Here is a 60,948-nt window from a genome sequence, read left to right as displayed (position 1 = left end):
ATGGCTTTTGTTTTCTTGTAAACTGCTTTAGACAAGGCTTTAAAAAGAAAACTGTAAACACGAAACCATTCAACAGAGAGCGGAAGAGGGGTGAGCTGGGAGGTGACAAATCATGGCTTTTCTAGAAAGTGAAAAAGAGAGCTTGACGCTTCAGGTGCTGGCTCACTTCACCATCACACTCAGCCCCAAGTTTTTTCTTTGTTCCATCCTGTTTACCTCCTCTTCCCCCTTGTCTTCAGCTTCTGGGGCTGCCCATTCCTGGTGAAACACAGCATCTCAAAGGCAATGCCTGGCTCTGGAAGGTGGTGTGCTCTGATGGAAAACCAAAGTTTTCTTGGACCATCTAGAGAGAAATCAAAAGCAGAACTCCAAAGCAAGAGAGAAACCCACCTCAGTAGTAATTCTCAGTTCTGTGGCAGAAGGAAAGCAGAGCTGTTATTAGGATTTGAACAGTGAGCACCCGTGCTCTGTGGTGCTTTTGTGTTAAGTATTACTGTCCAGTGCACTTTCTTTTTAGTTGCCAGTTGGCTTGGTTGTTTTCCAAGGCAGCCATCAGTTTAGCTGCTGCTACATTGCAGTCGTTGAGTTGGGATGGGAGACAATGGTACAGTAGGCACCCGCTGGGTCTGGCTAGAGTTTGCTCATCTTCTGAGGTCCAAGCCCTTCTGTTTACACAGGGAGATACACAGGAGGCCCAGGTTTGCAGAAATGACACATTGAAACTACCAGTAGATGCAAGAGGTTCATTCGCCAAATGAGCAGCCTCACTGGGACTTGCTTCGAGGTAGAGCTTTACTTACTCATGACAAGGGAAGCAGGCTCAGCTTCCCTGAAAAGCACTCTGCTGGGGGCTTTTGTAGCTCCTGTTAGGGGAGGGTCTGGTATGTGGAAAAGGGGGAGCCAGAGCTGTTCCTGTTGCAGTGTGCACATCCGCATGTTGCAACTTTTCTTGTCTGCGGTGGTTCCCACACACACACACACACACACCCGCCCATGGTGTGGCAAGAGAAGATTTCCTGGAATATCCTCCAAAGATCAAGCTCAAGAGCAGCAACTGTTTCTGTCCCTGTTCCCGCCCCACCCCCCGGCCTAAAGCTCACCCTCTTGTTTACAAACTTTGATGATGGGGTGGCCGACTGTGCGGAACACTAACCACAGCAGCCCCCGAAACCTTACTCTTCTGGCTGGAGCCACACACACTCTTGCACCTCACAGAGCTCCTCAGGACCCCGCACACCTGGGCATGGACTGCGGCACTGGTTTCAGCTACAAAACAGGAAAACCTTACATAGAAAAAACTCAGTTAACAGGAAGCCGAGGCATCCAGACCCCTCATTAGCCAGTGGGGCTCTTGTAACCAGCTGAGCCCACGTCTCAAGTCCTCCTTCATGTGCGCCCACTTTCAGCAATTGCAAGAGATCTTTTGATTGACATTTCTGCATAGGACATCTCTCTCAAGTGTTAGTTGATCATTTATATTATATATACTGTTAGTAATATCCCTTTGACATGGTGTAACTAGATGAAGTTTAGGTGAGCTGAGGTTCTTTTTTTTTTTAATATTTATTTATTTACTTGAAAGGCAGTTAAAGTGAGAGAGCAGAAGAGATGGAAGAGAGAGATGTTCCATTCACTGATTCACTCCCCAAATGACCACAACGCCTGGGGCTGGGCCAGGCTGAAGCCAGGAGCCAAGAGCTCCATCTGATTCTCCACATGGGTGCAGGGGCGCAAGCACTTGGGTCATCTTCCGTTGCTTTTCCAGGTGCGTTAGCAGGGAGCTAGCTCGGAAGTGGAGCAGAGGGATTCACGTGGGATGTGGGTGACAGGCGGCGGCTTAATCCCCTGCACCACAGTGTTGGCGGGAAACGCTTGTATCCTTGTAAACTAATGCTATCTCTTTAAGTGCCGATGGATACCTCCAGGTTCCCAGGATGCCCCTGTTGCAGCCAGGACCCGGCGGAGGCTCAGACCCCTTCCGGGTGGACTGTCCGGCAGGGGCACCGCCCACTTCCATAGAAAAAGAGGTGAAAGCCGGAAGGCCCTGTCTTCCTACCTGGGATGCGCTGGCTTCTGGCTCTGCTCTCCGCCACTGACTGTGTGGACGGGCTTCTCCAACTCAGAGGTAGCTTTTTGGATTTTTTTTATTTTTTATTTTTTTGGACAGGCAGAGTGGACAGTGAGAGAGAGAGACAGAGAGAAAGGTCTTCCTTTGCCGTTGGTTCACCCTCCAATGGCTGCTGCAGCCAATGCACCGCGCTGATCCGAAGCCAGGAGCCAGGTACTTCTCCTGGTCTCCCATGGGGTGCAGGGCCCAAGCACCTGGGCCATCCTCCACTGCACTCCCGGGCCACAGCAGAGAGCTGGCCTGGAAGAGGGGCAACCGGGACAGAATCCGGCGCCCTGACCGGGACTAGAACCCGGTGTGCTGGCGCCGCAAGGCGGAGGATTAGCCTAGTGAGCCGCCGCGCCGGCCTTTTTTGGATTTTTTTAATCTCTTGTTTATGGGTAACTCTCTCACGTTGGGTATTTCTCGGTGTGAATGTGCGTTTATTTCCTCACTGCTAAGTAATTTCTGTCTCTTGGTGCACGCCATCAGCCTCCTCTTAGTGCCTCTGCGGGAGACAGGAACCTGGACTGAAAGTTCATGCATTTGCTGCCCACATTAGCTCTGACTTGCTTGCAGGCTCTATTTTTATATTACTGCTTTTGTAGAGTATGTGCATTTGCATACATAGCTTCAAGTTGCTTCTGAAACGAAATGAAAAGAAGGTAATAATTAAAAGTACACGTTACTCAGAAACCTCAAGTCCATGGCCGCCAGCCCCTGGCAGCCACAGATCTACCATGGTGTAAGTGCAGTGGCCTTTTGTGACAGCTGCTTTCCCATAGCATGCTGTTAAGGCTCATCTGTGTGTCAGATTGCGTCAAGCCCTCATTTCTTTTAATGTTGGAATAATATTGCATTGTGCAGATAGGACAACAGTTGGAATAGTCTCCTTACTGATAAATTCCTCTGCCTTATTTTTCAACCCCAGTGCATAATATGCACTAAGGAAAAAAAATTATTTGAAAGGCCTCGGGGCGGGGGGTGGGGGGAATCTCTTCATTCGTTCGGCAAAGACCTGCAGCAGTCAGGCCTGGTTCAGGCTGAAGCAGGAGCCCAGAACACAGTCTGGGCCTCCCATGTGGGGGTCAGGGATACAGGTACCTGAGCTGTCACCTGCTGCCTCCCAGAGTGAGCATTAGCAAGAGGCTAGCATGGGAGCAGAGCGGGGACTCACACACAGGTGCTCCAGTATGGCGTGTGGGCCTCCAAAGCCCACCCCACAGTTACCTTCTTGAACGGTTCTGGTTACAGAATCCTGGCTCGAAAACCCGATTCCCAGTGACTCACCCGCAGAGCGAGGTTTTCTCCTTATCTGTGCATTGTCGTCTGCCTGTCTTTGCACAGACGCCCTGTGAGTACCGATTCCTACACCAGCCGCCTGCCTGCCTGGGTCTCTGCTCTAGCTCAGTGCCCTCCCCCTCCCCAAGTGGTGAACCCACCAGCCCTGCCTTCGGAGCCTTCGCCAAGGCCTGCAGGGGAACAGATGATGCCTCAGCACTTTCTGTATTTGCCTAATTAGAATGCTCACGACTCTGGCAATTATCTACCCTGTAAAGGAGACTCCGACTGGCTTGTGAGCCCTTCCAGGAACACGCATGTTTCTTATTTATCTTCGTTTCTGTGACTCACTCAAAGAACTTGTGCAATCAGCGATTATTTCATTAACGTGCATATCTTCACTTAACCTTTCCTTTGAAACCTTTATGGAGTAATTTAGTGTTCCTGGCACTCAGTTTTTCCACTTGGAAAATGAAGCCAGCTCCTTTGAGACTGGGGCGCACATTTCGTCCCTGGGAAAGAAAGCAGAAGTGAATTGTTTCCCGCTGGGAAGACTACCCCACCTTCCAGAAGATGCCAGGCTGTTACCCCTTGTCTTCTTTTGATCTCACATTGTCCCTGGGTCTAACAGTGGCTGTCCTCATTTGAAAACAATTTGAAATTGAGTCCCAGGTGCTGCGACCCCAGGTTCTTTGGCTTCCTTGCAAACAGCAATTGACAAGAGGCCAACGGGCAACCCAGACAAGGTTTATTGGGGGCTTATGCCTAGCGCAAGGGAGACAGCATGGCGGGAGACAGCATGGCGGGACTGGCTCCACAGTGGGGGCTGAGCAAGTACTTTTATGGCACTGAAAAGACACACAGTTTCTCCTTTGCACCCAGCACTTTGGTCTGCACCTGGCCTGTGGTGCTGGTTCACCACCTTCTACAAGGTTTGCACCAGGCTGGGTGTTCTGTGCATGCATTGTTGGATTTTCTTTGCACACAGCACACTCAGAAATGGTGGTGTTGCGCACTACCACCACCCCAGAAAGATCACAGATGGTCACATTGGGCTGTTCTGGGCACACATGCAGATTGGGGACGCCCCTACTAGGGCAGTCGGGGGACTTTTGCTGTTAGGATTCAGGGACTGCTTGCTCCTCATTGGTCTGGCGCTAGAGGTGGATGCCTGTCAGGTCAGCAGGGACTTGATGCAGTGACTCCTTCTGTCCTGTGGCACCCAGAGGCAGCCCCCATGCCTTGTCTGTGTAGGGTGAGCTGGGAGACAGGCATTTGGGGAATGAATCAGCAGATGGAAGATGTCCATCTCTCTGTATCTCTGTCAAATAAAAATCAATTAATAAAGACTTTAAAAAGAGAACGACAGACTGTACTGCTGCTCCCTTCTGTCCTAAGCCACTTTGCTAAGAAAGAAGGGACCCAGAGGAAGAGCAGAGGCTTTGCACTTGCTGATTTTACTGCTGGCGAGGAAGGGTGGTATTGAGTAAAACATGGTTTTACGTAAGTTGTATTTCCACGAAAGAGGAACTTTCTTTCCTCTTTTTTTTTTTTTTTAATTCCTTCTCTACCAGTGTGTGTGGATAGGTGCATTCTGTGGGTGAATGGCCCTGCAAGATGCCTGAGAGCGTTTTTACCTCTTTATTGTCCTTGCTGCAGGGGGAAGTGCCCCAAACCTGGAGCAGAAAGAGGGCCTCACAACCAGCATTGGGCTTCTTGGCTCCAGAACAAGACAGGGAGCATGGGGGTCACAGTCGGGATGGGCAGCATCACTGCTGGGGCCCTGGGCAAAATCAAAGCACAGAGCCTTTGTTCAAAAAGTCTGGAAAATGTTCAGGCAGTGGGTGCAGAGCAGGAAGCCACAAGGGGCCCTTCTAGGGAGGGGCAGGGGGTCTTCTCTGTGCAAACTGGCTGCCTGTGGAGCTGCCCTTGTCAGAATCAGATACACAGAAATCAACCACTAAAACCAACACATATTCCACTAAGGATTATAGGCAAGAAAAAATTCCCTTGAATGTTTTCTCTGGAAGGTAGCTTATATAATAATTGTACTTTCTTGGTGCCAGGTGTGGTTCTAAGTCTTTGCAAATACTGATGCATGTTTCTCTTCTTGAAGCTTTGGTGAACTATGTATTGTCATTTTACAGATGAGGAGGCTGAGACAGGGGAATCCAAGTACACTGTCCTACATTCTACAGGATTTTGATAGTTGACTGCATCTAACCACTGTAAATATTGCTTCTCTGAAATCAAGATCTATTTACTTTACTATGTAACTCTTCTGTCAATGCATTTTGGAGCGTGACGGCTTTGTCTTTTAATCCCAAAGAGAGAAGGTTTAATTAATTGCAAATATCTGTGAAGGACTCATCCACATTTCAGTTTCCTGCCACTGAACGTGTGTGTGCATGATGGTAGTCTAGTGGTCCCACCATTCCACTTCAGCCCACTTATTCAGTTATGACTCTTAAAAAACACATCTGAGAAACAAGCATGCAAAAATACACCCCTCAATGAGCAGCGTCACTAACTGCTACTACCCTGGCTCCTGTTCAAGTGACAGAAAAGCTGGCAAGACCTTAAACATAGATGGCAACCAGGTAGCTCCTGAGCCTCTCCCCATCCTGCTAAAAGAGAGTAGAGCCTGCCACACGGTCTAAAACGTGTTGATTGAAAGTGGTTAAAATAAACGCATTTTTGGCACATCTGTGATCATTTCAATGGAAATACCATATATTCATCCCCTCTTACTTCTCATGAGCTGTTGGATAAATGTCTTCTCGTACTTTATTGGCTTTTGCGTGTGCCTGAGCTTCCTGCATGGGAGTTAGCATTGTGGATTTTAGCCTCAGGGATAAGACAGCAAGTTTTTGTAGAATCGGCATTGCTCCAAACCAAGTGCTATAAATATATTGAAAATATTAAAAGTCTTGCTGTCTAAAGACACATTAAAATATCTTTTCTGTGTGTGGGGGGGAGAAGTAGCTACTGCAAAGCTGTTTTTTTTTTTTTTTTTTTTTTTTTTTAACACCATAAGGAAGGACAGAACTTTGAGAATTCCACACACGTCTTCCCAGTCGTAACTCTGAGCTGCTTTCTTGCATTATGTTGGGCTTGTGTGGGACAAAGCTGCTACCACAAGAGGACATTTCAAAGCTGCCAGGAGTTTCCTTGTCAGTCCATCCCCTCCGCTGCTGTGCGAGGAGCAAGCTTCCTCTTGCGCCATCTGGTTTCCCAGCAGTCACATCTCTTTGTCCTCTCTTCTCACCCTGATTCCGTCCCTCTTCTCTTGTGAGGCCGTGATCTCTACCAGAGTCTTAACAAAGTTCATGGAAAATATGTCTTAGTATCTGAAGACAGGGAAGGTCAAATGACCACTTCGAGCAATATTTCTTTGTTGATTTCTTCATTTTATGATTGGACACACTAGAAAAAAGGAAAATAATATAAGTGTTAGGAGTGACAAAGATGAACACATCAGTAAATATTGCTTTTGATACTGGTGTCCCTTTGATCCACTGGTCCTGTTTGCCTTAATTCTTCCCTGGAGGCCACAGCCGTGATGACTTGTGCATGTTATGTCAGCTCATGCGTTTACTCTTGCTATGAACATGCATTCTTTATAAATAGCTTGGGTGTGTTTACAAAAATGGTGTTTTGTCTTGCCGAAATCGGATTGTACTGTCTTGGCTTGTGGGCATTGAGAGGAAGATGGATTCCCTTAAATCATGGCCTCTGTTTGGAAACTTGTTCCCTTGAGGACAATTTAATCTCTGGAGGAATCAACGCAGCAAATCTGCAACACAGACAAGAATTCTCAAGAAGGTTCCTTTTTTCCTTAGTGATTTTATGAGATCCTGTTAGAAAATGATCCTGGTGGGGGGTTGTCATTTCCCTAAGATGGCTAAACTTGAGGAAAGTGTGATTTCAGAACATTCTAATGTTAGATTTTTCTGGCAAACTTGATTTCTTCTGCCGCCTTCAAAATCTTCAGGTGGTCAACACAATGAATAAATAAATACTTTCTATGTTTAAATCCCTAGATATGACCTGTTATTTATTCACAGTTTTACTTGTCCAAGTAAATATCTTTGTAAGTGTCATTTTACAAATTTGCAAAATTTACAAAATTACAAAAAATTGTGTATCATTTAAAGTACGGTGTTTGTAAAGACAATTTTCCACATGGGAAAAGGTAATGATTGTACATAGGAATTAATTCTCCAAAAGCATGTGCTTCAGTCTTAAAGAAGGCTCTGCTTGTACTATGACAAATAGCTGAGGTTCTGCATACATTAATTAGAATGTAGTCTCTCTCCATGAAGCAGATTTTCATGAAAGCTGGCGTGTTAATAAATATAGCAATCTAGTGCCACCTTGTGACTGGAATCCTCAACTACATGATGTTAGATTTTAGTTCAAAAAGTTAACACATCCAGTTCCCAGTATTTATGGGTAATTGGAGTGATGGTGTCCACTTGTAGAGTGACCAGCTGTCCTGGTTTTCCTGGGACAGAGGGGCCTACCAGGACAGGAGTTTTCAAACAAGGAAAGACCTGGGCAAATTGGGACCAGGTGGTCACCCTATTCACCAGAAAGAAGCACTGTGGAGATAGTGTAACCGTATGGATTTATCTTTCTTATTTTCATGTTGTAACCTCACAACTGGTCGTCATACACCTGTAACTGTGATAATACATCTTCCTTTCCCCTTTCACATTCTGATTAGTGAGAGCTAATTGTTGATCTTGTGAGTAATCAGAAGTTTTGTTTAGCTCAACAGGCAAATGATGCTTGCTTAAGAATTCCAGGGTCTGACTACAGGGAAATGACATTCTGATTAGTGAGAGCTAATTGTTGATCTTGTGAGTAATCAGAAGTTTTGTTTAGCTCAACAGGCAAATGATGCTTAAGAATTCCAGGGTCTGACTACAGGGAAATGACTGGCACTGTAAGACCTCACCAGGAGCTACAGCTGCCCATCATGAACAGTCTTGCCAAGCCTACCTCAGAAATTGGCTTGACAAATCACCTGACCCCTTAACGTCCCTAACTTCTCCCAATCCCCATTCATCCTTTAAAAATGGTCTGGATAACTAGCAAGATGGGAAAGAGCTGTCGAGTTTGACGATCTTTGCTTTCCCTCCAGCGTTCCTGGCCTCTTGACTATTTCCCTAGTCAACGCTTGTCTCTGAATTGAGTGTCCTGCAGTGAGCAGCCTGCGCCCTGTTTTTCCAGTATCCGTCGTTGGAGATAAGAGGAATAAGATGAAGTGAGCATTCTTATGGCACGTGTCACTAAGGGAGGAGACAGATGACGCATAGGCAATTAGGTGAAATATAAGGCAGTGTGGATTATGCAAAGAGGACGCTATTTTAGAGAAATGCTTGATGGTAATGAGGGAGATGCTATTTAGGCTGATGGGTGAATACCATGTAAGAGCTGGTCCTATAGGAGAATATTCTGCTCAGAGGCAAAAAGTTGGAAAGTGTGGCTAAGTCAAGAACAAGCTTGGTGTGCTTGTGGAACTCAAATTAGTCCATGCGACTTGAGTATAGAGGGCGTGTTACTCTCCTCTGCCTGCCATGACAAGCGACCACACACAGGCTGCCTTAACATAACAGACGTTTACTGTCTCACAGTTCTGAAGGTCTGAAGGCTGAAATGACGCTGTCAGCAAGGCCAGGTGACCCCCCCCCCATCCTTGGTGCTCCGCAGCTTGTAGCCCCCTCACTGTAATCTCTGTTATCCCCTGGTGTTCTCCCTGTGACTGTCTTCGCGTGGCATTTTCCCGCTGTCAGGAGCCCAGGCATTGCATTAGGGCGTGCTCTAGGGACATCATTTTAACCTGATTACATCTGCAAAGACCCTGTTTCCATACAGGTCACATTTACAGAGTTGGGGTGGGGACTCAACATATTTTATTTTGGGGCACAATTCAACGTGCTGCAGTGGATGAAGCCAGAGTGGTGCAAGAAAAGCGCAGAGAGGAGGCAGAACTCACTGAGGAATGATGGCATTTGTGGGGAGTGGAGAGGGCATAGGAGGGTGTTGGTGCCTCTTGGATCACAAGGGCAGTGACAGAGATGAAGAGAGATGGACAGAGATGGGCATGTGGTAGAGAACTGATGGCTTTTCTGAAAGACAGGATGCAAGTATGATTGAAAATAGGAAATCATGGATAAATTCTCCAGTTTTGACTTGAACAATCTGGTGGATTTTTCTATAATTTACTGAGATGAGAAAACCTGGTGGAGGAATAGGTTTAGGGAAGAAAACTGAAAGAAGGCTTAGAGAAGAGTTTGAGAATAAAGGGAGTTTCCTGAGGATACTCTCAGTACCACTGAGCACAAGGGCAGGGCTGGGAGAGTGGAGAGGAGGGGACGTTGGGTCACATTGGTGCATTTAGATTGGGTGACGATGGCTGACTTGTGGGGTGTGGGCTTCTCCGGTTCCTGCGGTGCAGTGTTTGTAAAGCCTGCAGGATTTGTATGAAAATCTCTTAGTGGAAGGTACCTGGTTTATTATAGCTCATTTGGGAGCCACCGGGAAATTGTATCTTGCAGCTTCCAGGGGTGGGCCTCTCTTTTGCTGCCCCTGTTTTCTGGGCTGATTCCAAGGCTGCATGTAAGAATGAGGATCAGTGGCCCCTTCGGGAGTGAGCAAAGATGTAGCCAGACCAAAATGTGCCTTTGCTTTCTCAGTGCATATCCACCACCCAAAGAGCATCAACAGAATGAAATGCTTGGGCCCCTGGAGTTTAGAATCCAGTGTGTGCTATGGTCTAAACAGGATGCTGTCTTTGGGTTAAATTAGCTTTGCTTTATTTTAAGCAAAATGTTTTCCCTGGCTGTTTATTTTAAAACTTACAAAGAGTGAAACTTATTTCTTGTGTCTCATGGGCTTTGACAAATGTATGGAATCATGCATCCACTGACACAACCAAGGTGCTGAACCATTGCATCATCTCCTGAAGTTCTGTCTTCTGTCTCTTTGTATATTTAATCTTATAAAGTAAGTTACACTTTTATTTATGTTTAGGCACCTGATCTCTACAAATTGGGTAGTGACAATATTCATGTCTTATAAAGAGTAACCACTCTCTATAATACCAAGATTGGAAATCCCCTTTACTTTGGGTACTCCACAACTCAGCCCAGCCCCTAGTGTGGCCAAAAAATCATGCTGTATCCAGCAGGATTCGGACTGCTCTCTGATGAGCTCCTTGTCTACCTCTCTAGGACTCTGGGTCTCTTAAATGTTTCCTGCATTTTTCTCTTAAAATGGACATTGGTTCCTTCACCATTTTTACTGTTCTTTAAATGTGCTCAAAACAACCCTTAAAATATGGTGTCCAGAATTAGATGCAGATGTGGACGCTGAACCTGGGCCTTGTGAGCAGGTCTTCTTCCTCCTATGTGCTGTCTAAAGTTGCAGTAGCCTTTTATTTTCTCATTCATATTCACTGCTTGCTGACATGAATATTCCACCCAATTAAACAAATTAAAAATATTTAACACATGACTGCTAAATCATTTAGTCTTTATTCTGTGCAGGTGGCCCTAGGATTTTTGCATCCAAATAAAGAATTTTACAGTTGCCCTTACATTGTTTTCCATGTAAAATTTTGGCCACAGTTGCAGTCTGATAAGGCGGGTGCAGCCCCTACTTCAGGGCTGCCATGCTTATGTCCTCACGTGATTCTCCGTTAAGGGTGGAAGGTGGCCCAGCATTTCTCACTGCTTTGTTAGTCTCACATATTTCTTTACCTCTGACTTTTTTTTTTGGTTCATTGTCTTACATCTCTCTTAAAATGGAAGATATCACAGCTGGAGTTGCCTGCAAATATAAAAGGAAGGAAAACACACCCAGTGGGAACAGTTGGAGCAGTGACTCCATTGATGATTTTCTACTTAGGGGGTTCTCAGGACACTGAACACTGGGTCTTCGCTGGAAAAACAAATTGAGAAGTTAGCATTGAAAAATGCCCACAACTAGGACAAGCACTGTGTTATGATGAATTAGGCAGGTTATGAAAGAGCATGGTCTAACGCAATGGATATTTAGTGAGTTACATTTAAAGAAGGAAGGAGATACTGGGTCCCACTATAAAGATTTCACATCTCTCTCTTTGAAAGTCAAAGTTATAGAAAAAATATATATATATATATATGTATATATATATCTTCCATCTGCTGGTTCACTCACCAGATGGCCACAGCGGCCAGTGCTGGACCAAGCTGAAGCCAGGAGGTTCATCAGGGTCCCACATGGGTGGCAGGGACTCAAACACTTGAGCCATTTTCTGCTGCTTTACCCAGGCCATTAGCATGGAGCTTGATCAGAAGTGGAGCAGCTGGGACACAAACCAGCGCCCATGTTGGGTGCTGGCATCACAGGCCTTACCCACTGTACCACATCTCATTTTTTTTTTTTTTTTTTGACAGGCAGAGTGGACAGTGAGAGAGAGAGACAGAGAGAAAGGTCTTCCTTTGCCGTTGGTTCACCCTCCAATGGCCGCCGCGGTGGCAGGAGCCAGAAGCCAGGTGCTTTTCCTGGTCTCCCATGGGGTGCAGGGCCCAAGCACTTGGGCCATCCTCCACTGCACTCCCGGGCCACAGCAGAGGGCTGGCCTGGAGAGGGGCAACCGGGACAGAATCCAGCGCCCCGACCGGGACTAGAACCCGGTGTGCCGGTGCCGCAAGGCGGAGGATTAGCCTAGTGAGCCGCGGCGCCGGCCTACCACATCTCATTTGTAAAAGGTGCTTCTGAGTAAGAATGTAGAGAACAATTCAGCCCCCCTCCCATTTCATTGGACTTGTTTCTAGGACATTCTGTAGTTCTGTGCCATTTGTTTGATTTTGGGTTATGAACTATTTGACTAGAACATATATACTCACACCAAAGTATTATTTGCTATGATTTTAGAACCATGCATGTCTGTTAAACACCAAAGGAGTTTTACATATTTCCTATGAAATTGTTTGACATGTGTAACACACAAAAGTAAGATATTGAGCACTCATGAATCACTATCCAGATGTTACAAATTAGTCTTGCTATATCTGTCAAGGATTTTGGAAACTCAAAACATTTCACAGGTGGAGATGATATGATGTTCTGGTTGTATTCCTTGAATTTCCTTCAGATTCATCCCCTATGCCCCCCCCCCCCCAAGTGATGACAACATGGTTTTGCCATGATGACTCCTGTAGCTCTCTTTTTTCTTGGCTACTATGTAGTATTTCATTTATGAATATCCCACAATTTATTCTTTTTTATAAAATTTTTATATAATTGATAGGTAAGAGATGAAGAGTGAAAGAGACAGAGAGTTCTCACTTGCTGTTTTACTCCCCAGATGTCCACAATGGCTGAGGCTGGGTCAGGTTGAAGCCAGGAATTGCGAGCTCAATCCAGGTCTCCCACATAGCTGGCAGGAACCCAATTACTTGAGCCATCACCTGCTGCCTCCAAGGGTGTGCATTAGCAGGAAGCTGGAGTCAGGCATCAAATCCAAGCACTTTGATAAGGGACACAGGCATTTTAATGGGTGCCTTAACCACTAGGCTAATCACTCCTACTGAATATCCCCAAATTTAGACATCTTACTGTTGGTAATCATTTAAATGACTTTGAAAATGCTTTGATAGTAATATTGCTGTGAACATTTTATACATGTCTTTTAGATCATATGTGCTCCAGTTTGTACACATGGAAGTGAACTTTTGGGTGATGGAGTATAAAGATCTTCAAGTATATTGGACACAGATCAATTTCTTTCCAAAGTAGCTGTAGCAATTATACTTGCATCATACCAGAATTGATTCCAACAATACATTCCACATCTTTCCATACTCATGGTATTGCTAGACTGAAAGTTTTGCCAATCTTACAGGCATAAAATGGTAGGTTATTCCTTTAAGTCTCTGCTTTAAAATACCAGCTTAGCTGAGATATAATCTACATATCATAAAAATCACCTTTTTAAAAGTGCATACTTAAGTGATTTTATTTTTTTCCGTTTTAAAAAGGATTTATTTTTTTATTTAGTTATTTGAAAGGTAGAGTGTCGGAGGTAGAGAGACGGAAAAAGGCAGATATTCCATCCATTGTTTCACTCCTTAAGTGGGCTGGACCAGGCCACAGTCAGGATCCCAGAATTCTACCTGGGTCTCTCTTATGGGTGGCAGTGGCACAAGAACTTGAGAGCTGTCATCCACTGCCTCCCAGGATGCATAAGCAGGAAACTGGGTCAGAAGTGGAGGAGCCAGGACTCAAACTGGCATTGGGATATGAGATGTGAACATCAGGCAGAGGCTTAGCCTGCTGCACCACAATACCTTACTCTAGTGTGTCTTTTTTTTTTTTTTTTTTTTGACAGGCAGAGTGGACAGTGAGAGAGACAGAGAGAAAGGTCTTCCTTTGCCTTTGGTTCACCCTCCAATGGCCGCTGCGGCCGGCGCACTGCGCGCTGGCACACCGTGCTGATCCGATGGCAGGAGCCAGGTGCTTCTCCTGGTCTCCCATGGGGTGCAGGGCCCAAGCACTTGGGCCATCCTCCACTGCACTCCCTGGCCACAGCAGAGAGCTGGCCTGGAAGAGGGGCAACCGGGACAGAATCCAGCGCCCCAACCAGGACTAGAACCCGGTGTGCCGGTGCCGCAAGGTGGAGGATTAGCCTAGTGAGCTGCGGCGCTGGCTCTAGTGTGTCTTTTTAAATTGAGGAGTTTCAGGGATGATGTGTTTTAATTTATTGATATTTCCTCTTTAATGACGTGTGCTTTTTCTACATTGTGTGAGATTTCCTCTTTTCATAATTCAGAGAAGTTATCCTACATTCGATTTTGAAAATTTAGACTTTAAATCCCCCTAAAGTGGATGTTGGTCTATGATAGGAAATTAAGGATTTAAATCATATTTTTCTATATGGAAACCAATGGACTCCAAGCCATTTATCAAATAGTTCATTCTTTCCCACTGATTTGTAATATTAATCAGTGACATATTGAGGCTCAATATTTGCATTTTAATATGTTTCAACTGCCTTTTTGTCTCTACCATGTCAAAATCACCATATCTTTTTTTTTCAAGGCAGAAAGAAAAGCAAGATGTATTTAAAAGCAAATATTATGTAATTCAGAGACTTTCTGGTGGAGTGGCCAGGAGGGGGGCTCCTAGAGAGGAAAAACCCCAAAATCACCATGTCTTAATCATGAAATTGTGTAGTGATATTCATTAGAGGAAGGACATGCTTTATCTTTTTCATTAAAATATTTGATTTTCTGCAAGTGAAATTTAGCACAGACTTGTCAAATTTTACACAAAGCCTTAGTTAAATCTGGAATGGAATTGTATTGAAGATATGGATCATCCTGGATAGAACTGACATCTTGTTTGTATTAGGATTCCTGAGTATGAGTGGTCTGCATCGTGTGCAGCTTCCCTACTTTTTACCCCCATTTCCCACTTAAGACCAACACAAGGAAGCAGAATGCACTCTTCCATTCAATAGGATTCCTGCTCCTAGTGTTAGTTTTGGTTCATTGAGAATAGTGAAAAGCGTTGGAAAGCCATAACCCTTAAGACAATTTTTTTTTGAGATTACTACCTTTTTCTCTCTAGAAAAAAGAGCAAATTCTTAACATTTTTGTATGGCCAACTAAGAAAAGTGCCCAATGAACATTTGTATACATGCTCCATATGTGTTGATTTAACCAGTTTGTCAAAGTTAACGATTTCTATCTACATTAAATGCATGCAAATAGAAAATATCATTGAGCCCAGACTTTGCTAATATTTTATTGTTCCTGAAGGAAAAATGGGCAAAAGGAGATAGAATTATTCCTGTTTTATATGAAATTTTAGTAAAGATGTCCTATAACTTTTAATACTTCTGAAATCACAATTCTTTCTTTCTTACTGTGACTTGTACAGGTAGTCTGAGTCTGAACAGATAAAAAAATAAAATTTAAGAGCACCATTTTTCATTTTTATCAGAGTAAATTTAACTCTCAGAACAGCTTTTTATTTTTAAAGTCAAAATATAGGCATACTTCCTTTTTAAAAAAAATTAGGGAGCACATTTACTGTTTCCTCAGGAACACCCACATGGTGTATAAAGATATTCCTATTAATGCATTTAGTGCAGTATGGAATTTTCTTCTGCAATGATTTTACTAAGGGCAAACAAGGGTCCTTCTTTTTCTGAATGTGGTCACACACACACACAGTTGGAGATGGCCTGTTTCATGAGGGGTATCTTGCATTCAGGCATAGAAAATCTACATTTTGTAAAAATTATTTTCTGGATTTGCACTCTGCTTTTATTGTGATGACTTGCTTTGGCTTCTGTGTTTGGGAGGCCATAGTGGGTCACTGAGTAAGGACGTCAAACCACGTTCCTTTTAGTATCCAGAACAGTGAGAAACCTTTTTATAGCAGATGTTCCTTTCACGTGTATATGTGCAAAAAGCCAATGGACTAATGTTTTCTTTTTTTCTCCTGGTAGTAGTTGTTCTAACCCTCAAAGCAAGAAGAAAGACTGCAATTTTCTGCGGCTGTTGGCCTTTCATTCTCCTGCTCTTTCTTTTTCTCACTGTCAACCCTTCCTTCCTCATTTGGTGAAAATTTGTAGCAGGCAGTAGAAAGATGAAACAGGCAGCTATATTTATTTAATATCATGGTTGAGAGTTGTCATGACATTATGCAAATAAGTAGGTTCTTGATCAATGGCGGACTAATATTGGCATTAAACATTTTAAAAATAAATTGTCTACTCAACTCTAGCCTTTATACATATACAGTTATTTTGCATTACTTACAGCGCTGACTTCTATTCTTGGAAGAATTTTTCCATTTACTAGGGCTGTTTGACCTGCTCAGTTTTTTTCTGTCTCAGGAAACAATTTCTAAGTAAGCAGAATTCAGAACTCCTTGAACTTAGCCAAAAGAGAGAATAAGTGAAAACAAACAAACAAAAAACCCCTAGCTAAGTGTGGAAGGGGCAGGCATTCCATGGGTGCTTAAGGCACTGCTTGGGACACTCATAGTCCACAAGAGTGCCTAGGTTCAGGTCACAGCTCTGTTCCTGATTCCATCTTCCTACTAATGTATACCCTGGGGTGCAGTGGTGATGGCTCAAGTACTCCGGTTCCTGCCATCCACTTGGGAGATTTGGATTGAGTTCTGGACTTCTTGTTTTCACCTAGCCCAGCCTGGCTGTAGTAGAGATTTGGGGGAGTAAATGATTGGATGAGAGATCTCTTGGTCTGTGTCTCTGTTTCCCTGCCTTTCAAATAGAAACAAACATGAATAACTTTTAAGAAAGAAAGAGTGGGAGAGCTGGATTCATGCAACACAACTGATAAGGAATAGTTTAAATACAGTACCATGTGCTCATCCCAGTTGTGTGCCCCAGTAATGCCACCACCAGTGAGACCCAGACAGTTCTGTGATGGTTAATACTGTCTGTCAATCTGATGTACCACAAGGTGCCCGGGTGAAGTATTTCTGAGAGTGTGTATGAGAGTGTTTCTGGATGGGATTCACATCTGAATGCCCGGGTGAACTCAGTGAAGTGAGTCACCTTCCCCAGGCGGGTGGCCTCACTCAGTGTGCTGAGGCTCTGAGTAGGACAAACGCAAAGGGAGGGGGAGTTCTCCCCTTCCTTCTTCCTTCTTGCCTGGTTGAGCGGGGATGTTGGTTTTCTGCCTCTAAACTGAAATTTCCACTGTCGGCTTCCCCAGTTGTCAGACCTTTGGACTCCGGCTTCTCTGTGGGGTCTCTAGTTTGCAGGGGCAGATTGTGACTTCTCATAACAAATCTCCACCTCCATGTCTCTCTCCTAGTAGTTCTGTTTCCTTGGAGATCTTGAACACAGTTTCTATTGCAAGAAAAAAATGCGTTTTTGCCCCATTCTGGAACCCTTCCCCCCCAGCTGTAGCCCCCGGCAACAACTGATCTGTTTTTGCTTACTGTCTTGAACACGTGGAGTATATTTAGAGTAGTTGTTACAATATCCTGTCTGCTTTTCCATCATCTCTGTCATTCTGGGTTTGTTTATGGTTCTGATTTTCTGGCCTTTTTTGTATGTCTCATAAATTTTAATTTAGGGCTGGACATTGTGTGTTTTGTTTTGTTGAGAGTTAGGTTAAACAGTGTTGAATTTCTGGCTGGTATTTAGATTACTTAAAGTGTTTTTTTTTTTTTTTTTTTTTGAGGCTTTTAAGTTATTTTATGGTATCTCTAGGGTGGTAATTATGCTGAGGCTATTTTACTCCCGCTTTTCAGTCTGGCCTTCCTGAGGTTTCTACTGAGTGCCAAAAAGAACCCCTGTACCCCCAACTCCAACTGGATGAAGTCAAATAATTCCTGATACTGTGCGCTGTGAAAATTGTTCATCTTACAGCTCCCTATGTTTTATCCCTTTGTAGTTTTGTTGTCTGACCTTGTTGGAGTTGAGCCAAGGATTAAAGTTGCTCTGTTCTGTGGTTTGAATAGCACTGAATTGGTGGGCTAGAGTTACCAATTAGTGTATATTGCTAGTGCATTAATCTATTAAGCAAAAATTTGGCCATGTGCTATGTGTGAAGTGCTAGGTTTCTTTCTTTTCAAAAAAATTCACCAAATATATCATATGTCATATACAACAACCACAGCTTTTCCTGAGGGAGGAGGTGCCCACTGATGTTCTCCAATCTGGGGCCAGACTCTTGTCATCTTTAATTACAGGAGGAGAAGTGCAGAAAGAACTGGCGGGTCATTCAAAGTATATTAAGAAGTACTTGGTTTCAGGCCGGTGCCGCGGCTTATTAGGCTAATCCTCTGCCTTGCGGTGCCGGCAGACTGGGTTCTAGTCCCGGTCGGGGTGCCGGATTCTGTCCCGGTTGCCTCTCTTCCAGGCCAGCTCTCTGCTGTGGCCAGGGAGTGCAGTGGAGGATGGCCCAAGTGCTTGGGCCCTGCACCCCATGGGAGACCAGGAGAAGCACCTGGCTCCTGCCATTGGATCAGCGCAATGCGCTGGCTGCAGTGCGCAGGCCGCAGCGGCCATTGGAGGGTGAACCAACGGCAAAGGAAGACCTTTCTCTCTGTCTCTCTCTCTCACTGCCCACTCTGCCTGTCAAAAAAAAAAGGAAGTACTTGGTTTCAGTTCTCCTATGAGGATTTCTGTGACTCTCTTCCACCCCCTTCCTTTGGATGAGATTATTCATCCTGCACAGAGCTGAAAGGAACGCAGCTGGATTATAGCACTCTCAGATCCCAGCACTGTTACAGCCCAGGAGCATAGGACAGTGACTGTTAAGGACTCTCAAGTTGTGTCACTCAAAATACAGGCTCCTCCTCCTATAAATAGATTCCAGAAATATTATCTTAAAATCATCACATTTCAGCATTTGGTTTTGGAACAAACTACATGACACTGTTTATGAGACCATAAAGTCAGTCAGTAGTTTCAGCTTTTTGTAAGTGGCAGAATTCTTGCATCGCTTGAAATGCAATCTGAGAGCCGCCTCTGCAGTCACTGCTACACCTGGTGAGGAACTGAGAAAGGCTCTCGAGTCACATTGTCAGCTCAGAATCCCCTCTCCACCACTTCCTGGCTGGGCAAGTTGTGTATATTTCTCGCCTCTGTATGCTCTTGTTTTTAAATATTTATTTACTTGAGAGGCAGAGAAACACACACACACACACACACACACACACACACACACGGCGGGGGAGGGAAAGGGAGAGGGAGAGGGATTGTTGTGAGGGCAGATGATACAACCTACATAATGCAGTTCGTGTGATTCTGGCACATGAAAGCCATCAGTGTGTGCTGTCTATTAAGATGATCTGGAAACCATCACATCTTAATTATTGTAACGTTATATGGAATCACTGTAAGTGGGTTCCTCAGGCAATTACTAGCTTTAAGTATAAATGTGATTTTAGCATCTACATGTGCTTGACTTTGTAAATTTTGAGTCCAGGCCAAGAGGGGTGTCAGGCTGAGCAAATAGGGTCCATTTGAGGCAGACTCAGTAATGCACTGCCTTTGTGGAACTCTTGGTGTTAGAACAAAATAAATCACTCAACAAGCTAATTGTGGGGAGCAACTGGGAGCAACTCGGACTAGACTAAGTTACTGGAATTAAGACTTATTCTATGCATCTGCTTTCCCACAATATGGCGCTGAGAAGGGAGAAACAGCTTCTACACAGCTGCCTCCAGTTTGACCAATAAACTGTAGGACCTGCTCCTGATTGGAGGAGAGCAGCGTACTCGCGTGTGGGTAGCAGAGTTGGGATTGGTGGAAGAGGACTATAAAGGAGGAGGGAGACGGCATGCACCAGGAACACCTGAGGGAACATCTATCTGAAGGAACACCTGAGCAGCCCCCGAGAGAGCCGGCCGGCGGTGTGCCGCTCCCCCGCGGAAGTGGGGAAAGTGGCAGGGGGAACCGCCCTTCCACGGAGGTGGAAGGGTCGGTAGCCAACCCGGGAAGAACTAGGAGCAAACCCGGGAAGGGCCGAGCAGACAAAAGAACAGCGCACTCCTGTGTCGTTCCTCCACGAAGAGGGGGAGCGACACTAATTGTTGCTGATTTCTACAGAGTCCACTTAGCTAAACTCAGGTGACCCTTCCCAGCATTCCCTCACCTGCAGAGTTCGTTGCAGTTGCATGGGCCACAGAGACATTTCTGCACAAGGCTGCAAGAGAGAAGTGGGGAGCAGTGGGTTACTTTTGCTTGCAGAAGCAGGGGGTAGGGCAGGTTTGCTGATCTGCCGGCTGCCGTGGTTGGCATAGGCAGCAGCAGGACCCACAGCTGCTCCTACGGGAGGGTGTTGTGTAGTTTGGGACAGAGACCACCCATCAGCTTCCCGGCAGCCTCCTTCTGCACTGCAGTTGGGGCGATTACTGACGTGGGTTTCAGCCTGCCCACATTTGTCTCTCTCGTCCTTACAGGTTCCACTTCTTGTTGTTCTTTTCCACTCACATCCAATAGCTTTCCCTCCTGGATGACACTCATCCCCAGCCCCACCCCCCAATAAAAAGGAAAAAACAAAAACCCTTCTGTAAACTGTTTTAGTCAACCCTACAGTTCTGATAGATCTCATGTTGTAGTAAAACACTGATGGAACACATCCCTCCCTCTGGTCTGCTCCTCTGAGTGAGCATTCACTGCCACACCACACGTGGTAGTATTCTGGCCTCCAGCCATTTCTAAGGAGTCTTGAAGAAAGTGTTGTGAGGCCTGGCGCTGTGGTAAAACTGCTGTGTGCAGTGCCGGTATCCCATATGAGTGCCGGCATCCCATGAGTGCTGGTACCCCATATGAGTGTCCGTGTCCCATATGAGTGCTGGTATCCCATATGATTGCCGGAACCCCATATGAGTGCTGGTACCCCATATGAGTGCCGGTGTCCCATATGAGTGCCGGGTTGAGCCCCATGGCTTCACTTCCAATCCAGCTCCCACTAATGCATCTGGGAAAGCAGCAGAAGGTAGTTTAAGGGGTTGGGCCCTTGAACTTATGTGGAAGACCCTGAAGAAGCTCCTGGCCTTGACCTGGCCCAGTCTTGGTCTTGACTCTTGTGACCATTTGGGGAGTAAATCTGTGGATGGAAGATTCTCTCTCTCTCTTTCTCTCCTTCCCTCTACCCCTCCCTCTTTCTTGTGAACTCATTCAAGAAAATAAATAGATCTTAAAAGAAGCACTGTGTTTTTCTATCAAATATTACTAAAAATTAAAAAATGTGTTCATAAACCAAATAAATTGTTTAGGCTCACTAAATAATACCTAGAGCAATTTTGGGTCCTTGGGTGAAGATCAATAAGCAAACCTTTTGTATTTTTCTTTGTTCTTTTTTTGTTATTATTATTTTTACTTTCTTTATTAAAAAGGTTATTTTAAAGGCTGAGGGACAGATAGACACAATACATACACACAACTACTGGCTCATTCCCCAAATGCCTGCAACACCTGGTGCTGTGATAGGTTGGAGCCAGGAACTCAGAGTTTCCCATATGGGTGGTAGGGACCCAAGTATTCGAGCCGTCACCTACTGCCTCCGGCTTGTGCATTAGCAAGAAGGTGGAACTGGGAGCAGAGCTGAGACTGAACTCAGGCACTCCAATATGGAATGTGGGTATCCCACCCAACAGCTTAACCATTGCACCAGACACGTGACCCCTCCCATTAAATTTCTACCTCCTCTACCTTTCCCCAGGTGAATATTTTAATTTGATAAGCTTTTCATTGAGTGAGAGTGTCTACTATATCAATACTGTACACATGCCAATGTACTAGGTATTGTGTTGGGAATTACATGCACAGCAGGGAACAAAAGAGAAAAGCATTTAGCCTAGTGCCTATGATGCCAGTTCGGATGCAGCAGTTACCACTGAAAATAAGATGCAACTGAGTTTGATTTCCTGCTGTGGCTCCTGACTCCAGCTTTGTGCTAATGCTGACCCTGGGAGACAGTCATAATGGCTCAAGTCATTGGGTTCTTGCCACCCATGTCGGAGACCTGGATTGAGTTCCTACCACTGGATTCAGTCTCTCCAGCCATCGTGTGCATTTGCGGAATAAGCCACTGGGTAGGAGCTCTCTCCCTTTCTCTCTCTGTTACACAGATAAATACAAAAAGATAGTCTAATGTTGGTCCTCTTGGAGACAGGCATAAAACAAACATGGGGATAGGTAATTACAACTTCCCTCAGCTAGATTACAGACAAACACAAACATATCCAAGATATGTTCTTGATACCTTATTTCCAAGGTGATAATATTAGGAGATAAGGCCTTTGGGAAGTGATTGTCATGAAGCCAGAGTCCTCAGGAATGGGATTAGTGTCCCCTTACCCCTTCCACTCTTTGGCGACATGATGAGAAGGCACTGTCTATGAACCAGCAAGACAGCCCTTGCCAGACACTGAATATAATCCTGGACTTCCCCAGCCCTTAGAGCTGTGGGAAATAAATTTCTGTTGTTTATAAGCCACCCAGTCTGTAGTGTTCTGTTACGGCTGCCTGAACAGACTAAGACGCCTGTGATCTCAGTGTGTGGGAAAGGAGCATTCATAACAATGGCTACCAGGAAAGGCATCTGCCCACCAAAACCATTCGCGGGGTGGCATCCCACAAGGCTGCAGCTTATGCAGGCAGAAAGAGCCAGGGACGCCACACTCTTCAGTTCATTTGGTCCTGGGAGCTTGTAGTCAAGGTAAATCCTAGGAAAGACACTGCTTATTTTTCTTTGATAATTCAGAGAATGTTTCCAGAGTTTCCCCTCATTACTAACCAGGAGATCATGTTTACTAATAGGTGAGCATTTGGCTATCAAATATTTCTCACAGCGCAAATTTTTTCTTAACTTTTAATGAATATAAATTTCCAAAGTACAGCTTATGGATTACAATGGCTCCCCCCCATAACTTCCCTCCCACCCGCAACCCTCCCCTTTCCCTCTCCCTCCCCCCTTCCATTCACATCAAGATTCATTTTCAATTCTCTTTATATACAGAAGATCAGTTTAGCATACATTAGGTAAAGATTTCAACAGTTTGCACCCACATAGAAACACAAAGTGAAAAATACTGTTTGAGTACTAGCTATAGCATTAAATCACAATGTACAGCACATTAAGGACAGAGATCCTACATGAGGAGTAAGTGCACAGTGACTCCTGTTGTTGACTTAACAAATTGACACTCTTGTTTATGGCATCAGTAATCACCCTAGGCTCTTGTCATGAGTTGCCAAGGCTATGGAAGCCTTTTGAGTTCACCGACTCTGATCATATTTAGAAAAGGTCGTAGTCAAAGTGGAAGTTCTCTCCTCCCTTCAGAGAAAGGTACCTCCTTCTTTGATGACCTGTTCTTTCCACTGGATCTCACTTGTGGAGATATTTCATTTAGGAATTTTTTCTTTTTTTTTCCCCAGAGTGTCTTGGCTTTATATGCCTGTAATACTCTCATGGGCTTATCAGCCAGATCCACGTGCCTTAAGGGCTGATTCTGAGGCCAGAGTCACAGCGCAAATTTATAGGTCTTGATTTCTGTCATTCTAGATAGGCAGCTTTTAAAGGATATATTGTTTTATTTTAGTTATTTATTTGAAAAGCAGAGAGACATATAGAGAGGCATACAGGGATCTCCTATCTGCTGGTTCGTTCCCTTCATTCCGGAAGCTGTGACAACAGCAGGAGCTAGGCCAGTCTGAAGCCACAGGAACCAAGAATTTAATCTGAGTCTTCCACATGGGTGGCAGGGACCCAAGTACGTGAGTCATTGTCTGTGCTTCCCAGAGTGTACATTGCAGGAAGCTGGAACTGGGAGCAGAGCTGGGACTTGAATCCAGGTGCTCTGATACGGGGTGCTCTCTATGCTAGATGCCAGCTTTAGCTTAGTGGGAGATAAAGTAGGTCTTCAGGTTCAACCTGTTAGATGCCTTTGGGCACCATCAGGGGATCCATACACAGTGCCCTGTGGTGAGTGATCATAGATTCACTTCAGTCCTGGTGCTGTTCATGTCCCTATTTTGTCCAAGTCTTGCAAGTTGTATTTCTGTGTGCTGTTAAATTTAGAAAGCAGTACATTTTCTTAAAAAATATGAGGCCTTTCAAATAGAACAAATCAGCACATTACACATACAATTATTTTTACATTTAAAAATATTTTCCAGTCATTTTTCATAAGTACATATAAGAAATACACGTTTCTAAGTAAGTACCAGGTTTGGGAAAACTGAGTAGAATCAATATATCTAAATAATAATAAAAAAGATTTCAAAACAAAAGCGAAGAACCAAATCAGCTAATTACAATGTACAATGTAGAAATTGCCAGATTATCAACATTTTCTATTTTTTTTTACATGTTTGAAAAATGTTTTGGGCTTAGTGACTATCTTTGGAAATGATGTTTTGAGCATTTAAAAAAGGTATTATTTTATTTATGAGCACACTTCTTAACTACACACAAGATATATTTACATTTTGGGAAATGTTAAAATCATCAAAATAAGAAATGTAAATGAAATTGTAATTTATATAGTAACTGAAGACCTGTAGGGACAAGTTATCGTTGCTGTTCAGTAGATGGCGCTAGGCACCATGTTATCAATCACCTGCATTTTAAAACTTTTTTAAAAAGCCTACTGAATTTGAGTAATCACTTTGTAACAATGATCAGATGTGATCTATATTATGTCATGATGTTAAAGGATCTTATTTCAACTAGATATTTTAAGCCTTCTTGGCATCCTTGACAGGCATTCAAAAAATCAAAGTTCTAAAATCTTTGGATTTTGATATTACCAGTTGCGTCCCTGGAAATATCAAAGGTTATGTCGCTTGTCTTGTAGAGACACCAACTAATAAGGCTACTTGGATTGTATTAAAGGTACTGTCAAGATGTGAAGTGGTGCTCAATTTTAAGTTATAATGTAAAATGCTACTGATACAAATGTCCAAAAGTTAAAAAGTCTAATGACCTTGTATTGTTATCACACATGATGGTTATTTCAATGAGAAAGGCCTGTAGGCCTAAAAGGTTTAAATGTTTTATAAAATCCTACAGGTGCCTTCAAAATACTTTGTGGAATAAGCAAGTGCCTTTTCTTGTTGGTTAATGAGTTTATGATTTTAAACATGGCTATATGAAGCCTTTGTCATCCATGGTTTTGTATTCTCCAAAACCTAAAAATCAGATTTACTGTTCATGAAGTTAAAATATTATTGGTTCTGTGTTTAAATGTGTCCTTTTAGGTTCCAAAGGACTTCTTCCCCTGACCTCTATTGTATCCAGTACTTTGGGATAGTTCTTTAAGCAGGTAAAGCCAATAATGCACTGTATGTTCCAACTTTGATTAATTCAAGTTACTGATAGCAGGAAGCAATTCTAATCGATTGATGGTAATAAAAAAACAGCTAAAGATTTTAAGAAATTATTACTGTAGCTGCTTTATTATTCTATCTTGTATGGTATATTACATGTGTGCACCTATTGTGTGTCTACATGGAAAAATTTATTAAGAGCTGTGTTTTAATTGTCTTACAGATAAAATATTGCTCATACATTTAAACTGCTAAGTTAATCAAATATAACTTTGGTTTGTGCGACCTAAATCTCTGTACCACATGTTTTAAATTTGTTGACATGCTTGCATTTGGGTTTGCTGGTCAAACAAATTACACTTGTATTAGATATTTAAGCAATTTTTCCAAATACATGCACTCTTGCTTTGAGATTTATAGAAGGCATTGGACCATCTGGGCCAGGCTTTAACAAGTGAACTCCTAATTTCTTCAGGTTAACATTTCAGCATGAAAAATGCTAGATTATCAACATTTCCAAGTTTTTTTTTTTTATATATTTGGAGAATGTTTTGGCTGTGCCACTATCTTTGGAAACTTACATTTTGAGCATCTTAAGAAATGTATCACTTCTTTAGAATGTGAGCTTAATTCTTAGCTCTGTATACCAAGGATATGTCTGCATTTTGGGGGAAAGGTAAAATAATCAAAATGATACATCATTTTGCCCTTAAATGCGATCATTTGACTCTTTTTTTTTTTCTTTTTTGACAGGCAGAGTGGACAGTGAGAGAGAGAGACAGAGGGAAAGGTCTTCTTTGCCGTTGGTTCACCCTCCAATGGCCGCCGCGCTGCGGCCGGCACACCGCGCTGATCCGAAGGCAGGAGCCAGGTGCTTCTCCTGGTCTCCCATGGGGTGCAGGGCCCAAGTACTTGGGCCATCCTCCACTGCACTCCCTGGCCACAGCAGAGCGCTGGCCTGGAAGAGGGGCAACCGGGACAGAATCCGGTGCCCTGACTGGGACTAGAACCTGGTGTGCTGGCGCTGCAAGGCAGAGGATTAGCCTATTGAGCCGCGGCGCCGGCCTTCATTTGACTCTTTTATATCTTGTAGAATATTTGTTTTATAAGTAGTTGTGATATTGGAAATGACCCCCTAAAATATATATGAAAATATGGCCCCTTAAAGTTCCCCAGAATTCCCATCTAGGGTACTACATATGTTACCTGAATTTGGGGTACCAGACTATATCACCATATGCTTATTAATAAATCCTCAATATTAATAAACACAAGAGGGTTCTTGCCTAATATTTAGAGAATTCTAAATACTGGCATAAATGAACGAGGCAGCATCATACATTTTAAGCTTTTATTTAGTGAGAAAGATGCATAGGAGAGTGAGGGCCTTATCTAAGAGAGAGGGGGTAAATCTGGGTTCATACTGAGTACCAGGAACCAGCCACATGGAGCCTAGAGTGGGTGGCCTGAAGGCCACACACCCTGGGGGCACAGGGCTACAGCCAGCCCCCTCCTGGCTAGAGGCCAGGGAAAAGAAGAGAGAGCGAGCCAAACACACTGTGTTCCGGGCTTTAAATCCACTCTCAAAGGGGAGTGGTCAATTAACCTGATTGGCTGGTGGGCACCCAGGTATGGCCAGGTAGGGGCATGAGGTCACACAGGGGCGTGGCGAAGGCATGGTCTTCAGCTCACAAACCTAATCGACTTTAACTTGTGTGCCTGCCTACTTCAGTTGGTCTATATATACTTAGATCATTGCACTGCTCAGAATTCTAAAAGACAGAGACAGGCAAGTCATTGTCAGCTTGTTTCTTAGTGTGTTTTCTCATTTTCATCACAGAAGTATTCACTTTGGTACAAAATGCAACTTTCCAGAAAATGGAAATCTTATTTTGGTACTGGAAAGGGGAAAAGGAAGAGGAGGAGGGGTAGAAGGGTGGGTATGATGGGAAGAATAAATATACTACTAAAGTTGTACATATATAATTTGTATTCCTAAAAATAAATTAATTAGTTAATTTTTAAAAGATAAAAATAGCCAAATAGATAAACTTCAAAAAATCAATTTCACTCAAAAATTCCTTAGGTATTTTCCTAATTTGACAGTATGCTTCACATTTAATATCTTTCTTTGATAAGATATTTTGCTTTAAAATATTACTCATCATTTTATTTTTTGCTGCTTGATTTTAAATTAAATATTCCCACAGAGAGGCTGTAATTCATGGTTGCCAGCTGTTCACTGTCTAGATAAGGATTTTTTTTTTAGCTTTTATATTATTAGCGTAGCATGGATATAGGTATCAGGGTGGATGTTAGCCTGAAACCCCTGTCTGATCATACCAGAGAGTACCTGCTGAATATCACCTTCTCATTGAACAAATGACCTTCTGATGACCAGTCTGTGCCCCAGTTAGTTTGATTGCTGAAGGATGTGCTGTGTGGTTGAGTGCAAAGGCTCTGATCACCTCTGGGATGTGTCCTCCTTGACTGTAAATGAATGAGTAGACTTCCAATCCGTGGGTAGCCTAAAGTTTAGTAGCTGACCTAGAAGGCTGAGAGTCAGGCTCAGAGCCAGTAGGTTCTTCTGGAGAACCCAATCACCCTGCCCTGTAATACTCATTCAGTATCTCTCACATCAGCACCGTCACCTGCAGCCTTCAGTGAGGCCATCTAAACATTGCAGGATGAGAAGCTCTCAACATGGGCCACAGAAAGAAGCCATAGGTTCTTGCATAGGACCCACTTCAAAATGAAGCTCATGGTTGCTAGTGTGGTTACTGATAGCTGAACTCCACAATTTAATTCCGTGAATTCACATCCTGGATTCTCCGTGGACTGGACATATGAGTCTGTTTTCTCTGGTGAAATGGAAATAATCAGCATTCCTAATAGGAGAGATCATGAAAATTCACAGATGATGTGTATTATGAAAAAAATGTATATGGTTTTTAATATTTTACTCCAAAATAAGCTTATATTTTAACTCCATTTCTCTATGGAATTTTTGAATTCCCCTTGGGCATAGGAGTTTAGGAGGAATAAAGGAGATGACTTAGCTTAGAACCTGGCGTGCTGTCATTGCTTCAGCGAAAGTTCTTACCGTAATTACTGTTTAGGGTTAATTACTTGCTTAGGGTTTTGATGCTTGTTAAGTGCTCATTATTCCTTTGGGTGGCTATTTTCTGAGAAGATTTCATACTCCCCAGTATGGAGAATTCCTCTCCTATTTCTAGTCCTAATACCACGCCTCTTTCTTCACACCTGAAATATAGATTGTTGAGTGTACTCTTCCCCAGTCTCCCATCACCTGTGGATTTATTGGCTGTGTCCCTTCATTAAAACAGTTTCTCAGAGCTGGACCCCCAGATAAGCATCCTCACTGTCCTCTGGGAACTTGTTAAAAATGCAAATTCTGGGTTCTTATTGGAGACGTGCTCATTCAGATTCTCTGGGCAGGGTCCAGTGGGTTATGCTCTAGCAGTCTCTCCCAGTGAATGCTACAGTTTGAGCATCGCTGCTCTAAAGCTTGGGGTTCTGGCATCTGAGGTTCCTTTGACCATGCATTCTCTCCACAGAGGTGGACCTGCTAGAAAAATCAAATTATTTTCCTAAGATGTGTGGTGTGAACCAAAGGGACTTAGAGGAATCAAATGCTGAATGTCTGCCTTTACTTTGTTCTTCTTTTTCATGGTAGAAACAGAATACCAGGGGAAGTAGGCTGTGCAGAAAATAGTGGAAAAATCTTTTCCTGATAAGTAAGAGGGAGTACATGTTGTCAATATTTATTTCTGTTTCTCTTCTTTTATTAAAGCTTCCATGGCTTTTAACTGATATATTCCTTCTGTACATAAATTCATTCAGGCAGATCACCCACTGAAAGAATGTGTTCTCCCCTATTGTAAATAGGGAACTGGCATTCCGTCCATCACTGGCATGAGTTTGGAACTTACATCCTTTTTGTATTGATTTTAGAGTTTAATAGCCAGAACAAAATCTTTTTCACATTTCCAAGCTCTTAATAAAAGTGTCCATGTTAACAAGAGATTAAACTCATGAAAAAAGATAGGAAAAAAAAGCAAATAAGTAATAATAGTTTACTCATCTGGGCTTCCTTAAAGTCTGATAGTTATATAATCAAATAAACTTATGCTATCAGGAATGTGAACATGCCATATTATATTCATGCTTTGAGTAATTAACCCACTTGTCATCTGTTGTCTCCAAGGAGAAAAATACTACCCCAATTTTAATATTAAGCCCCCAGGGATTAAAAGGGGAGAAATAGGAAGGAAAATGAAGAATTCTTTATGGACTGAAAAGGATGACCTTCAGAATGAATCAAAATGGGAAACAGGAATTTTGATGGGTGCCTTTTGGTATGCCAACTAACCTATGGCTAAATTGTGTGTTTTACAAATACTAATTTATTCTGAGTAGCTTGTTTCTTTTTTTAAAAAAATTTATTTGAAAGGCATTTACAGAAAGACAGAGGGAGGGAGAGAGAGGGAGAGAGAGGGAGAGAGAGAGAGCGAGAGCTTCCATCTGCTGGTTCACTCCCCACATGGCTACAGTCGCTGGATCTAGGCTGATCTGAAGCCAGGATCCAGGAGCTTTTTTTGGGTCTCCCATGTGGGTGCAGGGGTCTAAGGACTTGTGCCATTTTCTGCTGCTTTCCCAGGCGCATTAGCAGGGAGCTGGATAGGAAATGGAGCAGCTGTGACTCGAACTGGCACCCATATGAGATGCCAGCACTGCAGGTGGTGGCCTTACCTGTTATGCCACAGTGCTAGCCCATGAGTAAGCCTGTTTCTATATCTTTAATATTTTTATATTATACCTCAGTATTCTATGAAGCTCTGCAGAAAATCCCACATCTGATGGATATTGGGATTGGCTCCCTCATCTCCTTCCTTGTTTGATGTTTTAGACTTTGGAGAGCTGACATCCCATTCCAGACTCTCCTGCAACCAGAGTGACCTCATGACATGAGCTGTCTGGGCAAGGATAAGCAGGAGTCTACTGGGGACTTCCGGGAAAGGCTTTGCTTTTAGATACAGGCACATCGCTTCCTGATTTCGTTCTTTATCTCCTGCTGTTGAACTTGTCTCAATTGTAGTTGCTTCACAAGCATATGTGACCATTAGAGGCCAGATGGCCACAGAGCTTTTGGCCTAATATGTTTGAGCTGCTGGCACAGAGCCAGCAACTGCCTACCCCATGACCACAGGATTGAGAGAGAAAAAGCATTATGCATTTAAATGACTATCAGTTGATTTTTCTACTACTTGCAGCTTAATACAACCCCTAACCAAGTTACAAGAGCCAGAGTGGTGATGGCAATACACCAGATAGACAAAGAGTTGAGAAGAATGGACAAGTGAACCTTGGGTGGGAGTTAGGAAATGAGGGAACTAATTGTTGACAGATTCCTGTCTGAGATGATGCCTCACCTGCTCCTATTTTCTGATCCAGTAGACACTGTTTCTCATACAAATGTGATTTCCTACAGTGGCTCACAGAAGGCAGTCAGAAGTTTCTATTAGGATGTAGTTGGACCTCTTGTATGGTTTCACAGTGGGACTGCTCTTGGCATTTTGGACGTGACATTTCTCCATTTGGAGAAACCATCAAACACACTGTGGGATATTTATCATATCAAACCTCTGCTCATTAAATCCCCGTGGTGCCCACCTGTTATTTTGATAAACAGAAACTCACTCCTACACTGCAGATGCCCCCTGTGAGGGTGGCCATATGGCTGAACAAGCTACCTTCTTACAGTGCCTTAGACAGTGTCCTGCACATGGATGGTATTTGGTTAAATGTCTTATGTTCAGTGACATGCTGGTAAGTTAGTTGTCTGGAAAACAAAGGCCTGGTTGGTAAAGCTTTGCTAATTTCTATATTGTGAAGAAGCCAAATGTAGCAGTTTCATGGCATCTATGGTTTAATCACTAGCTTGCAAGGTTTCTAAATATTTAACAGTGGCCTCTTCAGAGGTAATAGAGCTGGCTTGTTGCATCTCCCACGTTTGAAGAAGTCCAGAGCTGGAAGGAAATTAGGGACTATGCAGTACTCCTTGTTTCACGAAAGAAGTGACACCGAAGAGTTTAGAGTCCAAAATGTGTATTTTGCTATAATACTCCAGTCTTTGACTAGACAATGCGCCTGTGCATTTTCCCTGAAGCCTTGAAGTTTTAGTGACTACAGTAATGATGAGGATGAAGAAAATGACACATGCCACAGATGATTATTTTTAAGATATTTTGTTAAAATATATTACACATACCAAGAAATGCACATAAAGTATATAGACAAATGAGTTTTTGGTCACCTGAGTACACTCATAACCACATCCAAATTAAGAGCAAAGCATTACTGGTACCACAAGAGTCCTCACTATTCCCCCCATTTCTGTTTTTTTTTTTTTTTTAAAGTGAAATAAGAGTATAAAGTCATTTACATGGTATAATTCAGTGAATCATCATTTATAAATATATACTGGATAATATAACATCCACACAATTTTTATACTGCCTCAAATACTGATCACCACAAATAAGAAAAAATATGTGCTATTTGTCTTTTTTAGGTCGGGTTTATTTCACTTAGCACAGAAACCTCGAGGTGTATAGATTGGGCCACAGATTTTGTTCCAGGGCTTTTGTCTTCAGTTTTATCAAGGTGAAGATGCACATGGTATGTCCAGGTTTATAGGTCAACATACAAGTTTTTGTATGTAAAAACACAATGCCTGTTTGATGTGTCTTGTGACCCCAAGGCTTAGAGGGAAGAGAAGGATGTCTCATGCTGAGGGCTTGCTCTACTGCAACCACCTTTGTGCAGCAGCTAACACCAGCCTGGGGCTGGGAAGGGGAGGAGAGGCTCCTTAGGGTGACTGACATTCCCGCAGTGTGCTACATCTTCTGGTGAAAAGAGAGACAGGCAAGGGGCCATAGCTGTGGTACAGCGGGTTAACACCCTAGCCTGAAGCACCCACATCTTATATGGGTGCAAGACCTGGCTGCTCCTCTTCTGATCCTGCTCTCTGTTATGGCCTGGGAAAGCAGTAAAAGATGGCCCAAGTGCTTGACTCCTGCACCCTAAGGGGCCTGAATAATTGCATAAGTGACAGCTTTTGGGAGCTTGCTCCTCCTGCATGAGGCTCCTCCAAGAGAAGACCTTCCTATTTTATGAGGCTAACTGGTTGCTGCTCTGATTGTCATTACTCTTAGGTGTGCCTGTCCCGTTTTCACCCTCTCAACTCTCCATGCCTGTCACACTCATCAAACCAACACTTTCATGGTTACAGCCAACATTTTCGACTTTAGACCTTGGGAAATAACTTGATTTAACAGGGTAAGCACTACCTATAGAAACCCTCATTGCTTGGCATAGCTGGGCAGAATTTTCATGGGATTACATTTAGCTCTTGTGTCAAAGCCAGTACAAGAAATCAGGTCTTCTGCTTTCTAAGCTTTGAATAACTTGACCAATGTCATGGAGTTAGTAAATAGCAGACTGGGAATTCAAACCTGTCCTGTTTATCCACTATACTGTGTTGCCTCTCTTCAGAGGAAGGGAGGTAGCTTTTGCCAGCTTGGGCTTAAAGAAGAAAGTCTTGTTCATATTCCAGTATACTCCAGAGATTCCTGTCCTTAATTCAGCAATCCATTAGAATGCAAAGGAAAGTCAGCTTATCAGAACTATGCCTAACCTAGATCTGGAATGTTAGCTGTCTAGAAAGAATTACCCTGGGGTCCTCATCATTATGGTCCTTGCTACAATGTGATCACTTAAAACAGGGATGGGGGGCTGGCGCTGTGGCTCACTTGCCTAATGCTCTGCCTTCAGTGCTGGCATCCCATATGGGCGCCGGGTTCTAGTCCCGGGTGCTCCTCTTCCAGTCCAGCTCTCTGCTGTGGCCCGGGAAGGCAGGGGAGGATGGCCCAGGTGCTTGGGCTCCTGCACTTGCATGGGAGACCAGGAGGAAGCGCCTGGCTCCTGGCTTTGGATAGGCGCAATGCCGGCCATAGCGGCCATTTTGGGGGGTGAACCAACGGAAGGAAGACCTCCCTCCCTCCCTCCCTCCCTCTCTCTCTCTCTGTAACTCTACCTGTTAAATAAATAATCTTAAAAAAAAAAAAAAAGGCTGGCACCATGGCTCATTTGGTTAATCCTCTGCCTGTGGCGCCAGCATCCCATATGGGTGCCGGGTTCTAGTCCTGGTTGCTCCTCTTCTAGTCCTGCTCTCTGCTGTGGCCAGGGAGTGCAGTGGAGGATGGCCCAAGTCCTTGGGCTCTGTACCCGCATGGGAGACCAGGAGAAGCACCTGGCTCCTGGCTTTGGATCAGTGTGGTGCGCCGGCCGCAGCGCGCCAGCCGCAGTGGCCATTGGGGGGTGAACCAACAGAAAAGGAAGACCTTTCTCTCTGTCTCTCTCTCTCTCACTGTCTACTCTGCCTGTCAAAAAAAAAAAATGGGGATAGGTGACCTGTTTCTAAGGGCTCTGTAGGACTGTCAATAGCGTAGGAATCAGGTACATATGGGTTCAAATCCAGCTCATTAACTTACAAGTTGGATGCATTGGGAAAATTTTATTTGATGGGGGGATCCTCTAGGTCCCTGTGTCATTTTTTTTTTTTTTTGACAGGCACACTGCGCCTATCTGAAGGCAGGAGTCAGGTACTTCTCCTGGTCTCCCATGGGGTGCAAGGCCCAAGCACTTGGGCCATCCTCCACTGCACTCCCTGGCCACAGCAGAGAGCTGGTCTGGAAGAGGGGCAACTGGGACAGAATCCGGTGCCCCGACCGGGACTAGAACCTGGTGTGCCGGCGCCACAAGGCTGAGGATTAGCCTAGTGAGCCGTGGCGCCGGCCCATTGTTCTTAATACCTTGCATCGTTGTTTCCATGTCTTCCGCTCTGGGCCATGATTTCGTTAATGGCATTTTCAGTTGTTGATGTCAGTCACCCCAATGTTGATCATAATACTTGTTTTATAATAGGAACTTAGTGCATTTTGGCTAAATCATTGGGTAGTGAAGAAGAATATTTCTACAGATTGACTATTGGGGGAGGATTGCCGTGTGATTTCGGATGGGAATACTTGTGTAAGTCATAATTTCATGAGCTTCCTAAGGTGTTCAGCGTTCAAAGTGTTTGCAAGTACAGGTGATGAAGATACTTTTAGACAAATTAGTCTTTGTTTCATAACCTTTTGGGTATTTCTGAGAATCCTGAGGAAACAAACTAGGCTGGATTTGGCCACTAGGGGGAACACTTAATCTAATGTCAACGCCTTTTCAAATCCTGTGGAAAAGTCCCTAACCCTCCAGGGGCTCATTTCTCATGTATTATGACCACAGCTAGGGTTCATATTATTTATTCAATACATCAGGAGCCTTCATATCTTATCCAAGTCTCCTCCTATTCAGGAAACAAAGGTAGAGGTCAAGAGAATTATTTTTCTTGTGTTTGGTTGATGACAAAAGATCAATTGATACCCTCTAAGTCATATAGAAAAGTCAGGGATAATTTAAAAAACAAACATCAGTTTTATAAAATTCAAGTCATCTAATTATTTAGACAGCTTTTAAACTATATGAAATCTGGTAACAAAATATTAATTTTTTCATTTGCAATCTTGTAATCATGTTATCTATTGTAAAATGTCCATTTCTAGAATTACAGTTTTATAATGTAATATAGTACTTTCGTGATATTTGAGAAAATTTTATTTTTGAAAATTCATTCATGTAAAAATGTAAAGTGAAAATGAAAGGGGAGGAGGGGGAAAAAGAATACCAAGGGATAAAGAAAGGACAGATAACAGAACTTAAATCTATGCTGGAAGTGATGAAATTCAAGACTTCAAGAGAGATCTGAAATACACTAGAATTATATATGATATTGATTAGTTTAATGATGAAAGCAGCATTTACTTCTTGTGCTGGTTAGTTTACTTTGGGCAATTTTTTTTAGTTTTTAGAATTCTCATATTACTTTATGTGAGAACACGCTCAAGGTTTATATGATAAATAGAGAAAGCCTGGACTTGCTAACACAAGTTATTTACAAAGAGCTTTTGTTTAACTGTGTGTTAAATGGGGCAAATGGACTCAGGCACTTCTGCATCTCCCTATAGGCCAAAATTTAAAATCCTTGGAGCAAGCATTTTGTCTTGTGGTTAGGGCACCCATATCCCACATCAGAGTACCTGGGTTCAATTCTTAGCCTTGCACCTGAATCCAGCTGCCTGCTAATGCAGACCCTGGGAGGTAGCTGTGATGGTTCAATAACTGGACACCTGCCACCCACATGGGGGACCTAGACTGTGCTCCTCAGTCTCAGCTTAGGCCCTGACCCAACCCAGGATGTTGTGGACATTTGAGGCGTGAACCAGAGGATGGGAGATCTTGCTCTCTCTTTGTCTCTGGATAAACAAAAAAATTGAATCCTCAAGATAGTTTGTTTTGGGAGTATCTTCTTTGTCACCTCAAGGAATGCAAAGGAGTGTATAAAAGAACTCCCATCCTCTAAGAACTTACGTGAGCAATTAGATCTTCAAATGCGAAAGAGGGCAGCATAGCAAAATGACAGTTTTTGCTATCCTCATTGCTGGATTTTCCTGCTTCTCTGGTAGCCCTAATCTTAGAGTAGTAAACTCACCTGCAAGCTGCAGGTTTCTCATTTACAAAGTGGAGCTGTCACCTGTACCAATGGGGATTAATGAAGATTGATAAGTAAAATGTAAATACTTTATTCAAATGAGGGTATTATTTTAATAGCCAGAATATGGGATAGAGAACGTTCATATTCTAGGATTACACAGGGATGATTACTAGGCTGTAGAGATTTGAGAGGATTTTCTTTTTAAATATTTATTTACTTGAAAAAGAGACACAGATGGAGAAATCTTGCATTTCTTCTTTTGGGAACTGTCTATTAAAGTCCTTTGCCCACTTCTCAGCTGGATTGGTCGTTTTTTATTGTTGAGTTTTTTAAGTTACTGATATATTCAATATTAATCATTTATCACATAGATGGTTTGCAATTTTTTCATCATTCTATTGGCTATCTCTTCACTCTATTGATTGTTTTCTTTGCTGTGCAAAAGCATCTGAATTTAATAGTCCCATTTGTTTAGTTTTACTTTTGTTGCCTGCGCTTTGGGTGTCTTGACCAAGAAGTCATCCCCTACACCAATGTTTTGGAGTGTTTCCCCTATGTTTTCTTCCAGCAACTTCATAATCTCTGGTCTTAAATTTAGGCCTTTGATCCAACTTGAGTTGATTGTTGTATATGGTAACAGGTATGGATCTAATTTCATTCTTCTACATTTATAAATCCAGTTTTCCAGCACCATTTGTTGAAGAGTCTGTCCTTACTCCACTGTATGGTCTGAGCACTTTCATTAAAAATAAGTTGGCTGTATGCATGTGGATTAATTTCTGGGCTCTGTTCTATTCGATTAATGTATATATCGGTTTTTATGCCACTACCATGCTGTTTTAATTACTATAGTTTTTTGGTATACTTTGAAGTCAAGTATTGTGATGCATCCAGCTTGATTTTTCTTGTTCAGGATCCCTTTGACTATTCTGGGTCTTTGAGATTCCATATGAATTTTAGGATTGCTTTTTCCAGTTCTATAAAGAATGTCATTGGTATTTTGATAGAGATTGCATTGGATCTCTAGATTGCTTTTGGTAGTATGGACATTTTAATGATAATGATTCCTCCAATCCATGAGCAGGATTATCTTTGCATTTTTTTGTGTCCTTGATGATTTCTTTAACATCAGATAATTTTCATAATAGAGATCTTTCACTTTTTTGGTTAAATTTATTCCTATATATTTGATTATTTTGTGACTCTTCTCAGTGGGATTTTTTTTCTTGATTTCTCTTTTTGTGAGTTTATCATTAGCATAAAAAAGCCGATTTTCTTGATGTGTTTATTTTGTAACCTGCAACTGTACTGAATTGTCTCAGTTCTAGCAGCTGTTTGGTGGAGTGTTCAGGTTTTTCCATGTGCAACATTATGTCAACTACAAATATGAATAATTTGACTTCTTCTTCCAATTCTGATGCCCTTTATTTCTTTATGCTCTATAACTGCTTTTGCTAAAATTTCTAGGACTGTACTAAATAAGAGTGGCAAAAGTGGACATCCTTGCCATGTTCCAGATCTGAGGGGAAATGGTTTCACTTTTCCCCCTTCAGTTCATTTGTCATCTATAGCTTTTATAATTTTGAGGAGTGTTCCTTCTATACCTAATTTGTGTAGAGTTTTTATCATGAAGGGATGTTGAATCTTATCAAATGTTTTCTCTGTATCTATTGAGATGATCGTATGCTTTTTGTTTCTCATTCTATTGATGCAATTTATGACATTTATTGAATTACAAATACAGAACCACCCTTGAATTATGGGATACATCCCACTTGATCGTGATGTATAATCTTTTCAATGTGGTTTTGGATTCGATCTGCTAGTATTTTGATGAGAATCTCTGTATCTATGATAAGGATATAGGTCTGTAGTTTCCTCTTTGTGTTGTGTATTTGGTTTTGCTGGCCTCCTGAGTTTGGCACAGTTCCATCCTGTTCAGTATTTTGGAATAGTTTGAAGAGTATTGGAGTTACTTCCTCTTTGAATGTTTTATAGAATGCAGTAATAAAGCCATTGGATCCCAGACTTTTCCTTGATGGAAGATTTTTAATTACTGGTTTATCTCATTGCTTGTTATGGGTCTGTTTAGATTTTCTGGATCTTCTTGATATAATCTTAGTAGGTTATATGTATTCAAGAATGTATCTATTTCTTTGAGGTCTTCCAGTTTATTAGCATATAGTCCTTCAGAGTAGTGTTTTTTGGATTCTTTGTATTTAGTGCTGTCAGTTGTAATATCTCCCTTTTCATCTCTAATTTTATTTATTGGAGTTATTTTTATTTTTTTCTTTGTTACTCTGGCCAAAGGTTTATTAATTTTGTTTACCTTCTCAAAAACCAACTTTTCATTTTGTTGATTTTTGTATTTTTTTTTTTTGTTTCAATTTCATTCATTTCTGCTCTGGTCCTTATTATTTCTTGCCTTCTGCTGATTTGGGGTTTGGTTTATTTTTGTTTTTCTAAGTCTTCAAGATACATCATTAGATCTAATAGTGCTTTTGCTGTGTCCCACATGTTTTGATATGTTGTGTTTTCATCATCATTTGTTTCAAGAAAGTGAATATTTTTGATGTACTTTTTAATTTCTTAAATGACCCACTGATCATTCAGTAGCATATTGTTTAATATCCAGGTATTTGTGAGTGTTCTGTTGTTCTTGTTGTTGATTTTTATTCCTGTATGATCTGAGAAGATAAGATGATATGATTTAAATCTTTTTAAATTTGCTGAGACTTGATTTTTGGCCCAACATGTGATTTAGCCTAGAAAATGTTGCATCTGCTGATGAAAAGAATGTGTATTCTGTAGCCTCCAGTGAAATGTCCTGTAAAGGTTTGTTCGGTTCATTTGTTTGACAGTGTGTTTCAATTCTGATGTACCTTTGTTGGTTTTCTGTCTGGATGACCTGTGCATTGATGAAAGTGGGGTATTGAAGTCACCTACTGTTTTATTGTGTTGGAGACTATCTATCTCTTTAGTATTTGCCAGTATATGCATCAGGTGTGTATATATTTATAAGTGTTATGTCTTCTTGCTGTATAGGACCTTTATCTTTATCAAAATATAATGGCATTCTTTATCTCTTTTTACAGTTTTTGATTTAAAGTCTTTTTTCCCTGCTTGCGTTTGGTTTCCATTTGCCTGGTATATCTTTTTCCAGCTTTTGACTTTCACACTGTGTGTATCTTTGTGAAGTGAGTTTCTTGCAGGCAGCATATAGTGGGGTCATTTTTTTAATCCATTCAGCCAACCTAAGTCTTCGTTGGTGAATTTAATCCATTTACATTCAAGGATAGTGTTAACAGATAAGAACAAGACTTGATTGGATGATGATTCGACCTGCTCTGTCAGTGAATCTGGTAGTGACATGGCTTTCATGTTTGCTTCAAATGCAGGACACCCTTCAGAATTTTTTTTTAATTTTTTTTAATTTTTAACTTTTACTTAATAAATTTCCAAAGTACAACTTTTGGATTATAGTGGCTTCCCCTCCCCCCCATAACCACCCTCCCACCCTCAACCATCCCAACTCCCATTCCCTCTCCCATTCCATTCTTCATCAAGATTTGTTTTCAATTATCATTATATACAGAAGATCGATTTACTATATACTAAGTAACAACAGTTTGCACCCACACAGAAACACAAAGTATAAAGTACTGTTTGAGTTGGGTAGGTGCGCCATTTCACAAAGAGTGCTGGGAACCTCCTATAATTCAACCAAAGCCAGATCAATCAGGACTACTGCAAACACTCAGTCAATTAAAGCAGATAGTTAACTTTAGCTCTTTTCTAGATTCAGTCCTCAGGCAATCAAAGCTTAGCAACAGTGATAGCGCACACAAACTTTAAGAGGCACCAGAGCTATCATAAGCTGCAAAGACGGAAAACCTTCTACCAGGTTGGAAAGGGTTAACTGGTAACAGCTTTTCCCTAGGTGAGACCTGTGGAATTTCCCTCTCCCATTCTGTCGGTTGCCTCTTCACTTTCCTGTTTCTTTTGCAGTGCAGAAGATTCTCAATTTGATGTAATCCCAATTGTTAATTTTGGCTTTAACTGCCTGTGCCTCCAGGGTCTTTTCCAAGAAGTCTTTGCTGATGCCAATATCTTGCAGGGTTTCTCCAATGTTCTCTAATAATTTGATGGTGTAGGGTCGTAGATTTAAGTCTTTAATCCATGTTGAGTGAATTTTTGTGTAAGGTGTAAGGTAGGGGTCTTGCTTCATGATTCTGCACGTGGAAATCGTTTTCTCAGCACCATTTGTTGAATAGACTGTCCTTGCTCCAGGGATTGGTTTTGTATCCTTGATCAAATATAAGTTGGCTGTAGATGTTTGGGTTGATTTCTGGTGTTTCTATTCTGTTCCATTGGTCTATCCATCTGTTTCTGTACCAGTACCATGCTGTTTTGATTACAAGTGCCCTGTAGTTTGTCCTGAAATCTGGTATTGTGATGCCTCCAGCTTTGTTTTTGTTGTACAAGATTGCTTTAGCTATTCGAGGTCTCCTGTGTCTCCATATGAATTTCAGCATCATTTTTTCTAGATCTGAGAAGAATGTCTTCGGTATCTTGATTGGTATTGCATTGAATCTATAAATTGCTTTTGGGAGAATGGACATTTTGATGATATTGATTCTTCCAGTCCATGAGCATGGAAGATTTTTCTATTTCTTGGTATCCTCTTCTATTTCTTTCTTTAAGGTTTTGTAATTTTCATCGTAGAGATCTTTAACATCCTTGGTTAAGTTTATTCCAAGGTATTTGATTGTTTTTGTGGCTATTGTGAATGTGATTGATCTTAGAAGTTCTTCCTCAGCCATGGCATTGCCTGTGTATACAAAGGCTGTTGATTTTTGTGCATTGATTTTGTATCCTGCCACTTTGCCAAACTCTTCTATGAGTTCCAATAGTCTCTTAGTAGAGTTGTTTGGGTCCCCTAAATAAAGAATCATATCATCTGCAAAGAGGGATAGTTTGAGTTCTTCCTTCCCAATTTGTATCCCTTTGATTTCTTTTTCTTGCCTAATGGCTCTGGCTAAACCTTCCAAGACTATATTGAATAGCAGTGGTGAGAGTGGGCATCCCTGAATCTTACCAGATCTCAGTGGGAATGCTTCCAACTTTTCCCCATTCAATAGAATGCTGGCGGTGGGTTTTTCATAAATTGCTTTGATTGTATTGAGGAATGTTCCTTCTATACCCAATTTGCTTAAAGTTTTCATTGAACAGGTGTTGTATTTTATCAAATGTTTTCTCTGCATCTATTGAGATAATCATATGGTTTTTCTTCTGCAGTTTGTTAATGTGGTGTATCACATTGCGTGATTTGTGAACATTGAACCATCCCTGCATACCAGGGATAAATCCCACTTGGTCTGGGTGGATGATCTTTCTGATGTTTTGTTGTATTCTATTGGCCAGAATTTTACTGAGGATTTTTGCATCTATGTTCATCAGGGATATTGGTCTGTAATTCTCTCTCTCTCTTTTTTTTTTTTTTTTTGACGGACAGAGTGGACAGTGAGAGAGAGAGAGACAGAGATAAAGGTCTTCCTTTTCCGTTGGTTCACCGCCGTGGTCGCCATGCCTGGTGCGCTGCATCTAGTGCACTGTGCTGATCCGAAGCCAGGAGCCAGGTGCTTCTCCCGGTCTCCCTTGAGGGTGCAGGGCACAAGGACTTGGGACATCCTCCACTGCACTCCTGGGCCAAAGCAGAGAGCTGGACTGGAAGAGGAGCAACCGGGACAGAATCTGGCATCCCTACCAGGACTAGAACCCAGTGTGCTGGTGCCGCAGGTGGAGGATTAGCCTATTGAGCCGTAGTGCCAGCCTGTAATTCTCTTTCAATGCTGTGTCTTTTTTAGGTTTAGGAATTAAGGTGATGCTGGATTCATAGAAAGAATTTGGGATGATTCCCTCTTTTTTGATCTGAACAGTTTGAGAAGAATTGGGAGTAAGTTCTTTAAATGTCTGGTAGAATTCAGCAGTGAATCCATCCTGTCCTGGTCTTTTCTTTTTTGGGAGGGCCTTTATTACTGTTTCAATTTCTGTCTCTGTTATGGGTCTATTAGGTTTTCTGTGTCTTCCTGGTTCAATTTAGGTAGGTTGTATGTGTCCAGGAATCTATCCATTTCTGATAGATTTCCCTGTTTGCTGGCATACAAGACCTTGTAGTAATTTCTGATGATTCTTTTTATTTCTGTGGTGTCTGTTCTCACATTCCCTTTTCATCTCTGATTTTATAGATTTGGGTCTTTTCTTTTTTTTTTTTCTTATTTGGCTCAATGTTGTGAAACCAGTTCTTCGTTTTGGTGATCTTTTGTAATTTTTTTTGGATTCAATTCTGTTTATTTCTTCTCTGATTTTAATTATTTATCTTCTCCTACTAGTTTTGGGTCTGGTTTGCTGCAGTTTTTCTAGATCCTTGAGATGTATTGATAGCTCATTTATTTGGTGCCTTTCCAATTTCTTGATGTAGGCGCCTATTGCTATAAACCTTCTTCTCAACACTGCTTTTGTTGTATCCCATAAGTTTTGATATGTTGTGTTGTTATCCTCATTTACTTCTAGAAAGTTTTTGCTTTCTCTTTTGATTTATTCTATGACCCATTGTTCATTCAGGAGCATGTTGTTCAGTCTCCATGTGTTTGCATATGCTCTAGGGAGTTCCTGAGTTGATAATTTCCAGCTTCATTCCATGGTGGTCTGAGAAGATGCATGGTGGCCGGTGCCACGGCTCAATAGGCTAACCCTCTGCCTGCGGCGCCAGCACACCAGGTTCTAGTCCTGGTCGGGGCGCCAGATTCTGTCCCGGTTGCCCCTCTTCCAGGCCAGCTCTCTGCTGTGGCCAGGGAGTGCAGTGGAGGATGGCCCAAGTGCTTGGGCCCTGCACCCCATGGGAGACCAGGATAAGTACCTGGCTCCTGCCTTTGGATCAGCGCAATGTGCCTGCAGCAGCGCACCGGCCTTGACGGCCATTGGAGGGTAAACCAACGGCAAGGGAAGACCTTTCTCTCTGTCTCTCTCTCTCTCACTGTCCACTCTACCTGTCAAAAAATAAAAATAAAAAAGAAAATGCATGGTATGATTCAATTCTTTTGAATTTGCTGAGACTTGCTTTATGGCCTAGTATGTGGTCAGTCCTAGAGAAGGTTCCATGCACTGCTGAGAAGAATGTGTATTCTTCAAGTGTAAGATGAAAAGTTCTGTAGATGTCTGTTGGATCCATTTGGTCTATAGTGTCGATAAAATCTGCTGTTTCCTTGTTGATCTTCTGTCTGGTTGATCTTTCTATTTTGCTAAAGTGAAGTATTGAAGTCCCCCAGTACTATTGTATTGGAGTCTAAGTCTCCCTTTAAGTTCTTAACATATACTTTAAATAACCTGTTGCCCTATAATTGGATGCATATACGTTTATAATAGTTACATCTTCCTGTTGAATTGATCCCTTAATCATTATATAGTGCCCCTCTTTGTCTCTCTTAACCGTTTTTGTATTAAAGTTTATTTTGTCTGATATTAAGATGACTACGCCAGCTCTTTTTTGGTTTCTGTTGGCATGGAATATCTTTTTCCAACCTTTCACTTTCTTTCTGCATGCATCTTTGTTGGAAAGATGTGTTTCATGTAAGCAGCAAATAGATGGGTTTTGTTTTTTAAGCCATTCAGCCAGTCTGTATCTTTTAACTTCATAGTTGAGGCCATTAACATTCAATGTGACTATTGATAAGTAGTGACTTTGCCCTGCCATTTTTCCAAAGATATTTCTAATATATGCTTTGAATTCCCTGTGATCTTTTACTAGGAGATTTCCTTCCTTTACCTTCTTTCCTATTGATGACCGTGTTTCTGTGTTTCTGTGTGTAACACATCTTTAAGCATCTTTTGCAGGGCCATACAAATGGTGACAAATTCTTTCAATTTCTGTTTGCTATGAAAGGTCTTTATTTCACCTTCATTCACAAATGAGATCTTTGCAGGATATAATATTCTGGGCTGGCAGTTTTTTCCTCTTATTACTTGGGCTATATCTTGCCATTCCCTCCTAGCTGGTAGGGTTTCTGATGAGAAGTCTGCTGTGAGTCTAATTGGAGATCCTCTGAGAGTAATCTGATGTTTCTCTCTTGTACATTTTAGAATCTTTTCTGCATGTTTCACTGTGGTGAGTTTGATTACAACGTGTTGTAGTGAGGATCTCTTTTGGTCATGTGTATTAGGGGTTCTGTGATCTTCCTGTACTTGGATGTCTTTGTCCTTCTCTAAACCCAGGAAGTTCTCTGCTAGTATCTCACTAAAAAGGCCTTCTAATCCTTTCTCTCTCTTCATGCCTTCAGGAACTCCTAGAACCTGAATGTTGGGTTTTTAATAGTATCCTCTAGAATCCTGACACTATTTTTTAGATTTCTAATTTCCTCTTCTTTTCTTCGGTTTGACTGTATACTTTCCTGTGCTCTGTCTTCTAAGTCTGATATTCTCTCTTCTGCCTCACTGATTCTGTGTTTAAGGCTCTCAAATGTGTTTTTCAATTTTTTCTATTAAATTCTTCATTTCATTTTGATTTCTCTTCAATATTTCAATTTCATGTTCTACTAAATTCCTCATTTCATTTTGATTCCTCCTTAAGATTTCATTTTCACACAAGAGATTTTCTGTGCTGTCCTGTATGGTGTTCTGTAGTTCATGCATTTGTTTTTGCAAACTTCTAAATGTTCTTATCATAATTTTTTTGAAATCTCTATCTTGCATTTCTTCTTTCTCATCATCTTCATATTCTTGTATTGGAGTGTCATGTTCGTTTGGGAGTGTCATGATTTCTTCCTTGTTTTTGTTTCCTTGGTTTCTGTGTTTATTGCTTGGCATTGTGGAGATATTCTTTGATTTTTTCTTCTTTTTTTTCCACTATGGTGGCTTTTCTCATTATACTATGATTTAGGTTAAGTGGACTGTCTGCTTTTGGTGAATCTCTAGAGGCTTGTGGTGGGTGTGGCCAGAGAGCTCTATTCAGTTCTTCAGGGTTAAGGGTGTGCCAAATGTGATATACCCAGGCTTGGTGTGGTAAATCTTCTCTCCCTCTCTCTTTTTTTTTTGTTCAGAAGGGAAGTAAATCCACTCAGCTGAGCTCTTCTCCTTGATGGCAATCAGTGCCTGAGCACGAGCCCCAGTGTGCATAATATTCGTCTGCTCTATCCCAAGGACCACACAAAGGATCTGCAGTCCTTAGTGTAAGCTCAGATTCCCTTGCAATGTCCCTCACTGGGTAGCCAATGCTACCAAGTTTGTGGCGTCTCACACTGAGACTACTCACTTCTCAGCCACACTGTGAGTTCTCCCACACACCCTCATTTTTTTTTTCTTGCACAGTCCCGGTTCATGAGCGCCACACATTCACTAGGTCTTAGTCTCCTGTTATTACTCCCAACCAGAGTCAAGTTTTTCTGTTTGGATGAGGCGGGCACAGCCCCGAGCCTGTGCAGCTGTTATGTATGTTCAAAATGGCGCCTGCTCTATTGTCTTGCACGCCTTTGTAAGGTGTGTGGAGAGAGAGAATCGTGTCTGTACCATCCCTTTTGTTTCTTTCTCTCCTCTAGGCAGGCTGGTGTACTTTCCTCCATGGGGCTTCAAGCCTCATTCTCTCTAGGCTTTTCCTGTCATTTTTCCGTCAGTATCTTGGGCTACTGCGGTTTCACCTCACTTCTCTTTCCAGTGCTGGTACAGAGGAGAACATTCTTGGCAGTTGGGCTCCCAAGCCACGGGTGCCCATGTCCTCCACGTAGATCTACTGTGTCACTCTAATTCCAGAAGAATCCCTCTGCAATTTTTTCCCTAACTCTTCCCTGAGACTTCACTATCTCCACTTTCATAAAACTATCTTTTTCTGGACTATCAGTGAGCTCCCTCCCTATTATGCCATCTTGGAGCCCCTCCCACAATTTCTTGTAACACTGGTCTGATGGTAGTGAATTATGTGAGTTTTTACATATCTGGAAAATAATCTATTTCTCCTTCACTTACAAAGGATAGCTTCTCTGGATATAATCTTGGTAAGACCTTGAATGTATCATCCCATTCTCTTCTGGCCTGTATGGTCTCCACTGAGAAGTCCGATATAAATCTAATTGGTATTCCTTTATATGTAACTTGACACTTCTCTCTCAGAAATCTCTAGGATTCTTTCCTCATCTTTAACTTTTGACAATTTGATGACTGAATGCCTTGGGGAAGATCTTTTTTGGTTGAGTCTTCTTGGGGTTCTTTGAGATTCTTGCATCTGGATGTCCATGTCTCTTTGAAGACCTAGGGAATTTTCAACTATTATTTCATCTAGCAGGTTTTCAATGCCTTTTGCCTTTTCTTCTCCTTCAGAAATACTTGTAATAAGAATACTTGGTCATTTAATGGCATCCCATATTTTGCATAGATTTTCTTCATTCTTTTAAATTTTCTATTTATTTTTGGCTAATTGATATATTTCAAAATTCTTGTCTTTGAGGTCAGAAACTCTTTTTTCCCACTTGGTCTATTCTGCTGTTAAAAGTCTCAGTCATATTTTTTATTTCAGTGATTGAAGAATTAAAATCTATTTGGCTCTTCTTCATGAGTTCTATCTCTTTAGTGATATTTTCATTCATGTCATTCATTGATTTCCTCATTTCTTTAACCCATCTATCTGTATTCTCTTGCATGTCATTGAGTTTCCTTACAATAATTATTTTGAATTCTTTTTTTAAAAATTTTATTTAATGAATATAAATTTCCAAAGTACAGCTTATGGATTACAATGGCTTCCCCCCCATAACGTCCCTCCCACCCGCAACCCTCCCCTTTCCCACTCCCTCTCCCCTTCCATTCACATCAAGATTCATTTTCGATTCTCTTTATATACAGAAGATCAGGTTAGCATACATTAAGTAAAGATTTCAACAGTTTGCTCCCACACAGAAACATAAAGTGAAAAATACTGTTTGAGTACTAGTTATAGCATTAAATCTCAATGTACAGCACACTAAGGACAGAGATCCTACATGAGGAGTAAGTGCACAGTGACTCCTGTTGTTGACTTAACAAATTGACACTCTTGTTTATGGCATCAGTAATCACCCTAGGCTCTTGTCATGAGCTGCCAAGGCTATGGAAGCCCCCTGAGTTCACTGACTCTGATCATTTTTAGACAAGGCCATAATCAAAATGGAAGTTCTCTCCTCCCTTCAGAGAAAGGTACCTCCTTCTTTGAGGACCCGTTCTTTCCACTGGGATCTCATTCGCGGAGATCTTTCATTTAGTTTTTTTTTTTTCCCAGAGTTTCTTGGCTTTCCATGCCTGAAATACTCCCATGGGCTTTTCAGCCAGATCCGCATGCCTTAAGGGCTGATTCTGAGGCCAGAGTGCTGTTTAGGACATCTGCCATTCTATGGGTCTGCTGTGTATCTCACTTCCCATGTTGGATCGTTCTCTCCCTTTTTGATTCTATCAGCTAGTATTTGCAGACTGTATTCTTGTTTATGTGATCCCTTTGGTTCTTAGTCCTATCATTATGATCAATTGAGAACAGAAATTGATCACTGGGACTAGTGAGATGGCATTGGTACATGCCACCTTGATGGAATTGAATTGGAATCCCCTGGTATGTTTCTAACTCTACCGTTTGAGGTAAGTCAGCTTGAGCATGTCCCGAATTGCACATCTCTTCCCTCTCTTATTCCCACTCCTATATTTAACAGTGATCACTTTTCAGTTAAGTTTCAGCACTTAAGAAGAATTTTGTATTGATTACAGTATTCAACCAAAAGTATTAAGTAGAACAAACAAAAAAAATACTAAGAGGGATAACATATTAAGTTGCTCATCAACAGTCAGGGTGAGGGCTGATCAAGTCACCGTTTCTCATAGTGTTCATTTCACTTTAACAGGTTTCCTTTTTGGTGCTCAGTTAGTTGTCACCTATCAGGGAGAACAAGTGGTATTTGTCCCTTTGGGATTGGCTTATTTCACTCAGCATAATGTTTTCCAAATTCCTAACAGGGGTCACTTTTCAGTTAAAATTTAAACACCTAAGAATAATTGTGTGTTAATTACAGAGTTCAACCAATGGTACTAGAACAAAAAAAATACTAAAATGGATAAAGTATTAAATTGTACATCAACCATCAGGACAAGAGCTGATCAAGTCACTGTTTCTCATAGTGTCCATTTCACTTCAACAGGTTTCCCCTTTGGTGCTCAGTTAGTTGTCGCCAATCAGGGAGAACATATGATATTTATCCCTTTGGGACTGGCTTATTTCACTCAGCATGATGTTTTCCAGATTCCTCCATCTTGTTGCAAATGACCGGGTTTCATTGTTTTTGACTGCTGTATAGTATTCTATAGAGTACATGTCCCATAATTTCTTTATCCAGTCTACTGTTGATGGGCATTTGGGTTGATTCCAGGTCTTAGCTCTTGTGAATTGAGCTGCAAAAACATTAATGTGCAGACAGCTTGTTTGTTTGAAAATTTAATTTCCTTTAGGTAAATTCCAAATAGTGGGATGGTTGGATTGAATGGTAGGGTTATCTTCGGGTTTCTGAGGAATCTCCAGACTGACTTCCATAGTGGCTTAACCAATTTGCATTCCCACCAACAGTGGGTTAGTGTCCCTTTTTCCCGACATCCTCTCCAGCATCTATTGTTGGTAGATTTCTGAATGTGAGCCATTCTAACCGGGGTGAGGTGAAACCTCATTGTGGTTTGGATTTGCATTTCCCTGATTGCTAGTGATCTTGAACATTTTTCATGTGCCTGTTGCCCATTTTTATTTCCTCTTTTGTAAAATGTTTATTGAGGTCCATGGCCCATCTCTTCAGTGGGTTGTTTGTTTTGTTGTTGTGGAGTTTCTTGATTTCTTTGTAGATTCTGGTTATCAACCCTTTATCAGTTGCATAGTTTGCAAATATATTTTCCCATTCTGTCGGTTGTCTCTTCACTTTCCTGACTGTTTCTTTTGCAGTACAGAAACTTCTCAATTTGATGCAATCCCAAATGTTAATTTTGGCTTTGACTGCCTGTTTTTCTGGGGTGTTTTCCAAGAAGTCATTGCCGGTACCTATATCTTGTAGGGTTTTTCCAGTGCTCTCTAATAATTTGATGGTGTAAGGTCGTAGATTTAAGTCTTTAATCCATGTTGAGTGGAATTTTGTGTAAGGTGTAAGGTAGGGGTCTTGCTTCATGCTTCTGCACGTGGAAATCCAATTTTCCCAGCACCATTTATTGAATAGACTGTCCTTACTCCAGGGATTGTTTTTGGATCCTTGATCAAATATGAGTTGGCTGTAGATGTTTGGATTGATTTCTGGTGTTTCAATTCTGTTCCATTGGTCTATCCATCTGTTTCTGTACCAGTACCATGCTGTTTTGATTACAAGTGCCCTGTAGTTTGTCCTGAAATCTGGTATTGTGATGCCTCCAGCTTTGTTTTTGTTGTACAAGATTGCTTTAGCTATTCGAGGTCTCCTGTGTCTCCATATGAATTTCAGCATCATTTTTTCTAGATCTGAGAAGAATGTCTTCGGTATCTTGATTGGTATTGCATTGAATCTATAAATTGCTTTTGGGAGAATGGACATTTTGATGATATTGATTCTTCCAATCCATGAGCATGGAAGATTTTTCTATTTCTTGGTATCCTCTTCTATTTCTTTCTTTAAGGTTTTGTAATTTTCATCGTAGAGATCTTTAACATCCTTGGTTAAGTTTATTCCAAGGTATTTGATTGTTTTTGTAGCTATTGTGAATGGAATTGATCCTAGAAGTTCTTCCTCAGCCATGGCATTGCCTGTGTATACAAAGGCTGTTGATTTTTGTGCATTGATTTTGTATCCTGCTACTTTGCCAAAATCTTCTATGAGTTCCAATAGTCTCTTAGTAGAGTTGTTTGGGTCCCCTAAATAAAGAATCATATCATCTGCAAAGAGGGATAGTTTGAGTTCTTCCTTCCCAATTTGTATCCCTTTGATTTCTTTTTCTTGCCTAATGGCTCTGGCTAAACCTTCCAAGACTATATTGAATAGCAGTGGTGAGAGTGGGCATCCCTGAATCTTACCAGATCTCAGTGGAAATGCTTCCAACTTTTCCCCATTCAATAGGATGTTGGCTGTGGGTTTTTCATAAATTGCTTTGATTGTATTGAGGAATGTTCCTTCCAAACCCAGTTTGCTGAGTTTTCATCATGAATGGGTGTTGTATTTTATCAAATGCTTTCTCTGCATCTATTGAGATAATCATATGGTTTTTCTTCGGCAGTCTGTTAATGTGGTCTATCACATTGATTGTTTTGCAGACATTAAACCATCCCTGCATACCAGGGATAAATCCCACTTGGTCTGGGTGGATGATCTTTCTGATGTTTTGTTGTATTCTATTGGCCGGAATTTTATTGAGGATTTTTGCATCTATGTTCATCAGGGATATTGGTCTGTAATTCTCTTTCAATGCTGCATCTTTTTCCAGCTTAGGAATTAAGGTGATGCTGGCTTCATAGAAAGAATTTGGGAGGACTCCCTCTTTTTCAATTGTTCTGAATAGTTTGAAGAATTGGAGTGAGTTCTTCTTTAAATGTCTGGTAGAATTCAGCAGTGAATCCATCTGGTCCTGGGCTTTTCTTTGTTGGGAGGGCCTTTATTACTGTTTCAATTTCTGTCTCAGTTATGGGTCTGTTTATGTTTTCGATGTCTTCCTGGTTCAATTTAGGTAGGCTGTATGTGTCCAGGAATCTATCCATTTCTGATAGATTTCCCTGTTTGCTGGCATACAAGACCTTGTAGTAATTTCTGATGATTCTTTTTATTTCTGTGGTGTCTGTTGTTACGTTTCCTTTTTCATCTCTGATTTTATTGATTTGGGTCTTTTCTCTTCTTTTTTTAGTTAGTTTGGCCAATGGGGTATCAATTTTGTTTATTTTTTCAAAAAACCAGCTCTTCGTTTGGCTGATTTTTTGGAATGTTTTTTTTAGATTCAATCCTGTTGATTTCTTCTCTGATTTTAATTATTTCTCTTCTCCTACTAGATTTGGGTCTGGTTTGCTGTAGGTTTTCTAAATCCTTGAGGTGAATTGAAAGCTCATCTATTTGGTGCCTTTCCAATTTCTTGATGTTGCACCTACTGATATAAACTTTCCTCTTAACACTGCTTTTGCTGCGTCCCATAAGTTTTGGTATGTTGTGCTGTTATCCTCATTTACTTCCAGAAAGTTTTTGATTTCTCTTTTGATTTCTTCTATGACCCATTGTTCATTAAGGAGCATGTTGTTCAATCTCCATGTGTTTGCGTATGCTCTAGGGATTCCTGAGTTGCTAATTTCCAACTTCATTCCTTTATGGTCTGAGAAGCTGCATGGTATGATTCTAATTCCTTTGAATTTGCTGAGACTTGCTTTATCGCCTAGTATGTGGTCAATCCTAGAGAAGGTTCCATGTACTGATGAGAAGAATGTAAAATCTTTAGCTGTAGGATTGAAAGTTCTGTATATATCTGTTAGATCCATTTGGGCTATAGTGTCGTTTAAATCTACTGTCTCCTTGTTGATCTTCTGTCCTGTTGATCTGTCTATTTCTGAGAGTGGAGTATTGAAGTCCCCCAGTACTATTGTATTGGGGTCTAAGTCTTCCTTTAAGTCCCTTAACAAATCTTTTAGATAAACCGGTGCCCTGTAGTTAGGTGCATATACATTGATAATTGTTATATCTTCCTGTTGAGTTGATCCCTTAATCATTATGTAGTGTCCCTCTTTGTCTCTCTTAACAGTTTTTGTGGTAAAGTTTATGGTGTCTGATATTAAGATGGCTACGCCTGCTCTTTTTTCATTTCTATTGGCATGGTATATCTTTTTCCAGCCTTTCACTTTCAGTCTGTATGGATCTTTGTTGGAAAGATGTGTTTCTTGTAAGCAGCAAATAGATGAGTTTTGTTCCTTAACCCAATCAGCCAATCTGTCTTTTAACTGGACAGTTCAGGCCATTAACGTTCAATGTGACTATTGATAAGTAGTAACTTTGCTCTGCCATTTGCCAAAGATAAGTTCTAATATATGCTTTGAATTCCCTGTGATCTTTTGCTGTGAGGTTTCTTTCCTTTACCTTCTTTCCTATTGATGACCGTGTTTCTGTGTTTCTGTGTGCAACACATCTTTAAGCATCTTTTGCAGGGCTGGACGAGTGGTGACAAATTCTTTCAATTTGTTTGCTATGAAAAGTCTTTATTTCACCTTCATTCACAAAGGATAGCTTTGCAGGATATAATATTCTGGGCTGGCAGTTTTTCTCTCTTAGTACCTGGGCTATATCTCGCCATTCCCTCCTAGCCTGTAGTGTTTCTGATGAGAAATCAGCTGTGAGTCTGATTGGAAATCCTCTGAGAGTAATCTGACGTTTCTCTCTTGCACATTTTAGGATCCTTTCTTTATGTTTCACTGTGGTGAGTTTAATTACAACGTGTCATGGTGAGGATCTCTTTTGGTCATGTTTATTAGGGTTTCTATGAGCTTCCTGTACTAGGATTTCTCTGTCCTTCTCCAAAACTGGGAAATTTTCTGCTAATATCTCACTAAAAAGGCCTTCTAATCCTTTCTCTCTCTCCATGCCTTCAGGAACTCCTAGAACCCGAATGTTGTTTTTTTTTTTTTTTTTTAATAGTATCCTGAAGATTCCCAACAATATGTTTTAGATTTCAAATTTCCTCTTCTTTTCTTTGGTCTGACTGTATCCTTTCCTGTTCTCTGTCTTCTATGTCCGATATTCTCTCTTCTGCTTCACCCATTCTGTTCGTAAGGCTCTCTATTGTGTTTTTCATTTGATATATTGTATTCTTCACTTCATTATGATTTCTCGTCACTATCACAGTTTCCTGTTGTACTAGTTGTTTTGTTTCATTTTGATTCCTCCTTAATATTTCATTTTCACGAGAGAGATTTTCTATCTTGTCCATTAAGGATTTCTGTAGTTTAAGAATTTGTTTTTGAGAACTTCTTAATGTTCTTATCGATTTTTTGATATCTGCTTCTTGCATTTCTTCTATCTCATCATCTTCATAATCTTGAATTGGGGTGTCTTTTTCATTTGGGGCGTCATAGTGACTTCCTTGTTTTTATTACCTCGGTTTTTGCGTTTGTTATTTGGCATATTGGAGATATTTGGTTTCTTCACTGTGGTGCTTTTTCTTGTTATACTATGACTCTAGATTAAGTGGACTGTCTGTTTTTGATGGAGCCTTAGAGGCTTGAGATGGGTGTGGCCTGAGAGCTCTGTTTGGTGTGCCAAATTTGACGCTCCTAGGTTAGGCGTGGTAGATCTCTCTCTCTCTCTTTCTTTCTTTTTTTTTGATTCAAAAGGGAAGTAATTCCGCACAGCTGAACGAAGTTGGAGGTAGTTAGCAGGCAAATGATATACCCACAGGAGCCAGAGATCGGAAGCTCTTTCCCAAGGTCCACACAGGGAATCTGTTCTGCCCTCAGAGTGGGCTCAAATTCTCCTTCAGTCTCCCACTGGGTTGCCAAAGTTACGGAATTGTAGCGTCTCTGGAGAGTACTCACGTGAATTCTGTGAGTTCTCTCCCCCACTGTCTCTTTTTTCACAGTCTCAGTTCAGTAGCACCACAGATTCACTAGGTCCTAATCTCCTGTTAATTCACCCCGCCCAGAGTCAGGTTTTTCTGCTAGGCTCAGGGCCGGTGCAGACCTGAGGTCACTCTGCTTATGATGTATGTCCAAAATGGCGCCTGCTCTTTGTCTTGCTCGCCTTTGAGAGGTGAGCAGAGAGAGAGAAACCCGTGTCCGTATCAGTCACTTTTTTTTTTCTCTCTCTCTCTCTTCTAGTTAGCCTGGTGAACTTTTCCCCCGGGGTCGTTCCCTCTAGTCTCCTCTTTCCGCTTGCCTGCCGGTGTCTCGGGCTATTGAGGTTCAGCTCACCTCATGTTCCAGCGCTGGTGTGTTGAGTCTGCCGCTGGTGTCCCGAACTGTGGGCTCCCACGCTCTCCACGCAGGTCCACTGTGAATCACTCGTTCCGGAAGAGTTTCTTCTGCTGTTTCTTCCCCTACTCTTCCTTGAACCTGTAGTATCTCCACTTTTATTAAACTGTCTCTCCCCGGACTATCAGTGTGCTCCCTTCCTATTCCGCCATCTTGCCTCCCATCCTCTATTTTGAATTCTATATCTGTCATTTCATAGATTTCCTTCAGTTCAGTATCTAATTCTGGGGGAATACTCATTCTTTTGGAGGAGTCATGCTACCTTGCTTCTTCTTGTATCCTGTGTTCCTATGTTGACATCTGCCCGTCTGACGTACATGTCCTTTCTTTATGGAGTAGGATTTATTGGAAAAAAGTTTATGGTTTAGCTGGGATGCAGGGTATCACTTGGCTTGTTGCTTTGGCTTTGGTTCTAAGTGAGTCCAGGAGTGTTGTCTTGGAGTGATTGTCTTTGTCTTAATCAATGTCAGCTGCAGTACATAGGGATAGAAATGTGGCTTTGAGATAAATAAGGGTTTCCTTGGGTGTGTATCTTTGGTCCACAGAGTTCGGTGTCAGTCTCCCTGGAGAATGTGGTAGCCAGGGCCTTGTTTTTGGTGCTGAAGGAGACGAGGGTGGTTGCCCGCTTGTCATACTGAGTGCTGCTGGGGCTTTTGGCATCATGTGCTGTGCTGTAAGACTGTGTGATACAGGCAGATCTTTCCTCAGGCCCTGCTAGGAAAGTCCAGCTGGTGTTGTATCTTATAATACTAGCAGCTCTAGTCCCAGGACTAAGTATGTGAAGTGAACTAAAGGATATGAGGTGATTACAAGGTATCCAGGAGGTTTTGCTGTGGAGGATGTGAGTCCAGGGAGGTGGAATGCAGACAGGTTGTTCCCTGTGTCACCTGTGTAGATTGAGTTGTTAAAAGTCTGGTGTTGCAGGTCTAGTGGGGTCCTTACCCAGATCTCCCACAGTGGGAGCAGATTGTTTTTTATGGGTTGCTTTGATGTTAGCCCACAGAAGCTAGAGTGAGTCCCCCAGCTCACGTACAGTACGTGAGCGTAGCTCTGGGACTAGCGTCCAAAAAAACCCCATGGTTGCAGGATGCAGGGAGTCTGCCCCCCCCCCCCTTTTTTGACAGGCAGAGTGGACAGTGAGAGAGAGAGACAGAGAGAAAGGTCTTCCTTTGCCATTGGTTCATCCTCTAGTGGCCACTGCGGCTGGTGCACCGCACTGATCTGATGGCAGGAGCCAGGTGCTTTTCCTGGTCTCCCATGGGGTGCAGGGCCCAAGCACTTGGGCCATCCTCCACTGCACTCCCAGGCCACAGCAGAGAGCTGGCCTGGAAGAGGGGCAACCGGGACAGAATCCGGCATCCCGACTGGGACTAGAACCTGGTGTGCTGGTGCCGCAAGGCAGAGGATTAGCCTAGCGAGCCATGGCGCCGGCCGGGGAGTCTGCCCATTGCCCACACGTTGCCCTGACTCTGACTGAGATGCTGGTAGGAGCAGCATAGAGGCGTGCCGCTCAGCTTTTCCTTGCAGAGCACGGTGTGCTGTGCATGGTGTGCTGTGCATGGTGTGCTGAGCACGGTGCGCTGTGCTGGCTGTGGGTGGGGAGGAAAGGAACGCAACCCAACTTCCCTGCTCCAACCCTGGCAGTTGCTCAGACCCCAGTCAGCTCCTCAGGCTGAAGCCAAAGTCAGTGGGTGACTGAGGAATTCCCTCTCAGCTAAAACTGCGAGCGGCAGGGCTGCAATGACTTCTTCCTACCTTGACGTGGGAAAATAGTGGCTGCTGGTTGTGTCAGTGTCTCTGTCTTCTCTCTTCTTGATCCATGGGAGTCAGTCTATCTCTCTCTCTCTCTTTCTCTCTTTCTCTCTTTCTCTCCCACTTCTAAAAATTTCCACCAGACCCCTGGAAACATAGTTACTTCCTTTGTTCTTTTCATATTCCACAGTAGCTCAGGTTAGTGCGCCTATGCCCAATTCAGCCATCTTGGACCTTCCTGTCAACTGTTTTTAGAGAAGGTCTTCAGAACTTCAGTCCTAAGTAAACTATTAAAAGTACCCGAATCACTTTGAGTATTTGCAAAACAGATTTAATTTTTGTTTGTATCTTGCCATTACACCCAGCATATATGTGAGAAATTTGTTTGCACAGAACACAAAAATGTGCATTGCAGATACAGTCTTTCCTCAAAAAAATATTTTGTTTCCTTAATGCACCACTTTAGGGGGATCGAAGTACATCCCACTTCCCTTTTTCTAAGAGAGCAGAACTTCTTTGTGATAATATATCCAGCCTCCAGTTTTCTAGATTTTGTTGACAACAAGGGAAAATTAAGAAAAAGGTGATTGTCTCAGTCTTCTGTGGAGGAAATAATTTTTGTAGCCCCTGTCTTGCTGAAAATCATCAATATGTTTATTTTTTTATTTTTTAAATATGAAATGGTTCATGAATTTGCATGTCATCCTTGCACAGGGGCCATGCTAATCTTCTCTGTATCGTTCCAATTTTAGTATATGTGCTGCCAAAGTGAGCACAGAATATGTTTGTTTTGTGGCTGCTCATGGAACATGCAAATTCTTGCTTGGAGATTAAATTTATTGACCAACTCATTAAACAAACAGTAAAAGGTGCCTGCTGGGTACTGGGTCCTGCAGGTGCAGAGATGTATCAAATGCATTCCTTGCTTGCAGCCTACCAGCATGGTAGAAGAGGAACAATTCCCGAGGTAACAGACTCATTTATGCGGCAATAAAGCAACTACAGGAGTACAGGGGAGGTCTAACCAAAGCTGCTTATCAGAACAGAAAGAACAGAACAGAAACAGCTTTGTTTCTTAATTATGCACCTGTTTGTTATACACCAAGTCCAATAACAGCACCAACATCCATTGGTTACAACACGATTTACTAACAAGTCTGAAACTCAAATATAGCATTAAATATGAAATCATGTTTAATATTTTTTTCCAGAATTATCATCAAGTGTAATGTTTTAAAAAAAACAATCTATTTATTTGAAGGGCAGAGTTACAGAGAGAGAGGGAGAGACAAAGATCGATCTTTCATTGGCTCATTGATTGAATCTCCAAATGGCTTTAATGGCTGGGGCTGGGCCAGGCCATAAGCCAGGATCCTGGAACTCCACCTGGGTCTCCCATATGGGTGGTAAGGGCCCAAGCACTCAGGCCATCTTCTGCTTTCCCAGGTGCATTAGCAGGGAGCTGGATCAGAAATGGAGCAGCCAGTACACAGTACTCAAATCAACACTCATATTGGTTGCTAGTGTCACAGGTGGCAGCTTAACCTACTGTGCCACAACTCCAGCCCCAAGAATCTTTCTGCACTGGACTATCATTTACTCAGGTGATGCCCGCTGGAATTGAGCTCCTGTTTCAACCTGGAATACCGGGGTGCTCAGAAGAATCCTAGGAGATTCAGTCTGGTCTAAGGCAGTCAGGGTGCCATGATTTGAACATGAGTTGGATCCTGAGATCATGATGGACTGCAGTCCTCAAAGTTGTAAATTAATGGAAACTTAGTCCAGTGATCATATTTGGGAGGTGGGCTAGCGAGAGGTTGGGGTGTTGGGGGTGCTGCCTTCAAAGAGTTGTTCTCATGACTGTTGGTTGTAAAGGCTGAGTCGGGCTGGCCCGTCTCTTGCTTTCTGGCTCACCACGTGATCCTCCACACCCACACTGCTCCTGCGATCCACTTCCCCTCTCACTTGTGAAAGCAGTGGGGCCACACTGTCTTGGACTTGAGCCTTGAAAACGGAGAGTTAAATGAACATTTTCTCTTTGTTACATTTGCTGTTATATTTGGTTATGGTCATCAAAATACATGGGGTGTCTGGAACCTGAGTTTATCTCAACTTAAGGACTCTCAGGGGAGGGTGTCTATGATTGGTTTCTTTTAGGACATGTTTCTTAGGTTCCAGCCCGCTGGGATGGCACCTTTTTTTGGACAGGCTTATTTTCCTGGAATGGTGGCCCTCTGATGTTGCTGCATATTGGAGTTACCCATGGAGATTAAGCATTCTGATGTGCAGCCTACTCCCCAGACCAATGAAACCAGAGTGTCTGAGGGCAGGACCCAGACAGTGGTGGTATTAAAACTCCTCAGTAATTCCAATGTGCAGCCGTGCTTGAAATGGCTGCTCTGAATCCGTGGCTCTCACACTTCAACTTGGCTCACAGTTACCCTGAGAGTTCTTTACCCACAGCTTGCTGGGCTCTGAAGTTTCTGAGTCAAAACATCAAAACAAACAGCCCACTTAAAAGATGGGCCAAGGACCTCAATAGACATTTTACAAAAGAGGAAATCCAAATGGCCAACAGGCACATGAAAAATGTTCAAGATCACTAGCAATCAGGGAAATGCAAGTCAAAACCACAATGAGGTTTCACCTCACCCCGGTTAGAATGGCTCACATTCAGAAATCTACCAACAATAGATGCTGGAGAGGATGTGGGGAAAAAGGGACACTAACCCACTGTTGGTGGGAATGCAAATTGGTTAAGCCACTAGGGAAGTCAGTCTGGAGATTCCTCAGAAACCTGAATATAACCCTACCATTCAATCCAACCATCCCACTACTTGGAATTTACCTAAAGGAAATTAAATTTTCAAACAAACAAGCTGTCTGCACATTAATGTTTATTGCAGCTCAATTCACAAGAGCTAAGACCTGGAATCAACCCAAATGCCCATCAACAGTAGACTGGATAAAGAAATTATGGGACATGTACTCTATAGAATACTATACAGCAGTCAAAAACAATGAAACCCGGTCATTTGCAACAAGATGGAGGAATCTGGAAAACATCATGCTGAGTGAAATAAGCCAGTCCCAAAGGGACAAATATCATATGTTCTCCCTGATTGGCGACAACTAACTGAGCACCAAAGGGGAAACCTGTTGAAGTGAAATGGACACTATGAGAAACAGTGACTTGATCAGCTCTTGTCCTGATGGTTGATGTACAATTTAATACTTTATCCATTTTAGTATTTTTTTTGTTCTAGTACCATTGGTTGAACTCTGTAATTAACACACAATTATTCTTAGGTGTTTAAATTTTAACTGAAAAGTGATCCCTGTTAGGAATTTGGAAAACATTATGCTGAGTGAAATAAGCCAATCCCAAAGGGACAAATACCACTTGTTCTCCCTGATAGGTGACAATTAACTGAACACCAAAAAGGAAACCTGTTAAAGTGAAATGAACACTATGAGAAACGGTGACTTGATCAGCCCTCACCCTGACTGTTGATGAGCAACTTAATATGTTATCCCTCTTAGTATTTTTTTTGTTTGTTCTACTTAATACTTTTGGTTGAATACTGTGATCAATACAAAATTCTTCTTAAGTGCTGAAACTTAACTGACAAGTGATCACTGTTAAATATTAAGAGTGGGAATAAGAGAGGGAAGAGATGTGCAATTCGGGACATGCTCAAGCTGACTTACCTCAAACGGTAGAGTTAGAAACATACCAGGGGATTCCAATTCAATCCCATCAAGGTGGCATGTACCAATGCCATCTCACTAGTCCCAGTGATCAATTTCTGTTCTCAGTTGATCATAATGATAGGACTAAGAACCAAAGGGATCACATAAACAAGAATACAGTCTGCAAATACTAGCTGATAGAATCAAAAAGGGAGAGAATGATCCAACATGGGAAGTGAGATACACAGCAGACCCATAGAATGGCAGATGTCCTAAACAGCACTCTGGCCTCAGAATCAGCCCTTAAGGCATGCAGATCTGACTGAAAAGCCCATGAGAGTATTTCAGGCATGGAAAGCCAAGACACTCTGGGAAAAAAAAAAAAAACTAAATGAAAGATCTCCGCGAATGAGATCCCAGTGGAAAGAACGGGTCCTCAAAGAAGGAGGTACCTTTCTCTGAAGGGAGGAGAGAACTTCCATTTTGATTATGGCCTTGTCTAAAAATGATCAGAGTCAGTGAACTCAGGGGGCTTCCATAGCCTTGGCAGCTCATGACAAGAGCCTAGGGTGATTACTGATGCCATAAACAAGAGTGTCAATTTGTTAAGTCAACAACAGGAGTCACTGTGCACTTACTCCTCATGTAGGATCTCTGTCCTTAGTGTGCTGTACATTGAGATTTAATGCTATAACTAGTACTCAAACAGTATTTTTCACTTTATGTTTCTGTGTGGGAGCAAACTGTTGAAATCTTTACTTAATGTATGCTAACCTGATCTTCTGTATATAAAGAGAATCGAAAATGAATCTTGATGTGAATGGAAGGGGAGAGGGAGTGGGAAAGGGGAGGGTTGCGGGTGGGAGGGACGTTATGGGGGGGAAGCCATTGTAATCCATAAGCTGTACTTTGGAAATTTATATTCATTAAATAAAAGTTAAAAAGTTAAAAAAAAGATAATTTGCATCCTAATAGGTCCCCAGGTGATGCTAGGTTGTGTTGGTTTTAGGACAGGGCTTTGAGAACTGCTGCATGCAGTGAAAACAATGAGAAGAAATGGTTGTTGGAGAACAGAGGTTCTTTTCATTTCATCATAATTTGGAGAATTCTGTAGGGATGGCACACTGCAGGTGCATTGCAATATTTGCTGTGTGCCTTTAAGGTGTTTTCAGAGTGATGCCCACCATGGCTTTGTACGCTTGTAAGTTTCATCTAGGAAAACATGTGGCTTTCAGTATTCTCTCTCTTTGCTTCTTACATTCTTCCTTTCTCTTGTACTTACTTTGAAAAGGTTTGGGGTGAAAACTTTGTTAAAATACTAAAGGTCATCTAGCAGAATCAGGTGCAATCAAAGCATTATTAAATCTGCAGAAAATTTGACATTTGAAAATAGTTTTTGCAAAAAAACAAACAAACAAACAAAAAAAACAAAAAAAAACCCCAGATGTTCTGATGGAACAGCTCTATAGCCAAATAGGAAAAAAAACTTGTAGCTAATAGTCAACCGTTTCGTAACACATGATAGTGAATTGAAGCAATATTAAGTGGAACATGAATAATTAAATATATTAGAACTGTTTATATTGACATCAGCAAAGTGGACCCTGCTCAGTCCT

At 42.0% G+C, this 60,948-nt stretch overlaps 1 long non-coding RNA gene and 1 other non-coding gene across 2 annotated transcripts; one reads left to right on the top strand and one right to left on the bottom strand.

Annotated features, from left to right (window-relative positions):
- Window positions 1-1,591: 1,591 nt before the first annotated feature.
- Window positions 1,592-26,330, top strand: LOC149123691 (uncharacterized). The gene is made up of 3 exons (XR_016215105.1): window positions 1,592-2,125; window positions 25,146-25,210; window positions 25,968-26,330. It is a non-coding gene; the product is annotated as an uncharacterized LOC149123691 (long non-coding RNA).
- Window positions 26,331-56,308: 29,978 nt separating this feature from the next.
- Window positions 56,309-56,415, bottom strand: LOC127492523 (U6 spliceosomal RNA). Its single transcript, XR_007922038.1, has one exon. It is a non-coding gene; the product is annotated as a U6 spliceosomal RNA (small nuclear RNA).
- Window positions 56,416-60,948: the final 4,533 nt, after the last annotated feature.

This window comes from Oryctolagus cuniculus, chromosome 10 (assembly GCF_051225735.1).
Source record: "Oryctolagus cuniculus isolate XC-2025 breed Fujian yellow rabbit chromosome 10, ASM5122573v1, whole genome shotgun sequence".
Lineage (NCBI taxonomy): Eukaryota > Metazoa > Chordata > Mammalia > Lagomorpha > Leporidae > Oryctolagus > Oryctolagus cuniculus.
Note: the sequence above shows the minus strand (reverse complement) of the source record. Positions and strands in the feature narration are given on the sequence as shown.